General features: G+C 36.7%; 3 protein-coding genes and 2 long non-coding RNA genes across 8 annotated transcripts; 3 read left to right on the top strand and 2 right to left on the bottom strand.

The window, feature by feature from the left end:
* Window positions 1-7,870: 7,870 nt before the first annotated feature.
* On the top strand, window positions 7,871-14,040 carry LOC149691709 (uncharacterized). The gene is made up of 4 exons (XR_016383437.1): window positions 7,871-7,961; window positions 8,045-8,233; window positions 11,429-12,181; window positions 12,247-14,040. It is a non-coding gene; the product is annotated as an uncharacterized LOC149691709 (long non-coding RNA).
* An 8,151-nt stretch (window positions 14,041-22,191) lies between these two features.
* On the top strand, window positions 22,192-24,592 carry RtcB (RtcB RNA ligase). The gene is made up of 5 exons (XM_089869078.1): window positions 22,192-22,416; window positions 22,480-22,626; window positions 22,685-23,258; window positions 23,757-24,121; window positions 24,193-24,592. The coding sequence occupies exons 1-5, from the start codon at window positions 22,324-22,326 to the stop codon at window positions 24,529-24,531; spliced, it is 1,518 nt and encodes a 505-aa protein (XP_089725204.1). The 5' UTR covers window positions 22,192-22,323; the 3' UTR covers window positions 24,532-24,592.
* Window positions 24,593-25,248: 656 nt separating this feature from the next.
* Window positions 25,249-25,520, top strand: LOC149691707 (uncharacterized). The gene is made up of 2 exons (XR_016383436.1): window positions 25,249-25,351; window positions 25,407-25,520. It is a non-coding gene; the product is annotated as an uncharacterized LOC149691707 (long non-coding RNA).
* A 5,100-nt stretch (window positions 25,521-30,620) lies between these two features.
* LOC149691706 (calcium/calmodulin-dependent protein kinase type 1-like) lies at window positions 30,621-36,721 on the bottom strand. Of its 2 annotated transcripts, none has more exons than XM_089869076.1 (9): window positions 36,497-36,721; window positions 34,352-34,486; window positions 34,180-34,257; window positions 33,481-33,619; window positions 33,273-33,396; window positions 32,491-32,566; window positions 32,236-32,427; window positions 32,076-32,163; window positions 30,621-31,547 (listed from the first exon to the last, which is right to left on the bottom strand). In XM_089869076.1, exons 1-9 carry the CDS (start codon window positions 36,589-36,591, stop codon window positions 31,353-31,355), a joined length of 1,122 nt encoding a protein of 373 aa, XP_089725202.1. In that variant the 5' UTR covers window positions 36,592-36,721; the 3' UTR covers window positions 30,621-31,352. The 2 variants fall into 2 exon arrangements, with proteins under 2 accessions (XP_089725202.1, XP_089725203.1); XM_089869077.1 differs by having other exon boundaries at window positions 34,180-34,254.
* Window positions 36,722-37,047: 326 nt separating this feature from the next.
* Window positions 37,048-50,232, bottom strand: LOC149691705 (uncharacterized). Of its 3 annotated transcripts, none has more exons than XM_089869075.1 (16): window positions 49,318-50,232; window positions 48,564-48,631; window positions 47,430-47,598; window positions 43,307-46,825; window positions 42,408-42,951; window positions 42,039-42,347; window positions 41,771-41,968; window positions 41,637-41,708; window positions 41,483-41,551; window positions 40,550-40,713; window positions 40,217-40,466; window positions 39,116-39,215; window positions 38,763-38,992; window positions 38,503-38,685; window positions 38,332-38,429; window positions 37,048-37,825 (listed from the first exon to the last, which is right to left on the bottom strand). In XM_089869075.1, the coding sequence occupies exons 2-16, from the start codon at window positions 48,592-48,594 to the stop codon at window positions 37,786-37,788; spliced, it is 5,976 nt and encodes a 1,991-aa protein (XP_089725201.1). In that variant the 5' UTR covers window positions 48,595-48,631; window positions 49,318-50,232; the 3' UTR covers window positions 37,048-37,785. The 3 variants fall into 3 exon arrangements, with proteins under 3 accessions (XP_089725201.1, XP_089725199.1, XP_089725200.1); XM_089869073.1 differs by having other exon boundaries at window positions 42,408-42,996; window positions 49,318-50,231; XM_089869074.1 differs by having other exon boundaries at window positions 38,763-38,965; window positions 42,408-42,996; window positions 49,318-50,231.
* Between the last annotated feature and the right edge of the window lie 15,579 nt (window positions 50,233-65,811).

Raw genomic sequence — 65,811 nt, 5'->3', positions numbered from 1 at the left:
AACTTACTACATTCTTACGTTGAAAACTCTAACGCAAAGAAAACTAAGAAAGAAGAGAGACTTTGAAGAAGGGGGCGCTAACTCAATCCTCTTGGAATAAGGCTTGACCATTGGTCAAAGAAGCACGGCTATTGGCTTAGCATACTGCTGGGACCATGCAGAAAAAAAGGCCTACGCCAAAAGATAGAGAGCAAAGAAAGCGAAGAGAAGGAGTTGATTCTGATAAACGTTCTTAAACGGAACATCACAGTCAATAACCGAGGGTTCCCTGGGCCTCCAAATGAACAAAGTTACTTTCTCAAGGAGCTATTTTTTCTATATATATATATATAGAGAGAAAGAGACCCCGTTCTTAAGCCTAAAACTGACCGTTCGGTGACCGGATGAAGAGAAATGGTCAGCGCAAGGACCAACGCCACGCCTTTATCGTGTTAGCCCCCCTTTTATAATAAAGGGCGAAGTGCACGAGCCACGAGCGAGCGCGAGGATACGAAAAAAGAATTGGGCTAAAATGAAGTAGCTATACACATTTTGGCGGGAAAATAAAAAGAAACTAAAAAGGCGGGAAAAAGAGAGCTATAGGTATTACTATTTTCGTGAAATATTAACTCCGTATAGCTTTCAACGATAGTTAAATATGTTATTTCAGCTAAAGTGGATTAAGCGTAACTCGTGAATCGATTTCTATATATAAATTTCGGAAGGAAATTCCACTAAAGGCAGGTTTCGTAATTGAAAATTTGGCCAAGAGTCTGCTATATAGGGCACACGGGTCAAGAATGAATTAAGAAAAATAGAATTTATTCATTCATTCCGCTATATTTCATTTCAACTACGCTTCTGTTCCAGGGAGTCCAGTGAATAATTTTAATTCCTCATTGGAATAATACGATATTAATTAATGTTTTATAGGATTTTATAGGACAAAAGAATAGGTTTTGTATTATAATATAGACTTAAATTGAATTAGATTAGCAGAACCCACTAAAACAATGGCGTATGACGCAATAGTCCTCGTTTTTAAGACTAATTAAATGCTAATTATTTAATAATAATAAGAAATCATTTATTTTTTTTAATATTTTTCCTTTTATATTTAGAAAAAGGACCTTACTTTAAGCTATAATTTTTTCCGATCTGAACTTTTCCTTTAAAGGTCACTGTAGACCAAGAATAAAACCAAAAATATAGGATTTTATAGGAATTATAGAACCACTGGACTCCCCAAATAAAATTTTAAAAACGAACACTCTGCTATCATACTATCATTAAAACTCTCCTAATCTCTTTCAAATTAGAAATAGACTAACTAATATTGGAACCCAAACTAATACTAATCTTTCAACTTTCGCGTTACCCAGTTTTTTCTTCTTCTTTCATCAGTGACGTCGAAAAGACGCAATATCGAAACCAATTTGTGGAAAACAAACAGGGTGAAGCCGAACGAGAGTTGGGAGAGAGAGAGTTTAATAAAGAGTACAACGCAGAGTCTGCAGTGTATATTTGCTTGCGCCTTATTGCTCAAAGTTTCCCTCCAATCCTAAGCTTCCAGAACTGACGAAGAGAAACAGCGAATGGTGGGGAAAAAAACTAAAGCCAAGGCTTAGAAGTTATAGTAGACATAAGATAAGGAAAAAACCAGTTCCATCTCATATTTGGTCGCATCATAAGTTCATAAGATATGTTCATCCATAAGTTTGTCATTGGTTACAAACTGGAGCTTGTCATGAAGTGATTGAAGTAGGTCATAGATTCGGGGTAAAGCGACGCCTGGTCAGGGGCTTTCAAAGGCTTAGTACAGACTAAATAGGAAGAAGGAAGTCTTGCAAAACTAACCAACCGAGTGAAGAACTTCAATTCTCGCTTGTCGTTCTGCTGGAACTAGCTCGAGCTGTAAGTCTCTCAGTAGCATTAAGAATTAAGTATAGGTAGTGTCTTACTTATGGTAAGAACATATCTTATAAACTTATGGTCTCACTTAATAAGTGGCGCGAGCGGGAAAAGAAAAAGAAGTTACATGAACACGTGCGGTTCTCCCATATTGAGACCAAATTGCGCCTTTTTATGCTGCACGAGAAAGATGCGACGAACCCAAAAAAATTCAACTTGTGTTAAAAAAAAAATGTATTAAGGTAAAATAGTAACCATGGTAACACTGATTCCGGCTTAATTACTCGCCGTACTCTGTTACTTCCGGTCGTGTGTATCTTGACAAGCGGAAGTAAGAAACCTCCTCGTTTGAGACCAAAAAAAAGAAGACAAAAAATCTCCTAGCGTATAAAATACTCAACTAGTTCTTCACTAAGCCTTGGTTCCCATTCCAAAAAAAAAAAAGATTATTACCGACCTTAGAAAATAAGTGCGCATGACCAAGTAAGGAGTAACATCTCATTTGTTATAAGGTACCCCAGTAACAAAAAAAAAATTAAAGTTCATTCTCTTTCGTTTCTTTTTTTAAAAAGATTACCAATCCAGGCGCTAAAAGGAGAGCTAGATTTTTGTTATGCCTAAGAGTACGTAAATTCTTTTAGCTAAAGAATATAGTTTCGTATTTTTTTCTTTTTCTTTGTATGTTTCTTTTTATTTCTCCCGCCTTTTTTCGGTTGGCAGCATGGTATGGGGGATCAGATTGTTGCTAAGACTAAGTTGGCCGTTTTTTTTGTTGCCCTGAACCAAAGTTTGAAGGGAGTGTGAACACAACATTATACTAAGCCTAAACTACCAAATTGTTGAGACGAAATACGTATTTAAAAAAATTCTATTTAAGACACGAGATATATGGGGTTAAGGGTCATCTGGTGCGTAACTAAGAATGAAGATTAATTGTTATAAAATTTAAACTAACTATAGCGTTCACTTTTCCTTCAGTTAGGAGGTGTTAAAGATTATGGGTTCTCAAAGAAGAACCGGTGAAAGAAGGAGTGTGAGGATTTAAGAACTCCAGAGGAGAAACGCTTTTACTGAAAATCATTAGAGAGAAAGTGGCTGGGAAAAAAATGGGGCTAACTTTTCTTTTAATAGCCTAGAAAAGGACGCCCAAAATTAAGTTTTGCCTGGCATATAAACTAGCAATTAATTTCCGGGTGGATTTTTTAAAAGAATGAAGGCATTAGCATCGTCATTTTCCCCCTAGTCTAGTTTTCCATACATGCCTTTATTTTTCTTAAGCCTTTGTTTCAACTTAGGCCTAACTAACGGCTTTTGTGTTGTGTCACTCGCTAATTTTTCTATTATAATTTATAAATGCAATAAAAATCCTCTATTTAGTATCACTTAAGAAGCTTCAACTAATTGCATTTCGTTTAGTTTTCTTTTTTAAGTAAAAAATGGAATTTTTTTCAATTTGCCCCTGTAAGTTGGTTTTTCCGAGAGCAGTGGTGTGCAGCGGGTAAAACATTTCTACAGGCGCTCGTAAGAAATACATGGGCACGTTTCAGCCTGTAAGATGACTTCCCCTCAAGATTTGTAAAGGAAACTGCGCGGACTTCATTTTGGCGGGAATTGTTTTGGCGGTTTATAATTAGTATTGGCGGGAAATTTTTTAAAAAAGGCGGGAATTGTTTTTGGCGGGACATTTTTTAAAAAAGGCGGGAATTGTTATTGGCGGGAAATAATTATTTTTGGAGGGAAATATTTGGCGGGAAATTTTTAAAAAAACGCGGGAATTGTTATTGGCGGAAAATAATTAGTTTTGAAGGGAATATTTTGCGGAAATAATTGAATATTCTATTGAAATCTTATTATACGCGTAAATAAGGAGTTTGTTCAAGGAAACTGAAGTAAATATATGAAACCATAACACTTATCCCATCATTTAGATGAAGTTTCTCAAGTTGTTTGTTCATCTCCAAGCATTTACGCAAATTGAAGTACAGACCAGTACAGACCAAATCCTAGAATATACAAGAAAATATGTAAATAACAAGTCCAAAACTATGTAAATAACCTTTGATTCGCTAAATACACAAATTTAATCGGAGTGATGGTAACACGAGCACTAAACTTGATCCAAATCCCTTGAGAAGGCAATTTCTATTCAGTTTCTGAGTTTGCCCAAATAAATCAGTAGTACATAAAAGTCGGGTTCACTTTCATGACGTGGAGAAAGACAAAGAATGAATGTAACTCTCTATTATCCTAAACGGGAGGTTTGAGAAAGAGTCCACGGGCTAACTTATAACGTAAGTCCGAAAGACTTATCTCCGGTCCATAGCCGATAACGCGCGCGAGGCATAGATGCTAAATGAGGGCCATTTCTAAGCCTTTTGGGTCATTGACTATACTCCGTTCGGTCCACATAACCTATAAATCACGTTACTAGGCTTTATCCAATCTTTACTGCCCACCAACAGCAATAAAACGCCCAGATGACCCTTAATGTTTGGGCCTTTGCAGAGGGTACCAACCACACGAGCAAACATTGAGACATTGGATGCTGTACTGAACCGTTTGACGCGAGTTATGACGCGTATTTTCAGAAACAAGGCCCCAATAACAAAAGGGATATTGACTAAATAATCTGAATTAGTTGGGGTTATTCATTGCATGCACTAAAATTATTAGGCCTCGGTTACTAAGGCTTAAGAATAATATTACCTTTCCTATCGCATGAACTCGAGACGAGGCTTAACTAGCACTAATTAAAAGTTTACTCAAAGACTTAGCAGAAAATAAAAAATCTAATTTCGTGAAGCGGAAATAATCCCTAAATTTCAACAAAAGATTAATCAATTAGGTTTAGTTCGTTTTTTCCCCTAACATTAACGGTAAATCTTGACTAATGAAGGAACCCTCCTATACTATCACCCTACTAAGGGTGGCAGATTTTCTTCGAAGAAATAATAAATTACAGAAATTAAAATTTTCAAGCTTTAATGATCCCAAACGCCCCCGGGGTCAAATTATAGGGAGCAATACCTTTCTTTTTTCTTTAAATAAACGTAAGTTTGTAATTACTTTTAAATTAAATGAAGTCAATTATTCATTAGAAATATATTTAGAAACATTAGAACGGGGGTCGCCAGTTTGAAATTAAGGCCCCCTCCCCAACTACCCCTGCGATGTACTGGTATAGTGTACAAAAGTTACACACCACATCGAGCTACGAGTTAAGCCTTGCTTTAGATTTAAAATTTTAACCTACACGTTCATTCCATAACTATTATTAAATATTTTTGATAAAACTAATTTAATACGAAATTATTAAAATTAAATTCATAATTACCATTAAAACGATCTCTAATTTCTGCTACAAGAAGGCTTAAACAAGGTCTTCAGTGTTTAATCAATGTGACAGACTAATCCGGCATCGTGACAATAGGCAAATGAGCAAAAAATGCGGGAAATGAATTTTTTACCGGGAAACCAATTTTTGCGGGAAAATTGAGCATATTACGTCACATGACATAGCGGTTAAAAAACAGCTGTTCCGGCTTTCAATACGACATAGCCCACTCCATCTCGCGCAACACGACCCAAGCTGCTTGCGATATAGAAGCCCGTTCAATCTGCCAAAAAGTGTGACTTTTCGATTATCGGCGGGAAGTTCGAAGGTACCCAAAATTAACACTAAGTTCTATGGGAGGAGGTAGGTTTTTTGGCCAGATCCTTTGTCCTAATCATCCAAATGATCTGAAATTTTAATGAGACGTGTGCTTTGACATGTTTTATAATACTATAAAGAATTCAAGCTTCTAAAGTGGATAGTTTTTTTTTTAATAAAATCATTTTCCAAAGTCAAAATGATGACTTCAGTGCTAAGACTGAATATATCTTCGGATCTACTGGTCCAATCCAAATGTCCTGAAATTTTAATGAGAGGTGTGCTACAATATATTCTATTATACTAAAAAGTATTCAAGCTTTTAGAATGAATATTGTTTTTAATAAAAATTAATTTCTAAATGCTAAAATATATTTATAACATTTTCTTGTGTGGAAATTGAAATTTGGGATTTAAATGCTACTTTAACGAAGATATTAGAACTTTAAATCAATCACTTGGTTTAATAAGTTTTTGTTTTATTTACATGGAAAATTAAAACTTAAAACTTGGAAAAGTTTTAGATTTATTAAGTAGCTGAATATAAAAAAACGGGGGAGCTGTATCATGTTTCAAAATAAAAACCAAATTTTCGAAAGAAACTTTTATTACATTAATGCTTATATTTTACAGTTTTTATTCTAAAAAATAGGAAAAACCATCTATGGCCAAGTACCAATATTCGTAGACTAACGTTTTAGGATTCATGCGTAAATCTGTGTAAAATAGGCCTTTTAAATGGTCTATTTCATGCTGTATAATTCGAGCTGGCCAGCCTCTAACTTGCCACGAAATAGGCTTCGCATTTTCATCTACGTAACATTAATAAATAAAAATTACCATGGGTCTAATCTACTCTTGAGGTTTAGTTTTGTACCTATTTAGTTTTACTTCAAGAAACCAAGGAGCGCTTTTGCTGTAACCTTTGAAGCTAGCGCACATCTCGGGAATACTAACCTTAGTATTATCATAAGTTTATAACTTATCTCCGAGATAAGTTATAAACTTATTGACCACTGTTCGCATCTCTCGCGATTGAACCATTTTAGGTGGAATTTCTGATAGCATTTTTGACGTGTATTGCAACCCGATTATTCTTACAGTAAGCCCTCTTTGCAGGGATACTAAACCTATAGCATCTTCTTTCTTCATTACAATTTTTATTTTACTAATTATCTAATTAAAAACAGGAATAATTGGGCCAAAAACAAACAAAGATTTTGGAATATCTTACACTTTTAATTTCAGAAATTTTATTTGATCTAGATCAACTGGAGTTGATTTTCCACGTAAAACTGGGTCCCCTGTAAAATTAATCAAGTTTCATAGGAATTAGTTTAATTATTATGATTTCAAGTTTCAACCTATTAGACAAACGTATTTATATTCTGGTTTTTCCAGCTGTAGGAATCATAAACTCCGGTACCACTGTTTAAAAGTGGAGAAAAGTGTTTTGGGCTGTTTAGAAGACATTATTAAATTATTATTAACTAAATTATTAATTATATTAGAAAATAGGAACAATATCATTGAAACGCACGCTCCCGCTATATTTTAAAGTCTGCTTAAAGGCCCGTTCAGACGACACTCTTTTTCTCGCTACGCTCGCTGTGCTGAGCTCATCAGATTTTCTGGCTTCACCAGCCTCTAGAAAATGCACTGTTCACACGCCCAAATTTTTCTCATTCTTGATCTTGGGAAAGCGAGAATTTTTTTTTTAAAATTCAATCTTTTTTCTCTCTTTGCTCGGCACAGCCAATAGAGTGCTTCCGAAAATGACATCACTCTTTGTTGTGTAGTCTGCTACTCTGTGGAAATGTGTTTTCACTAGTTCGAATCTCTTGAAATTTTAGTGATAAGAATATTGAAGGGTTTTAAAATATCGTGCAAAGTTTTCAAACGATTAGTTGTTTTCCTAAAAATTCATTAAATTTTTTTGCGCACAATCACAACCTATTTACTCATCTAGGAAATTTTTAAGAAAAGAACTATTCGTTTTAAAACTTTTCACGATAATTTAAAACCTTACAATTTACCTCTCACTAAAATTTCAAGAGATTCGAACTAGTGAAAACACATTTCCACAGAGTAGCAGACTACACAACAAAGAGTGATGTCATTTTCGGAAGCACTCAAATTTTTTCAACTTTTTTTCTCGCTTTCCCAAGATCAAGAATGAGAAAAATTTGGGCGTGTGAACAGTGCATTTTCTAGAGGCTGGTGAAGCCAGAAAATCTGATGAGCTCAGCACAGCGAGCGTAGTGAAAAAGAGTGTCGTCTGAACGGGCCTTAACCTTTACTTTTAGCAGCGCCATCTAGCGGTCCATGTTTGCAACCAATAAGGCTAATTTGTGTGGGCTATTTTTGGAGCGTTAGCCGTGGGAACTTGCCGCAGCGTTTTTCTGTGCGATCTTTTCTGGTAAATATTTTGATTTTATTTATATTTTAAGGGTTAATTTGTATTAAATACCAAATTTTTATTGCAACTGATCGGAAATTAAGCGTTGCAAGTGGAAAATTTATAGTTAACCGTGCCAAGTACGTTTGTTAATGACGACCAAGGCTTAGTTGCGGCGTTTGCACGTTGGCACTGGAATCTCTGACGACCAAGGCTTAGTATCCTGTGTATTTGGGTCGTTGGTCGAAAGCTGTTGCCTTTTTCTTCAGTGGTAGCTAAAGAAATCTATCCAGGTAAATATTTTATTTATATATTAAGGCTTAATTTAGATTAAATACCAAAGTTTTATTGCAACCGAATGGAAGATAAGCGTTTGCAAGTGAAAATAAGTGGAAATAAGTACTGGACACTGTCCAATAACATTTTAAAATGTCCCATAATATTTTTAAAAACTAAGGGGGATCACTGCCCAGTTTGACCAATAAATTTTCCCAAAGTTTTGATAGCTTGACCATGAACACGCGAAACTATTTTTGGACACTCAACTGGACAAGGTCCTATAAATTTTCTAGTCAAAGGAGTTAAAGTCGTTTTTGTCCCTTTTTTTGGATTATTGAGTCGTTCGGTGTTATTTATCTTTCGACCACAACGTTTAACGTAGTATATTTGTCTTATGACGGTTTAAACTCAAAAATAGCGAGATTACAGTTGATCAAACCCCAAAATCGTGGAGCTCGGTTAGCTCGCTCAACAAATGTTCAACTTATTATTTATAAATAATCCAATTCAAATGAATGTTTTTGTTTTTGATTTAAAACGACATCAATTACTTTGCATTCTGAGCTGTGCTCCAAAATGGTTTAGTTGAATTTCGCCGAAGACATTTTATGAGGTGACCTTTCCTTTGACTGGAAATACCTAAGGCCATAGATTGGGCTTAATTATGACATCGAACCTTAAAATATCTTTTAAATCGGTCATCTCTTAAAACATTTCCTTTCAAGTGGCCCTTTTTTATAGCTTTATTTGCCCCTTTTTAGTCACTTTTTGCTTACTATTTCTAAATTAATTAGTCACTTGTTCAACTAAAATTGATCGTATGAGTGAGTATCAGCCCTGCGTTCACAAACACACCCCCTCCATAGGAATAGGAATACCCAACTTTGAAGGAACTATCTCAGGTTCTACTAGAGATACTGGGATGTCCTTTGAGTGTGTTATAGTCATATTTGCCCCCCCCCCCCACCCATCGAACCGTACTAAAGACTTGGGTTTAAGACAAACAGGGGTCCAGTAACTAAGCAAAGCGTTCACAAACACACCCCCTCCATAGGAATAGGATTACACCCAACTTTGAGGGAACTATCCCAGGTTCTACTAGAGATACTTGGATGTCCTTTGAGAGTGTTATAGTCCAATTTGCCCCCCCCACCCATCTAACCGTAATAAAGACTTGGGTTTAAGACAAACAGGGGTCCAGTAATTAAGCGAAGCGTTCACAAACACACCCCGTCCATAGGAATAGGATTACACCCAACTTTGAAGGCTCATAAATCTGGATCTACTAGAGATACTGGGATGTCCTTTGAGTGTGTTATAGTCCTATTTGCCCCCCCCCACCCATCGAACCGTACTAAAGACTTGGGTTTAAGACAAACAGGGGTCCAGTAATTAAGCGAAGCGTTCACAAACACACCCCGTCCATAGTAATAGGATTACACCCAACTTTGAAGGAACTATCCTAGGTTCTACTAGAGATACTGGGATGTCCTTTGAGTGTGTTATAGTCCTATTTGCCCCCCCCCCACCCATCAAACCGTACTAAAGCCTTGGGTTTAAGACAAACGGGGGCCCAGTAATTAAGCGAAGCGTTCACAAACACACCCCCTCCATAGGAATAGGATTACACCCAACTTTGAAGGCTCATAAATCTGGATCTACTAGAGATACTTGGATGTCCTTTGAGTGTGTTATAGTCCTATTTGCCCCCCCATCTAACCGTACTAAAGACTTGGGTTTAAGACGAACAGGGGTCCAGTAATTAAGCGAAGCGTTCACAAACACACCCCCTCCATAGGAATAGGATTACACCCAACTTTGAAGGAACTATCTCAGGTTCTACTAGAGATACTGGGATGTCCTTTGAGTGTGTTGTAGTCATATTTGCCCCCCCCCCACCCATCGAACCGTACTAAAGACTTGGGTTTAAGACAAACAGGGGTCCAGTAATTAAGCGAAGCGTTCACAAACACACCCCTTCCATAGGAATAGGATTACACCCAACTTTGAGGGAACTATCCCAGGTTCTACTAGAGATACTTGGATGTCCTTTGAGTGTGTTATAGTCCTATTTGCCCCCCCCCACCCATCGAACCGTACTAAAGACTTGGGTTTAAGGCAAACAGGGGTCCAGTAATTAAGCGAAGCGTTCACAAACACACCCCCTCCATAGGAATAGGATTACACCCAACTTTGAAGGAACTGTCTCAGGTTCTACTAGAGATACTGGGATGTCCTTTGAGTGTGTTATAGTCCATTTTGCCCCCCCCCACCCATCGAACCGTACTAAAGACTTGGGTTTAAGACAAACAGGGGTCCAGTAATTAAGCGAAGCGTTCACAAACACACCCCTTCCATAGGAATAGGATTACACCCAACTTTGAGGGAACTATCCCAGGTTCTACTTGGATGTCCTTTGAGAGTGTTATAGTCCTATTTGCCCCCCCCCCCACCCATCGAACCGTACTAAAGACTTGGGTTTAAGACAAACAGGGGCCCAGTAATTAAGCGAAACGTTCACAAACACACCATCCATAGGAATGCGATTACACCCAACTTTGAAGGCTCGTTACCCTGGTTCTACTAGAGATACGGGCATGTCCTTTTATTATATATTATAGTTCTATTTGCCACCCCCCCCCCAACCAAACATACTAAAGACTTGGGATTAAGACAAACAGGGGCCGAGTAATGAAGCAAAATGTTCACAAACATACCCCCTCTATAGGAATAGGATTACACCTACTTTGGAGGCTCATAACTCTGGTTCTACTAGAGATACGCGGATTTTTGCACACTCTAGCGGACAATGTCCTATAAATTTTCTAGTCAAAGGAGGGGTCACGGGACACATGTCCTATAAGAAATTTAATGGCGCACAGTATTCATGATTCACATTTATGTCACACTTATTCAAAATATTTGAAATAAATCTTATTAAATGTTTCTAATTAATTGCACATTGCATTTATTCCTGGTTTTACTATTCAATCTTTTAGTCGGTTTAAAAGTAATTCAAAGTGATTGTTTAATTGACAAATATTTCAAGACTGACCCTAAACCGTATTAATATTTATCTTTATAGTTATGTTAAATGATTTATTTGAAAGTGGAATTAATGTTATTCAAAATGCTTGTGCCATTTAAGCTGATAATTAATTTTAATTTTGTATTAGATTGTTTGAATTGAACAGATTTTATTTTTTTAGCTATCATCCGTTTCCAAAGGAGCAATTTATCGTTGGATTCTAGGATCAATTACTATTTATTTGGCATATAATGGCAGCGCGATATGAATTCAGGTCTACACTTTGATTTTATGTGTTGAAAGGGAATCTCATTAGGAAAACAATTTAGACAGCGTGTGAAGCGTTTTAGGCACTTAATGCGTAGCAATAATTAAATCTTATTATTATAAATATATTACCCCTATGTAATTATCAGGGTACTTAGTTTATTATTCTATTTATTTTTAGAAGGGAAGGGCTTGCCTGTTATTTTTAGGGATTGTTTTTTGTGCCAGGACATAAATAAATTACTTGATTATGGAATAGGTGAAAACTGGTCCTAGCCCTCCCTTTTAAGAATAATGAACGTAATTAGAATTTTAAGGGTGAGATTCCCTTTGTGGTATTAAGGTATCTAGTTTATGGTTTTAATTATAAAGATTTTTAGAGGAAAAAGCTTTTGGCAACTCGTTGAGGGACTTTTGTAGGAGATAAATAAATTTCTGATTTATGTTTAAGGTAGAAGGTTGCTAATACGCTTTGTCCTTTAAAAGTAATCACGATTTTAAGCGGGTGTAAGGCGAGGCTTGGGTTTTACGGTATTATTTTTCTATTAAGGTATTTAGTTGAATGTTACGCGTCTGCCATTTATGCCCAAATAAAAGTAATTTGTCTTATGCCGGAACATTTTGCGTTACATCATGCGAGAGTACTCGAGTGGATTTTCGTATTAAGGTAATTAATTTCAAGTTATTCGTGTGCCTATTTTACAAATACTAATTCGAATTTTTCTTGCGCAGGAGGAATTGGACGTCTGCGAGTGGACTTTCATTGGAAATCCCATGCTAAGGACGACGTTTCCTGGTTTTGGGGGCTCCACAGCGGGCTTTAGTTTAAATTTAGTAATTCCCGAGTTGAACAGGGACTTGTTAAATTTAAATTGGGCTCGCAAGGCTTACCTTGGGGGTGGTAGCTCAAGTTTAAATCTAAAGTTTCGATATTGGGGAAGGAACAAAAATAGTCGAAAAACACTTAGGGTAGTTTTTTTGACCTTTTTTATGCATTTTTTACTGTTTTTTTAATAATTTTTTTATTTTTTAATAAATTTTTCATAAAAAATTAATTTTTTTTGTAAAAAAATTTTTTTTAACGTGTTTTTTGTTGTATTTTATTAAAAAATAAGCCTAAAAGGGGTCAAAAAACCCCCCCCTAAGTCCAGACATTAAAAAATTGAAGCCAAGTCTAGTATCGTAAAAATTTAAAGAAAAGAAAGAACGAGGTTTAAGGCAAAATTTATTCAATAAGAAACAAAAAAAACCAAGTGTTTACAAAAATTTCGAACAAAAAAAATTATTAAAGAGTTACATAAGTTAAAGTTTGAACGCGAAAAAATAATAAGTAGTTACATATAAAATGGCAAGCAAAAAAACTAAAATAAGTGGTTACATGTAAAATTTTCAAGTAAAGAAGTTGAATTTTGTGTCTTCTAGCTTCGATGATTTTCTCCGTAACTTCGACTCGAATGTTGAGAGAGATTGCCAAATCCGGAAAAAGACATCGTGTAACGGAATCCAACAAAGCTTGTCATCGGGAATGATACATAGCAAGTCCAGAACAGCGGAAGTCATCGTGCAACGCCAATCCAACAAAGGATGTCATCAGGAATGATAAGTCTCGGAATCGCCAGTTATCGGAAAAGATACATCATGTAATGACCAGGGACAGAAAAATCGAAGAATATCAGCTGCATCTATAAATGAAAACATATTAATAACACATCTTAAACCATTGCCTACTTTTGGGCGATCCTTAATTAAAAAACTGGCTACTAAATTTAGAGAGAAAGACCAATTTCCACCCCTAATTAAAGAAAGGTTGACTACCCTGATTCCCATCCTTAAATAAATGCTCTGGCTAACTAATTACTTCCCATAATTGGATAGAAAATAATTTTAGGAAAACTTGCCTTTTAATTTTAAATTAAATAACGTAGTTTAAATAATCTAACACATCCCCTAAATTAATTTTAGGAAAACCTTTCATTTATTTAAATTAAATTGCGTCCCCCTTTTAATAGCTTAATAACTTAAAATATCCCCTAAATTAAATTAAAACTATTGCCAAAGGTAGAACCCATAAATAAAAACTTTAGTCGGAATGGGACAAGGCTTAACTTAGGCTTAGAGCAACTGTCCACGTGTCTTAAAATTATCTCTGCGGAACTTGATTTTAGAAACTGTCGCTTTATCTCTAAATTAATAATAGCCCCTAAACTTGTATTTAGAAAACCCGCTATTTATTTATTTTAAAACTATTCCCACTGACAGACCCCGTAAATAACTAGGTTTTAAATGGGAAAAGGCTTAATTTAGGCTTAGGGCAACTGGCCTCGTGTTCTAAAATTTTCTCGGCGCGATCTGATTTCCGAAAATCTGTTGCCTTATATCTAAATTAATTACGTACCCCGCTTAATAGCTTATAATAATAGGCCCTAAACTAATTATTAAGGGATTCTCTCTTGTCCAGCATCTCGTTGTAAAATTTTATTTGTGGTACTTGATTTTTATAAATAAATAAAATTCACTAACATTTAACACAGCGTAATTAATTTAAAAACTTGAAATAAAATAAATAATTTAAAGGGGGCTAGATGAGTTTGGATTATTATAAAGTTAGGCTTACGGACTGTTAAAGCACCACGAGGCCAAGCAATGGCCACCAAGTACGTTGAAGAGCTTCGAATTCAGCTTGCATCCTCGGGAAGAACGATCAGCGAAATGGCGGAACGATCAAGAATCAACTTCAAAGGCCGGGGTCACGATCAGCTGCGACTTTCCTCGACGGCTCACGGGAACGAATGAACTGGATGACCCGTATCGATCAGCTGAGCGGGAGATGTTTTTCCAAGCGACTTTCCTCGACGGCTTCCAGGCATCAAATGAGCCGGCTGACTCCGAACGGTCAACTAAGTAAATTTCCAACGTTGCGGTGGCGCTAAAAGCTCCTATGCGCGGACTCGGGTGCGCCATATCCCAGGCATGAAATTCAAATAGCTGAACACCGCTAGGCCTACTATATGAATGATCGCTAGGCCTAAATGAATGAAGGCTAGGTAAACTGAATGGACAATCATTACCTATTACCATTAACATCTGTCGTGACGTCACAAGTCAATTACCTCGTTGACGTCATAGCTGACGTCACCGGATATGACGTCATAGGTGACGTCACCGGATATGACGTCATAGGTGACGTCACCGGATATGACGTCATAACACGTCACCGGATATGACGTCATGACACGTCACCGGATATGACGTCATTGATCACGTCATCGGATTTGACGTCATTGGTCACGTCACCGGATATTACGTCGTTGGCCACGTCACCGGATATGACGTCATAGCAAAAATTTACCATGCTTTAGATGTCAGTAAATACGTAACTACGTACACAGCGCCCCTAGCGGCAATTTATGAACTATCTATTGCTTACACGAATGTCTAGCAGAATTTTATCATGTTTTAGATGTCAGTAAATACGTAACTACGTACACAGCGCCCCTAGCGGCAATTGGCCTTATTCCTGATCAACGCCACCGAGGCGTAGCGGTGACTTTTGGAACTATAATAATACGGTAGCCAATTACAGGTGGCGGTGGAGTCGATGGACTCTGATGGAGATCTGTTATTTTCTATGTTTTGATTATTACCGCTTCAACTTCAAAAAAACATGTTTTAACTAACTATTATTAACCTAATAATCTCCAAATAGACCAAAATCGAATGAAAACTTACTCCGAAAGTCTTATTTCATAATATTAGACAGAATAAGAAAGGTGAAATCAACTTTTAATACTTTCGAAACCATATCGCTCGTTAAGCCTTGGCTATTCACATGATTCAGAAAGATCAACAAAACATAGAAAATAACAGATCTCCATCAGAGTCCATCGACTCCACCGCCACTTCTAATTGGCTACCGTATTATTATAGTTCCAAAAGTCGCCGCTACGCCTCGGTGGCGTTGATCAGGAATAAGGCCAATTTATGAACTATCTATTGCTTACACGAATGTCTAGCAGAATTTTATCATGTTTTAGATGTCAGTAAATACGTAACTACGTACACAGCGCCCCTAGCGGCAATTTATGAACTATCTATTGCTTACACGAATGTCTAGCAGAATTTTATCATGTTTTAGATGTCAGTAAATACGTAACTACGTATACAGCGCCCCTAGTGGCAAATGTGTTAATGCTTAATTATCCGTTAATATTAATAATAATAATAACCCATAGCCCCTAAGTAACCCCAAATCCCTATCCCGTTTAAAATCACTAACGAGTTTTTAGTGAGTAGCCCCTCGATAATTACTCGTAATCCAGACGCAACCTTTAATGCGTTCACTACCACACACATAAGCAAACACACAGTTATGTAACCAGCACTAGTTAAAGCATTAGTTTGTTTGTTTTACGTGGCTGCTACGACACGCTTCAGTGCAATGCACTTCAAATAAAATTATTCATTATAACTTTGAAACTGTATTCACAATATTCATACTCGACTGACGGCTCTACTATGTTGGGCAAGCACTTTAATCATACTCTAATTCAGAGGTATGAAGCGAGTTTCTATACCTTAGTCACTAAATATAATTAGTAAGCTTACAAGTAAAAATAAATTTATCAGGCAGACTTATAAATATTAATGCAATATTTTATTTCGAAATATATTCCATCAGATACATTCGGATTTCATATAAATTTGTAATTAAAATACTTTTCAAAAATGTGGTAATCGTTCATTATAACTTTGTTTAAAGTCTTTTATTCTTTTTATTATTCGACGCCATAACTGAAATATATTCCATCAGATACATTCGGATTTAATAAAAATTTGTAATTAAAATACTTTGGTTAAAGTCTTTTATTCTTTTTATTATTTCACACCATAACTATAATTAATAAGCTTACAAATAGAAATACTTTTATCAAATAATATTTTATAAATATTAATGCAAGTTTTTATTTTGAAATATATTTCATTGATACATTAGATTTTATTAAAAAAGATTAATAATGAAAATAATAATAAACGCGTAACTTCCGAGTGTTGAGTCCAGGTACTGAAAATAATAAGAAAATTTCTATTATTAAAAATTTTTAATCGGTATAGAATTTCCACGGTTTCACCACGCTAATATCTTGCTGAGCATTACGGTGGAAAACGAGGTTGTTAGGGTGGAAAACCAGGGTATTTGGGTGACAAAACGCAAAACGTGGCATTATGCTTTTGCGTCCAGATCGGAAGTGCGTAAAGTCACTGAGGCCAGAATGCGCGAGTGTTTAGCCCCTCGGTGACACTATAAACTACTTCAATCTCACTATTAAATTATACATTGTCGATGGGTTCGACATTTACGCGAAATCCCGTACGCTTCTCGCGAAATCTTTCAAGAAAAAATTAATAAATAACAAAATCAAAGAGGAAATTCCGAAATCTTTGGCGAAATCAATGAAGAACTCACAAAATATTTGCGAAATCACGAAATTCCGTACGCTTTTTTTTGGGAATGTCGGACCCCTCGTATATTGTACTTGGTAGGCCTCAAAAAATAAACATTTACAGCTTAGAAAGAAATACCAATATGGCTACAAGGAATGAATTGCCAGGAACGTTTGAAACAACACCGATCATCTGCAATTATAACAAATAAATGAATTAGTTCTTCCATGATAGAACTAAACAGAAATATTCAATTAATTTGCTTGAATCGGCAAATAATTACGCTTCAACAAACAAAAGTTAAACAAGATTAGAGCCCCATCGATTGTAAGGCTCCATCCATCAAGAACATTCTTTGGTATAAGTATTAGTTACCCTTAATCCCCATCCATTTTAAATCACCAATGAATCCCTATCACTTTTAAAAGCATCAATAAAATTCACCAATGAAAGAAAATCCTCATTAGTGAATAACCCCTTGACGCGCTGCTTTTAACAGTGCTAAAAGAATTACCGGGAACCACTAAATAACCCTTATTCCCAATCCTTTTTAAATAGCGAGTAGCCCCTCGATGCGCTACATTCAACGTTTCTAAAATCATTACACGCAACCCTTAAGTAAACCTTACAAAAATAACCTTTTAAAATCACTAACACAATTCCCCAATGAGTGAAAATTACAATTAGTGAGTAGCTCCTCTTACAGTGCTAAGATGATTACCCGTAACCTCTAAGCTCTAAGTATACCTTAATCCCAATTCCGTTAAAAATCGACGAGTTTCAAGTGATTTGCACCTCGACGATTAACCATAATCCAGATTACCCCTAATCCTCATCCATTTTGAATCACCAATGAATCCCTAACCCTTTTAAAAGCATCAATGAAAATCACCAATGAATCCCTAACCCTTTTAAAAGCATCAATGAAAATCGCCAATGAATCCCTATTCCTTTTAAAAGCATCAATGAAAATCACCAATGAATCCCTAACCCTTTTAAAAGCATCAATGAAAATCACCAATGAATCCCTAACCCTTTTAAAAGCATCAATGAAAATCACCAATGAATCCCTAACCCTTTTAAAAGTATCAATTAAAATCACCAATGAATCCCTAACCCTTTTAAAAGCATCAATTAAAATCACCAATGAATCCCTAACCCTTTTAAAAGCATCAATTAAAATCACCAATGAATCCCTAACCCTTTTAAAAGCATCAATTAAAATCACCAATGAATCCCTAACCCTTTTAAAAGCATCAATTAAAATCACCAATGCAGTGGCATCGCTAGGCCTTTTTGGCCCCCCCCCCCCAAATTCCAAACTTAGCCCACCCAAAATAATCCGTAAACCCTACCAAAACATTGCTGTTAGCAACCTAAAATTCTGTAGTAATATATAAAAAATTATAATGATAGATTCGTTAAGTTCCATGCAGAGATGAATTTCAATATCAAACAGTACAATTTTGAAGAAAAGAACAGAGGGAGACCAGTAAAATATTTCGTGTTCTTTCGAAGGGAGTCCCAATAGTGTGGACTAAAAGCTAACCAAAACTAAAAATAAACTTAAGACGAGTGAAAATCCTTCATAATCGGTTCCGTAGTCTTTATCAATAAAAGGTTGTATATCTTTAAAATACGAATAATTTCACGTTGACACAAGGTCTACACAGTTTCCAATGAACCAATTATGCTATTTTTTTATTAAGTTCTTATAATAACTAGTTTGCCCAGATTTAGCCCCCCCCCAAATTTCAAACCCTAGCGACGCTACTGCACCAATGAATCCATAAACCTTCTAAAAGCATCAATTAAAATCACCAATGAATCCCTAACCCTTTTAAAAGCATCATAGAAAATCACCAATAAATTCCTAACCTTTTTCAAAGCATCAATGAAAATCACCAATATATGAAAATTTTCATTAGTGCACAGCCCCTCGACGCCTTTAAAAGTGCTAAAATGATTACCCGTAACATCTAACTTTCCTTTAATAGAGGAACAAAGTTTTCGTGATTATTCCCTCGATGACTTACCTTTAACAGTGTTAAAATTATTACGTACTTAACGCTCAATTAATACACGCACAGAAAGTTTTAGTTCACAACATAGACTTATGCCCACGCATACTTATTGCATCTTATAAATTTTTAACATTGACTTATATTCAGGATCATTTGAAAGAGAAAGAATTCGGTAAAACACCCAGACTACATGAGTTCTTTCTTTGTGTAAATTCCGAAGTTTTGGTTTTATAGAAAGTTGTTCGGTTCTTAGAATATTCAGGGCTTAAAAGGTGAGAAATTTTAAAGAGAGTATGAAGTTTCCCATATGACAAATTTGTGAGTTCATAAAAGACATACAGATATTACTGTTTGTTCATTAATTTTCTCACAGTGCATCCGCATTTTACTGTCATAGATAAATCATAATCCTCTCTCCTTTAAAATCACAATAAATGAAAAATATCACAGTAACTCAATTTATCCCTTTTCACTCTAAGCGTGTTCATTAATATGTGCAGAGTATATAGCACTGTTATAGACAAATCATAATCCTCTCCCTTTGAAAATCACCAATCCCACTTTTCACTCTCCCTTTAAAAAGGTACTTCTTCAGACCAAGTCAAACCATAAGTTTATCATGCCTCTAAGTACACAAATACGGGTTACAACTGGGCATCTTCCGCAGGCTACTGTGACATCAGAACTCGTATAGCGCTAAAGTCCGAAGAGAGAAAATTTTGAAATTTCGGTCGCGGTGCAGCCACCAAGCGGTTGAGACGATTTCTAAATGGGTCACATGATAAAAAATCATCCAATGGAATAAAGGAGATTTTTACGTTTCGTATAGGCAGGCATTGGGGGGGGGGGGAACGAATTTTATTTAAGCAACCCCAAATCCCTCTCTCTCTCTCGTGAGATAGAAGCGGTTTCAGCCCTGAAACATTCTAAAAGGGATAAAAGAAACGCTAGGCTAGGCAGTACAATTTTGTATTGAAGTTGAGGTGATAAATGATACGGAGAGAGTATAGGGTACGTTTCATTAAAGGGAGCCAGACAAACACTTTTGCCATAGGAGTAGCAGCCATTTCTTTACTTAGAGGCATTATAAACTTATGGTCAAACTTATACCCCATCGTTAGATGTACATCAAACGATGTGTCTAAAAATACTTTAGCATACTTTCTCTTACTTGAGATTAACATACTTTCTCTTACTTGAGAAGTATTATTATTATTACTGAAAGCTAATGTAGAGTTAAATCGAGTCTTACCTTTCATGATGGGAGGAGGATGGGGGGGATGAAGAGAAACGTCCAAAACGCGGGTTCCATCTCTTTAGATGGTTACTTAAAAAGTGAAAGAACATGTAAAGGATCAAAATTAAACATGCCCGTCTTTTCACAAACTAAATGAAGAAATACATTTTTTAAATAAATTTTTGGGACCCTTTTACAAACTGAAAGAGCTTACCTTCCTCGATACACAGATATTAATAATCTACACCTAGATTAGACGTGAATACAACTGAACAATAATTTGTAATTAATTGAACTCAAAAATTGACTTTTTATCCTTATCATTTATCTACTCTTCTTTGTTTTTTAAATTAAGTAATATTTTCGATAAATACAGTTTTGAACTAAAATTGCGTTTACATAGTAAAGTTTATTTGGTAGAAACACAAGGGTTCTTCTGAACTTTCCCAAAATAACTGTGTTTTATGCTTTAGAGAATCAGGGATAGATTTAATTTTAGAAGTAGGAATGGAGAACGGTTAGTATTTACTTCAGTCCGACTCATAGCCCGGTATAGAGTCCTTCCCTCCAACACGTAACGAAAGTTCAAATTATCTTATTGGCTTTCTTAAACTACGTTTTGATAACTTTGCTGACGGGAACGGCGAAAAATACTTCAAAGCAGAGGGGGATAATAGAAGAAGTATGACACTGTATCCTCTTAATACTTTAGTTATGTAACGTCATTCTTCCCAGACTCACCCTTTTCATTTGCTCATCTGCTCATCTAACTACAGATGGGCATCGCACCGTAAGGTGACTTCTATATCTGTTTGGTACTAAATTCTCAGCAATAAACAATTTTGACATTAGAAATTAATTTATTCATTCTAAAAGCTTGAATCCTTTTTAGTATAATAGAATGGATTGTAACACACCTCTCATTAAAATTTCAGGACATTTAGACCAGTAGATCCGAAGATATATTCAGTCTTATCACTGAAGCCATCATTTTTACTTTGGAAAATAATTTTTTTAAAAAAACCTATCCACTCTAGAAGCTTGAATTCTTTAAAGTACATTAAAACACGTCAAAACACATGTCTCATTAACATTTCAGGTCATTTGGATGAATAGGACAAAGGATTTGGCCAAAAAACCTACCTCCTCCCGTAGAACTTACTGTTAATTTTGGGTTCCTTTGAATTTTCATCAAAAGTCGGGAAAATGAAATTCTTTGATCGATCTTCTGTAGCGCGAGATCGAGTGGGCTATGAAGAAACGCTATATACCGTTGCCTACGTTAATCAAGGCCTGTGCGCGGCGCCGATTTTAATTTTTATTTTATTTTATTAAGTTGCCAAATTCTCTCACCTGAGGGCCTATTAGCTGGACCTAAATAATTTGAAATGTTTATTTCCTTGCGCTTGCAATTTTAAATACTCATTTTCGCGCTATCAATGAAATCTCGCGGTAAAATAGGGAGAAAATAAGAAGTCTCGTTTCTAAAAAGTCCCCCTTTCGAAACTATCGTGCACAGGCCTTGATTAACGTAGGCAACGCATAGCAGTGTTGCCAATGTGTGGGAAATTTCCCACATCGTGGGAAATTTTGGTAAGGTTTTAGGCTCTGTGGGACAAAGGTAATTTTTTTTCCAAAATCGGTCAAATGTGGGAATTTTCCTGTTTAAGTGTTAATAGTGCAGACTTTGCACTTAAAATTATTGCATTTTCGGTGATTTTAAATTTTTCGCTGGAAAAAAGTAGCAAATTTTGATAATTTTAAAGCTTTATAGCGTTTTGGCACTTTTGTACATATTGTCAAAGCCATGCGCAGTGATATTCCATATTAAACCTAGTAGGAAAAAATAGTACAGATAAATAAGACTGTAACTTTTCTACCATATTTTAGCTGGGGGCGGGGCTAAAAAGGGGGTGTGGGAAATGTGGGAAATTTTTCAAATGGAATTGGGAAAATCCACTTTCAAACATTGGCAACACTGACGCATAGACGTACGTTAAATTAGAATACTATAATATTTGTATGCGAAACGTGTTTGTTGACGCTTCGTTTCATCATATTGCTTACTCTGTAATTAATCAATAATTTATATAAGTAAAAATTAAAATGGTTCGTTCGTATCAAGAAGAGTTAAAGTTCCTAGAGAAAATCAACCCTGTAAAATGGAGAATCAAGAAGGGATTTGTACCAAACATGAATGTAATATAGACAACCATTTCAATTATAAAATTAAGTAGTTAAATCGGCACGCTTTAATATCAGGTTGAGGGTGTATTCTACGTCAACGAAGCTTTAGAGAAACTTATGTTTGAAGAACTACGAAATTCATGTCGTCCTGGTATGGTTGGTGGCTTCTTACCAGGGATGAAACAAATTGGCAACGTTGCGGCTCTACCTGGCATTGTTGGGGTAAGTTTCCTTTATAGTCTAATTAATATAACGCTTGTAACGTATTTTGAAAACGAAGGCATCAATTGGTCTTCCCGATGTTCATTCTGGTTACGGGTTTGCCATTGGAAACATGGCTGCATTTGATATGGACGACCCAAACTCTATTGTTTCCCCTGGTGGAGTAGGTTTTGATATAAACTGCGGTGTCAGACTCTTACGAACGAACCTAATGGAACGAGACGTGTCCCCGATCAAAGAACAACTAGCGCAAAGTCTATTTGATCACATCCCAGTTGGTGTTGGTTCAAAAGGAATTATTCCCATGAATGCTAGAGATCTGGAAGAAGCTTTAGAGATGGGGATGGACTGGTCCTTAAGGGAAGGTTACGCGTGGGCGGAAGATAAAGAACATTGTGAAGAATACGGAAGAATGTTGAACGCTGATCCTTCCAAAGTTTCCATGAAGGCAAAGAAACGGGGGTTACCTCAATTGGGAACATTGGGAGCTGGCAATCATTACGCTGAGATTCAAGTTGTCGAGGAGATTTTTGATAAGAATAACGCTAGTAAAATGGGGATTGAACGTAAGGGACAAGTTTGCGTTATGATTCACAGTGGAAGTCGCGGGTTTGGTCATCAAGTAGCGACTGGTAATTAGTTTTACACCTATAGAGCTATCTCAGAAGCCTTAGTGTGACGTCACCCATGCTATTTGCCCATAGAACCAAAGCGGTACCAAACATGGCCGCCCACTGCCAAAGCTAAGCCCGTGACGTTTTACCTAGCCACTGACGTCACAACTGAGATAGATCTATTGAGCTATCTCAGAAGCCTTAGTGTGACGTCACCCATGCTATTTGCCCATAGAACCAAAGCGGTACCAAACATGGCCGCCCACTGCCAAAGCTAAGCCCGTGACGTTTTACCTAGCCACTGACGTCACAACTGAGATAGATCTATTGAGCTATCTCAGAAGCCTTAGTGTGACGTCACCCATGCCATTTGCCCATAGAACCAAAACGGTACCAAACATGGCCGCCCACAGCCAAAGCTAAGCCCGTGACGTTTTACCTAGGCACTAACGTCACAACTGAGATAGCTCTATACTAATCAACTTTAATTAGTAATTAATTAGGTGTTAATTGCAGACGCTTTAGTTGCCATGGAAAAAGCCATGAAAAGAGACAAAATAGAAGTTAACGATCGACAATTAGCTTGCGCGAGAATTAACTCCGAAGAGGGCCAAAATTACTTAAAGTCCATGTCCGCGGCTGGCAACTTTGCGTGGGTTAATCGCAGTAGTATGACGTTTTTGACGCGTCAAGCATTTGCAAAAGCTTTCAAAATGTCGCCGGATGATTTAGACATGCACGTTATTTATGACGTATCCCATAACATTGCCAAAATGGAGGAACATATTGTTGATGGAAAGATGAAGAGACTTTTAGTTCATCGTAAAGGTTCCACCCGAGCCTTCCCACCTCACCATCCTTTGATTCCTGTTGACTACCAGGTCAATATCAATATCAACAACAAAACGCTGTCAAATTTTTATTTAAACTGACAACCCCCTTTTCCCTTTAGGTTACTGGACAACCAGTTTTAATTGGTGGTACAATGGGTACTTGTAGCTACGTTTTAACCGGTACTGAAAAAGGAATGATTGACACATTTGGAACCACTTGTCACGGTGCCGGTCGAGCTTTATCTCGCGCCAAATCCCGTCGTAATCTCGATTATACCGATGTCCTAGAAAAATTAGCCGAACAAAATATATCAATTAGAGTTGCCTCACCTAAATTAGTTATGGAAGAAGCTCCGGAATCTTACAAAAACGTCACGGATGTTGTTAATACTTGTCACGAAGCTGGCATCAGCAAGAAATGTATTAAATTGAGACCAATCGCAGTTATTAAAGGCTAAAATGTAAAACAATATTAATATGAATAAAATCTGGATTAATATTTAATTTATTATGCATTAATTTGAATATTTTATTTCTTTTTTTTTTTTCTTTTCTTTTGTTTTAAATAACACTAAATTAAATTTGTTTTTGTCGTCTTTTTTTGTTACACTTTGTTTTTTAAAGTTCCCCAAGATAAATTCATCACTCGAGGAAAATAAATTTCATTTCTTTTAAGAATAGGATTACGATATATACATTTTTTTAAATTACTTTCTCGTAAAACACATAGCACACTTTTTCGAGAAATTATGTTTTAGGGTAATTAGGAGCAACGAGGGGAAAGATTTTATAGAGAGAGAGAGAGAGATATATGAAAGACATTTCACACACGCGAAGAAACATTCGTTTTGACTTTAGAGAGAGAGAGAAAACGAAAGGAGGAATTTAAGAGAGAAATTTGTTATTTGATCTTACTACGCTACAAAAAGGTATATTTTTTCTTTTTAGGATTATTTTTTCTTTTTAGGATTATTTTTCTTTTAGGATTAAGGATTAAGGAAGACATCAAATTGGTTTGTTTTTTAGTTAATTAGTTTAAAGTTTTTTTTTTTTTTAAATAAATGGTTTTGTTTTATAATAAAAATAAGAACTTTTTGTTTTAAGTTTAAAAAAATTAATAAAGTTATTAAATTTTATAAAAAAATAAAAGTTTAAAAAGGAACAATTAAGGTTTGATAAGTTTTAAGTATTTCATATTTAAAAGCTGGGCTGTGTATTATTAATTTTTAGGATGTTATAGTGAAAATATCGCTTCAATTCTGATGGAAATCGTTTCAGGCAGATGTTTTTGATAAGAACAAATCAGCTTCAATTCTGATGGAAATCGTTTCAGGCAGATGTTTTTGATAAGAACAAATCAGATCGCTAAACGATTCTTATTGGTTCTATAAACTCTTCTGTCAAGAGTTCGGGCAGATGACTTTTTTGCAAGAACCAATTAGATCGCTTGACGATTCTTATTGGTTCTATAAACTCTTCTGCCAAGAGTTCAGGCAGATGTCTTTTATACAAGAACCAATGAGATCGCTTAATGATTCTTATTGGTTCTTATAAACTCTTCTGCCAAGAGTTCAGGCAGATGTCTTTCTTGCAAGAGCCTATGAGATCGCTTGACGATTCTTATTGGTTCTATAAACTCTTCTGTCAAGAGTTCGGGCAGATGACTTTTTTTGCAAGAACCAATTAGATCGCTAAACGATTCTTATTGGTTCTATAAACTCTTCTGCCAAGAGTTCGAGCAGATGACTTCTTTGCAAGAACCAATGAGATCGCTAAACGATTCTTATTGGTTCTATAAACTCTTCTGCCAAGAGTTCAGGCAGATGTCTTTTTTGCAAGAACCAATTAGATCGCTAAACGATTCTTATTGGTTCTATAAACTCTTCTGCCAAGAGTTCAGGCAGATGTCTTTTTTGCAAGAACCAATTAGATCGCTAAACGATTCTTATTGGTTCTATAAACTCTTCTGCCAAGAGTTCAGGCAGATGTCTTTTTTGCAAGAACCAATGAGATCACTAAACGATTCTTATTGGTTCTACAAACTCTTCTGTCAAGGGTTAAAGCCATATTTGAGGCAGATGGGTTTTTACAAGAACCAATTAGATGTCTAAACGATCTTATTGGTTCTATAAACTCTTCTGCCACCAAGAGTTAAGCCATAAAACGACACAATCAGGATCAAGGCAATATTTTTGTGTGAAATTGGCGGCATTCATTCCAAATATAAATGTAGTTTTTGTGATAAGTCTTTGGGCACATTTTTCTTGGTTAGATTTTAACCTGGCGTGAACGATTAATTTTCTCAAGACAAGTGCGTAACATTTTTTGTCACCATTTGTGTTTGTTATTTTCTTTATAATAATAAATTTTGCGTTTTATCATGTAAACATCAAAACTCTTGAAATAAGAGACATTTAAAAATTGTACACTATATAAAACATTTAGTTGTTTTTTATCAATAGACTATCAATTTTAAACCACTATAAGCGTAAATATATATAATTTGTTTTTTTTTGGGAATGTGGTTATATATAGTTAGTGCTCTAAAATTTGATTTTTTTGTTTACTTGGTTTAAATTCGGAATTAATAATTAACGTTTACAAAGCTCCTCTAAAAATTTTCATATTCTTACTTCAAGAGTTTTTTTTTTCCTTTTAATTGTATTTAAATTTAATTTTTTTTTGCTTTATCACTCCTGCCTTTATGGTATAACCAGCGTAAAAGTTAATTATCTTTTGATATATGGCAACGTATACTTACTTTGTTTAAAATAGACCAGCTCGTTAATAATTTCTCGGTATTAAAATTTTGTATATTATTAAAGTGCCTATTTCTTTCGGTTTTAAATTACTCTGCAAATTAATTAACGATAATTATTTTTCTTTTCTTAATTTCTTATTATATAACGAGACACGAAAATATATTTAAGGATGGCACTTTTCCTCAACAATTTTAATATTCTTTTTTTTTTTATAATACTGTATAGAGCCAATCGGCAACGGCAATTAGATAAAAATGCCGTTAATTACGTTTTAAACTAAAAGTGACACAACTGGGGTGGGGGGGGGGATAATTAAATGCATTTAATGAGGTAATGGTATTCATTCGTAACATAGAAATAAACAATTTTTATAGAGCTATCTCGGAAGCTTTAGTGTGACGTCACCCATGCTATTTGCCCATATAACCATAACCAAAGGGTACCAAACGTGTCCGCCCACTGCCCTTGACGTTTTACCTAGGCACTGACGTCATAACAGAGTAGTGTCGGTATAGAGGGAGTAGACTGTTTATCCCTCCCTCTAGGCGCGCTTTTGTAAGAGGGGATACTGTACGCGCCTGGTAGGGGGTTTGACACTAAGAGATAGAATAATGTCAGTTCTACGTATGCAAACGTCATACCCTTCTATCTCTTAGCTCAGTGTCATCCCCCCTACCAGGCGCTTACAGTATCCCCTCTTACAAAGGCGCGCCTAGAGGGAGGGATACACAGTCTACTCCCCCCTCTACCGACACTACTCTATGGTATGACGTTTTACCTAGGCACTGACGTCACAACTGAGATATATCTATTATACGTGTGTCACTTTAGGTATAAACTTTAAATTCCCTCAAATATTAATAAACCTTCCGCCATAATAAATTTAATTAAAAGGTTTACGTAATTTCTTTAAGTTTTAATATATCCTATTAGGTTTTTGTCTTAATTAGATTAATCAGTTTTAATCTTATATGATTGGGACGAAAAAATCCACCACCACGTTTCAGGAAGGGACGTCCAAATTCTGCTACGTTATTTGCATACTTTTTGTTTCTAAAAACTACAGTTTAAATAGAAATTTTGTGATTTAATGGAAGGGGGAAAAGGGTCATAGAGAGATTATATATAGACGGGAAAGTTATTGCCTCATTGCCAAAGCGACCCAAAAAAACAAAAACGAAAAATATACCACGATTATAATAAATTTCTTAACCTTTTTTTCTTTTTTTCATTATTTACAGATAAAATATCTGATTTTTTTTATATTTATATAATAAATTGGCTCAGGCTAATGTTTTTTCTTTTCTTTTCGGATATCTTAAAAACAGTTACACCTAAAACTATTATAATATTTACAAAGAGAATGTTTATAATTTCTTCATTATAGTACCGCAAATATTTAATCTTTTAAGTTGGCGACGCATTAAGCCCATTTATAACTTTATGCCTGGGCTTTATTTTGTTTTTTTCCCTGTAGCTTGAAAGTACAATTACAATTTTAAACCCCCGAAGCTAAAACTTTACTAATAACCCATTGTTAAGCCTAATTCCGCCCCTAAAATGCCCCGCCATTCATTGTTAAGCTTAATACAGTGAAATAGGCTTAATTTGAAGCCTAATGCAGTGAAACTAGGTTTAATCTGAAGCCAAACGCAGAGAAAATTTTTAGGCCTAATCTTATGCCTAACGCATAGAAACTAGGCTTAATCTAAAGCCCAACGCAGTGAAACTAGGCTTAATCCGAAGCCTGATGCAGTGAAACTAGGCTTAATCTAAAGCCCAACGCAGTGAAAGTGAAACTAGGCTTAATACGAAGCCCAACGCAGTGAAAGTGAAACTAGGCTTAATACGAAGCCTGATGCAGAGCAAATAGGCTTTATCTGAAGCCTAATGCAGTGAAACTAGGTTTAATCTGAAGCCTAACGCAGAGAAAATAGGCCTAATCTAAAGCCCAACGCAGTGAAACTAGGCTTAATCCGAAGCCTGATGCAGAGCAAATAGGCTTTATCTGAAGCCTAATGCAGTGAAACGAGGCTTAATCGGAAGCCAGGTGCAGTGAAACTAGGCTTAATCGGAACACTAATTCAGTGAAACTAGGCTTAATCTGAAGCCTAATTATTTCATATAAAAGGCTAAATTTTAAGCCTAATTCTATGGCTTAAGATATACAGTGATGTTAGAGATTCTATTCCTAACTAAGCTAATCTTTTTAAAACTACGATGATGATGATGAATGGCGGCCATTTTAGGGAATGCCAGATTGACCTAAATATTCAACCGCTAGCTGATATTACGTTCAAAAAACCACGTCTAAAATATGTACAAAAAATAAAAAATACGTGAGAAATTATGTACATAAACATAAAATTCCGATACCCATAATAAAAATTAATTAAAAACCAAATTAGTCCCTAATTATATATCACTTAAGAAAGTTTTTTTTAGGAGAGTATTTTGCGAGGAGATAAGAGTAGAAGAAAACGTTCATAAACACCCGTGAAAGAGAGAGAAAGAATTGGTTTTGTTAAAGAGTATTATTTAGCGATAGAAGACAATTTTTAATGAGGAATGTGAGAAATAAATAGTAAATAATAATTAAATAATAAACCCCCCCCCCCTTTAATTGGAATCATTACCGTTTAAAAACCATTATAATTAACCTAAACACGCGGTGTGGCAAAAAGGTTACTAATCTAAATTTAAATTAAAACCACTATGTACAGCCTAAGCCTTTCTCAGCATTTTAACGAGTGACTACCTAAATCTAAATGATATGTGCACAAAATTAGGGGTTATTAATTAATGATGTTCGGGATTATTTTAATCTAATTTTGATTTATATAGTTAGTATATTAATTAATTAGGAAAACCTCGTTAAGATGAATGTAAGTACTGATAATGGAACCATCCAGATTTATATATAATAGCAAGCGGTTTTTGTCTTCCGTTAAGTTTCTTCAAGCTGAGGTACTTATTTTGTAAGGATTTCTTAATTAGAATGTTTTAATTTTGAAGATATTAAGTTTAAATGGCGGTTATTAATATTAATTTGGTTTTTAAGTAATTGGAAATGAAATGAAATGAAGTAGAATAGAAGAAAAATAATAATTAATGAATGTAATAGATCTATTTTACTTTCTGGCGCATTTGTTAGTTGTCGTCCGTCCTGAAAATACTTTTTTTTTTGACACATTTTACCGACTATCTAAGTCTTTTGTACTTAATTTCAATTAAGCGATTCATTAATTTAAAACCGTCTGAAACATTTTACTATAATTTAAATATTAACCCACCCAATCCCAATCTTTCCCTTTTGGCATTTCTACAAATAATTAATTCAGTTTTTTTTAATGATAAGAAGCAAAAATCTTGAAACTTTCATTCAATTCAACAGAACGTTCCATTTTGAATTGAGTTTTTTTTTTCAATTTTTTGATAATAATTATTTTTGATATATTTTTTGATTAAAGTAAATTTTGATGATTAAAAAGGCTGTATTTAAGTATTTATTTATATTTGCAACAATTTTCCCTTCAAGAATTTTGCAGGATTGACTTAGAAAGAAGATAATCACAGCAAAGTTGAAAATTTCAGCGGAGAACCTTAGTTTTTTTTTGGGGGGGGGGGGTATTTTTTTTGGGGTATTTTTTGGGGGGGGGCAGCAAAGTTGAAAATTTCAGCGGAGAACCTTATTTTTTGGGGGGGGGGGGGTATTTTTTTGGGGGTTTTTTTTTTGGGGGTAGTTTTTTTTTTTTTCAAGGGTATGTGAACTGAATTGCATTGCGTTTAAAATATTGTAACTTTTTTTTTAGTTAGTTAGTCAGTCAGATCTACTAAATAAAATAAATCGAGGGAGGTTAACTTTGAAGTTGGTTAACGAACATTGATCGGTATCTTACTAAAATGTAAGCTCATGGACAGAATTATGACGACGGTAATAAGAAAAAAAAAAAAAAAAAACTCCGGTGAATTTGGCCTCAAGTTGGTGATTTTAAGCGATTTTTTTTATCAAAAACGAAATTATTTTTAGTAAAAAAAAAAAAAAAAAAAAAAAAAAAAAAAAAAAAAAAAAAAACAATAAAATTACCACAATTTAAAATAAAAAAAAATATATTAAAAAAACCCCTGAAAATTATTAAATGGATTAATTAATTAATTAATTTGATTACCGTTAATAATCAAATTTATAAAATAGTGTTTCTGTAACCCCCTTTTTTTTTTCACGTACGAACGAACGGAACGGAACAAGGTTTAGTTAGGCGCGCAGCTGCAGCATATTTAAAAACCTTTTCCTATAGCGCATCAAAATCGAAATCGAGCTCTCTAAAAACTCGGCAGAGTTACTAAATTTTTCTGTTTTTTTTTTTTTTTGAAGTTTTCCGAAGAACTGGGTGTTTGTTTGTTTGTTTTTTAACGCGACTATTTTCGAAATATATCTTCCAGTCGACGGAGATAAATAGCGTTAATATTTACTTTCATTTCTTGAAGAAGAAAGAAGAAAAAAGAAATTATGATGTCTACTGTAAGGCTGCCTTTGTTTTAGCAGTGTTGCTTTTATTAGCCGATTGGTCGCTAGTAGCGTTACTTTGTTGCGACGACGGCTTCTCAGAAGTTGTTTGACCATTCGCCGCGTTATTTGGGGTATTGTTGCTAGAGCTTCCCATGGCTAGTTTACGCATTTGACGGATAACGGCTGTAGCGTTATAAGCTTGCTGAAATAAATATTAGAAAAGAAGAAAAGACTCCACAGATTATCTTAAAATTAATTAATTAATTAAAGGGAGGGTGAAGTAGAAAATCAAGTGATTTTTTTGTATCGATTTTTCTACTAATTACAAGACCAGTCTGCATAGTGAAACATTCAGGAAATACTTCTGAATGATTTTAAAATTAAAATTAGGTTCAGATTTTAAGGATAATTTGAAATAAGCCCCTCCGACCAATCGCGTAACGCCCTGCCTTCCTGTTAACAAAATTCTCGTGGCACGTTCCGTGTCGAATGAAATTTATCACGAGATTTGATAAAATTTGCGGGCGACGTGACAATCATGGCGCGAGACACGGAGCGTGCCATGAGAATTTTGTTAATAAAAAGGCAGGGCGTTACTCGATTGGCCGGAGGTCCTTCTTTAAAATTATCCTTAAAATCTGAACCTAATTTGAATTTTAAAATCATTCGATTTTCTACTTCACCCTCCCTTTAAGACGGTAATGTAGTGTTAAAGGACAAACGAACGTACCCTCCATTTAGTTTTTGCAAAGTTTTTCTTGAGTTGCTCACTAACAGAACCATGGATATTTTTGTCACTGGCTGTGTTACCCGATATCCTTGAAGTAAAGTGCAAGTACATCAATATTTCTGGCGATTCTGGGTGTAAACAACAAGATCTCAATTCTTACCAGGGATGAGCTAAAGCTTGTCGGCAGGAGTATCTCTTCTCCATATCGACGCAGATTAAATGCCTGATAAAGTCTTTGGCCGATTCAGAAATCTCATCCCAATAGGGTGAATCAAATTCAAATTCCCCTTTTAGAATTTGAGCAAAAAGATTGGCATCGCTTTCGTCATAAAAAGGCGGATACCCACATAACCTACAAAGAGTGATCTACTTGATAAATATCACCCTGAACCAATCTACAATAATCTAAGCTTACAAAATATAAGCAATGACTCCTATGGACCATACATCAACAGCTTTTCCATATGGTTTTTGTGCTAAGACTTCGGGAGCTTAAATAATCAACGTTTTTGAGTGAGACTTTTCCTTAAAATTGGTTGGGGAAAATATAACAAGTCCAGGGTTCATACAACTTTTGGAAAACCGATTTCCTTGAGTTTCCCAGGTTTTCTTCCCATATATTTCCAGGTTTTTTCACATACCCCGACTTATCCAGGTTTTTTCCCATATATTTCCCCGACTTTTCCAGGTTTTTCCCATATATTTCCCCGACCTTTCCAGGTTTTTCCCATATATTTCCCCGACTTTTCCAGGTTTTTCCCATATATTTCCCCGACTTTTCCAGGTTTTTCCCATATATTTCCCCGACTTTTCCAGGTTTTTCCCATATATTTCCCCGACTTTTCTAGGTTTTTTCCCATATATTTCCCCGACTTTTCTAGGTTTTTTTCCCATATATTTCCCCGACTTTTCCTGGTTTTTCCCCATATATTTCCCCAAGTTTTCCCATATATTTGCCCGACTTTTCCAGGTTTATTCCCATATATTTCCCCGAGGTTTCCAGGTTTTTTTCCTATATATTTCCCCGAGGTTTCCAGGTTTTTTCCCATATATTTCCCCGAGGTTTCCAGGTTTTTTTCCTATATATTTCCCCGAGGTTTCCAGGTTTTTTCCCCATACATTTCCCCTAGTTTTCCCCCACATATTTCCCCGAATTTTCCAGATTTGTATGAACCCTGAAGTCAGAGAGAAACTGACCAACGTAACCAGGTGTGCCACACGCGGTCGCCATGATGCCTGAGTCTTCCATTTTGGACAAACCGAAGTCACTAATCATGATCTTGGAGTCTTCCTCTGGGCTATAATATAATAGGTTTTCTGGCTGCAAGGGGGAGGGGGGGTGACAATATGTATATGGTTTCAATTCTGATTTCATTTCAATCCCTTATTTAATCCAATTTCTGACCTTAAGATCCCTGTGTACGACTCCTTGAGAATGCATATAATCAACTGCTTCTAAAATTTGTCTAATAAGGTTGCTGGCATCTTTCTCCGTGTAACTCCCCTTTTCAACTATTCTATCAAATAGTTCACCACCCGTTACGCTTTAGATTTCAAAGATTAATTTATTAATCACGGGCCTTTTGTAGCTGCGAATGTTTAAACACCTTATTCCAAATTGAAGCCAAATAAGTGCTTTGATGTCTAATTTAAAGGAAAACTTCAAGTAACATAACATTATACCTTAAAAGAACGATCTTTTTCTAAATATAAAAGGAAAATTAAATGATCTCTCATTACAAAATAATTAGCATTTAATTAGTCTTAAAAAAATCAAGGACTACAGCGACACCGCCATTGCTTTAGTGGCGTCTGCTAACCCGAACCTCTTACCCAAACGGGATTGGTTGAGTGAGAGAAAAGGGGTAAGTGGTTCGGGCTAGTAGTCGCCACTAAACCAATGGCAGATGGCGCAGTAATACCCGTTTTTAAGACTAATTAACTGCTAATTATTTTGAAATAAGAGATAATTTATTCTTTTCTATATTTTTCTTTGAAGGTATAATGTTATGTTACCCAAACTTCTCCTTAAACCCCCAATGGAATATACATTATATAACTAGGAATAAGGTGTCTATATAAAGGGGGTCAAAATGTTACCTACAGCTCCATAACTAGGAATACTTTATTTTTGTCCTCATAGGTCTCTATGAGACGTACAATGTTTGGATGCTTCAATCTACTTATTTAAAAATAGAGCACAACGATAATAATTCAGAAACTTATCTCTCATAAAGTGGATTAGAAACTATATTTAGAAATTTTAAGGGTATAACCTTCTAAGGACTTTGATTTCATTTTCGAGAGAATCCTCTTTGCCTTTTAAAGCTTTTTTATCTATACATTTTATGGCGTAAACTTGACCAGGGTCGTCTCTACTCTCGGCCAAAACAACCTGGGAGAAGGCACCCCTAATTTTCAACAAGAAACAATGTTATCAGGGTTCTGATGAAATTTTCAAATTGAAAATCGCTGACTTTTCCATCAGCTTATCCCTGACCAAAGTTTGAAAATATCCCCGAACAAATTTTGAAAATATCCTCGAACAAAATTTTGAAAATATCCCTGAACAAATTTTGAAAATATCCCTGAACAAATTTTGAAAATATCCCTAAACAAATTTTGAAAATATCCCTGAACAAATTTTGAAAATATCCCTGAACAAATTTTGAAAATATCCCTGAACAAATTTTGAAAATATCCCTAAACAAATTTTGAAAATATCCTTAAACAAATTTTGAAAATATCCCTAAAAAATTTTGAAAATATCCCGAAACAAATTTTGAAAATATCCCTAAACAAATTTTGAAAATATCCCTGAACAAATTTTGAAAATATCCCTGAACAAATTTTGAAAATATCCCTGAACAAATTTTGAAAATATCCCTAAACAAATTTTGAAAATATCCCTAAACAAATTTTGAAAATACCCTTAAACAAATTTTGAAAATCTGCCTAAACAAATTTTGAAAATCTGCCTAAACAAATTTCTAAAATATCCCTGAATAAATTTTGAAAATCTGCCTAAACAAATTTCTAAAATATCCCTGAATAAATTTTGAAAATCTGCCTAAACAAATTTCTAAAATATCCCTGAATAAATTTTGAAAATCTGCCTAAACAAATTTCTAAAATATCCCTGAATAAATTTTGAAAATATCCCGGACCATTTAAAGGTTTTAAGCAGAGTCCACATCACCACATCTGGCCCATATTTAGCATTGCATGAAGCATGTTTTCATATACCAAACGAAATCCCTGACCTATCCCTGACTTTTTAGGAAGAAACTTAAAATCCCTGACTTTACCTGCACTTTAAAAAACCCTGACTTTTCCTGCACTTTAAAAATCCCTGACTAATATCCAGGTTCCTTATGAACCCTGGTTATCCATTTAGGAGGGAAGGAGTGATTATTTAATAATTTGTCACTATTGATAATAACACTCCTACAAAATAAAAGGTTGGGTTCTTAATTTCTTTTAAAATTAAAAATTCCTCCACACAAATCAATAAACCATTAACAAGTCAGAAGACCGCTTAAGGGGACTAAAACTTTGGCCTATATAATGAACCATTCATGGGTTTTAATCTCCTCAAGGCAATTATTAAATATCAAAAAAAAGGGGCAGAAAAATATTTCATTGCTTAATTAGGGAACAGGGGCCAAGAATGGACCTGACTTTTAATAAGCCAGCATATATGATTTAATTAATATATATAATAAAAAAAACCAATAATAAAAAACATAAAATATATTCATGCCCTATATATATATAATCTCACTTTCAAAAAAACAATTTTCCGTGACTAATTCAAAAATTAGAAAAACACATTTAGAATTAATCTACAATATATTAACCCAAATACAAGAATTTGTCCAATACTATAACACAAAAGAATATAATAGGTCAAAGGTTAAGTTATTGATTTCTCGCGGAAAAAAACTCTAAGCTACAAAACTTAATGAGGCAATTCAACTTCAAGAGCCTGTTAAAAATTTATGCTGTGTGAAAATCGCGTTGCCTTGAGCTTGCACGTAAACTAAGACTTAAATAATTTAGTTCATATGGTAATTCAACCCGCGGTATGTCATAAATATATAGATCATGGTTTACCAATATAAAAATTAAAGATTTAAACCATTCAATAAAGCAACCTTAGGAATGAAAACATTCCAGGGGAGCTTGGATCAATTGAAGGGTTTCAAATTTCACTTGAATTTTCAAACCCCAGAATATAGATTACCGGTCGACGTAATCAAGGGCTTCTTTCATTTCAAGTTTTACAACTTTTAAAAAAAATAATTAAATGCCATAAACCGAGGCCCGAGAATGGAAATTTAATCACGTCCCTACTCCATCCATAGCTCCACTTTCCCATTATCCCAAAGTAAAAGATGCCAAGGCTTAAGTTTACTCACGTCCCTAACAGTTCCTTTAGTTCGTATTTATCCTCAACGCTGACGGTTTCCTTGTCTTTTTTCCGTTGGGAATCTTTCTTCCCAAACAACGGCATCTTGCCTTCTAACTAATTTCTACTAAATACCCTTAATTACCATTAAATTAATTATAACTTTTTAACTTGTAACACAGAAAAAGACTACCTTAACTCGTTCGCCATCAAATCGCGACTGGCGCAAAATCGATCAAATCCCTCTAGTGGCGGAAAAAAAAAGATGCGTATATGACGTCACATATCTAATCTAGTTGGCTATGGTTTAACGCGCCCCCTTTTACCTAGGCCTTTACCAAAATGTAATGTTATAAATTTCGCTTTCCCACGCTTTCCGAGACTAATCACCGTATAATTTAATTTCCTTATTAAATTAGCTAAGCCTAATTTTAAAATAAACGGCAAATTACCCACCAATACTACGTCAAAGACCCAACACTCCTTACTAAGTTAGGCTAGGCTTAACACAGTGATTCACCTTTGAACCCCATTGAACAAAGAAAGAAAGAAAGCAAAGGCTTCAAAACAATCATTTCTTTTATTATTAACGATTAATAATTTGTTTATTTTTCTAATCACAATTTGTGAAATTGTGAGAGGATCAATAATTCATGATTTTATTAATTAATCTTGGCTAAACAATGACTCAAATTAATTTCACATGATTTTTCTTCTTTCATAATTATAATTAGTACAATTTGAGTCCGGTGGGGGGAGGGGAAAATAGGAGGGAAAAAAATAAAATAATACAGCGAATTCCTACAAACTATTAAAGTTCTTTTAAATGTTTTAAAACTAATCATAAATAGTTAATTTGGTGAATGTATATAAACATATTCTTGTTATGATAAAATGTTAATTAATATATGACTCATAGATAGTGTTTTAATAGTAAATTTGTTTTTTGGTTAATGTCGGGTTGGTTTTTAATAATATACAAATAAAATTGATTACTAGTTTTACTACTAAACCTAATCTATCTTTTCTTACTCGACAAACAAAGTGCCTATGTTATATTTAAGTACTAAAAATTAAACTAAGTTTATATCTAAATTTGAGCTGAGTTAGATGTGATACCATAATAATTATAATAATAATAATAATAATTAATAATAAAAATTTATTTATTACTACTAAACTGTAAATCAAACTATCAATAATCGGAGAGGACTTAAATTTGAACGACTAGATTTTTTTTTTTTTCATAAACCTCACATAAATCTTGTTTTAAAAAAATTATTGACGGGATTAAAAACATCACTCTAAAATGGTTGCATTCTTCATAGCTTTCACCCATCTATGACGCAAAACAGTGAAAAAATTAGGGTTGTAGGCCATTTTAGGCTTAGCTATGTCTCGGAGGTACCTAGGCCTAAAATGGTCTACTAATTTAGGCTTAGCTATGTCTCAGAGGTACCTAAGCCTAAAATGGTCTACTAATTTAAGCTTAGCTATGTCTCGGAGGTAGCTAAGCCTAAAATGGTCTACTAATTTAGGCTTAGCTATGTCTCGGAGGTAGCTAAGCCTAAAATGGTCTACTAATTTAGGCTTAGCTATGTCTCGGAGGTACCTAAGCCTAAAATGCTCTACTAATTTAGGCTTAGCTATGTCTCGGAGGTACCTAAGCCTAAAATGCTCTACTAATTTAGGCTTAGCTATGTCTCGGAGGTACCTAAGCCTAAAATGGTCTACTAATTTTGGCTTAGCTATGTCTGGAGGTACCTAAGCCTAAAATGGTCTACTAATTTAGGCTTAGCTATGTCTCGGAGGTACCTAAGCCTAAAATGGTCTACTAATTATTACCTTTCAGTTGAACCAACTGATTCAGCGTAAAATACCAAATCAGGGTGACCAGGGTGTGTTAGTTTAAAAACTAAGCTGCCATTTTGACCTTCAAAGGGCTAAAAACAAACAAACATTTAATAATAAGAGTTGTACAACCTAATTAATACAAAGAAATATTTTTAAAAGTACCTCATCAAACACTTCAACAACGAAACCTAACAAAGGTATACTCTTGAGCGCTGCCACATCTTCACTGGCTTTATACGTATATAACACTTTAGACTTCAAGACAAACCAATACCTCTTCCAACTCCTTTTATTGTACTCGTGTAAATATCCACTGATATCGGAACCTTGGTCATTTGCGTGCACCTGAATTAATTGTATTTATTAATTAAACCAACCACCGTCGTTTCTGAAATTAATTTCATTAGTTCAAGGAGTAAAACCTCTTTTAATCTCTCAGGAACGTATCTCGTTCTTCCACCGGGCGCGATTGGCGTTCTATTTGTTCTATTATGATTCCTAGTATCGGAAGAATCTGACTCCGATCTTGCAACGGGTCGGGTTCTTTGAGGGTCCAAAAACGACGAGGTCGGAGTCGAATTTGGCCTGAGATCACCAGTACTACTAGCTAAACTGCTTCCGCTATCTAAAGCCGCTAAATTAGCTTCGTATTCTTTTTTAAAATCAATCCAAAAGGAAAAGGGAAAAAGGGGAAAAAGGGGGGGGGGGAATAAGTCTACTCGAGCTACGTCATAGTAAACTATGGAACTATGGGAAGACCCGTAAGTGCACTTACCTTCTTGTAATTTAGTGTAGCAAGTGTTGCAAACTCTCACGACTCGGTAATTTAAATATTTCAAACTAGTTCTATTGGCTGAACAAGATTTGCAAACGACCTAATTAACCAAATTAATTATCTTATAGATACGTAATGACAATGTTATTATTATTACAAGCAGAAGTGAGATGAGACTAGAAGTAAAGAGCTCTAGCATTGGTAATAGCATAAGGACATCATCTCTCTAAGGGCCCAAGCGCATCTATTAGCAAAAACATCTAGTTCTGCTAGATGTGACGTAGATTTTGTATAGGGGCTCCTTCCGAATTTTTCGTGAAATTCGCGGGAGAGAAAAATAATTTTCAAAATCCGCCACGACCGATATCCTAAGCCGGTCGTGGTCTAGACGCGAGCCCTGAGATAACGCTCCCAAGCGGTTGGGAATCAAACTAAAACACACGGGTAGGCGAGAGAGGAAGGACTGAGGGGAAAAAATAAGTAAGAGAATTTCCAGAGCCCTCCAGCTCTCTCAGACACAAGAGGTAAATTCGCGCTTAGTAAAAATCACGAAGAGCTGTCGTGATAAAACTTTGAAGGAGGGAAAAATGTTTAATGCCGGGTTACTCTGCAGCGAATGCGCTCGGCCTCTGTTTAGGCTATACAATTATTATACCACTTAAGATGAGACGGATGGCTGACCAAATCGGACATACATACACTTCAACCGTAACATAGAATCTTGGGCCCTTAGAGAGATGATGTCCTTATGGTAGTAGATCCTGGCACTAGTGAACAAATTTGAGGATTTTACGCCACTTCAATCGCGCCTACACTAGAGAGAAAAAATTGGTCGAGTTCCAAAAACATTTCCTACCCCCTTCCCCTCAACCTAAAGCCGCGGAACACGGACGCGGGTGCTTGAATCTAGTTCGGCCGTCTACCACCACGAGCGTCTCACGTTTAGGAGGGAAAATTCTGAAACCGCCACCAGAGGGCCAACCGTTGTTGTGTTATCAAGAATATTCACTTTTGTTTTTCCGAGTGAATTAAGAATTTGGTTAGCTCAGTATATACTTCTGGTCTCATCTCACTTCTGTTATTACTGTCCATGTAACTAACCCTTCCACAAGCTCTACAATGATGCCGCCTAAAGGTTATCGTAAACTCCGTGGTACAAAGTTGGCACATGGTTACTCGCGCATCTGGAATCCAAACTGGAGCTTGTTCCCCCAAAGCGATACCTAACTGTTGAGCAATTGGTTCCCCCTTATGGGAACTTTGTACGCTAATGAAAGAACTTCTTTTTTGGGCATTTTCCTCGATAGCTCGATTCAGGGAAGACACCCAATCGTCCCTATCTTTTTGAGACCTTAACAATAACAATTTCGTATTGAAAATTTTGACGAAAATTAATATTAATTAGAATTAGAAGCCTTTAAAGTTTAAACTAACTTTGCAGATAAAGAAAATGATCTGGTGACGCTAATTATACTAAATTCATTCCGATAATCATTCTGTTTTGGTTCCGTCACCCTCATTCCAGTCAAGGGAAGCTCATGGTTAACTTTATACATTCCTTGAGGAGTGGGGGTTAAGTATAACAAACTGTCGTTGAACTGAAAACCCAAAAATTAATACACAATTAAAGCAATTAAATTTGATTTTCGTTAAAGGGAGGGTGAAGTAGAAAATCAAGTGATTTTTTATCGATTCTTCTACTAACTATAAGACCAGTCTGCATAGTGAAACATTCAGGAAATACCAGCTCCGAATGATTTTAAAATTCAAATTAGGTTCAGATTTTAAGGATAATTTTAAATAAGCCCCTCCGACCAATCGCGTAACGTCCTGCCTTTTTATTAACAAAATTCTCGTGGCACGTTCCGTGTCGAATGAAATTTATCACGAAATTTGATAAAATTCGCGCGCGACGTGATAATCGTGGTGCGAGACATGGAACGTGCCACGAGAATTTTGTTAATAGAAAGGCAGGGTGTTACGCGATGGGTCGGAGGTCCTTATTTAAAATTATCCTTAAAATCTGAACCTAATTTGAATTTTAAAATCATTCAGAACTGGTATTTCCTGAATGTTTCACTATGCAGACTGGTCTTAAAATTAGTAGAAGAATCGATAAAAAATCACTTGATTTTCTACTTCACCCTCCCTTTAATTAAACTACCACCATCTTACCTCCCTAACATCCGAGTCAATTTAAATAAACATTAAAAACACTTTAAATTTAAAACCCAACTAGAGTTAAAAGACGCTAACTTGAAGTACGCGAATATTTACTTCAAATTATGGTCTTTCTTTATTATTATTATTATTATTATTATTATTATTATTATTACTTAAATAAACTTTAAATTAACTTTTACTAACCAGAATAAACCAACGTGGTTGAGGAACTCTTCTTGATAATTTCATTAACTCTCCTTCTTTCAAAAATACCTGAAAATAATTAATGCATTGCCATTAATTAATCACAATTAATAAACGTAATCATTAATTAATTAATTAATGGATAATTAATTACCCTTCCCGGTTTAACAATCTCGTGTCTTGTAAGTAGACTATTTTGAATTGAGATTAATTTCGAAGAATTGTCCTAAGAACCAAAGTTATATTATTTTACGTTCACCGTCGATTTTGCTTGAATGAAACACTTACTCCTTGTTTCATGGTGTTATTAGCGTGATCGGCAACTTCACTGACAATCCTCAAAGCTTTAATCGTGTCCTGGTAGTCGGGGGAATCCTCATCCAAGTGATTTAAGTAGTCTTGTAAAAGCATACGATATTGAGGAATTCTTTGAACGGGTTTCAAGAGATAATGTTTCAAAGCCAACTTCTGGCATTGAGGTCCCGCCTGAATTTTTTGAAGAAAGTGATGTGGAATCATGTCTTCAACTCCCTACAACATTTCTACCGGAACTTACTTCAAATTCTTTAACTACTTGCCCGAAAGCTGGATACTTTTTGACACTTTCATCCAGTAACTTTGACATGTAATCGAAATTGCCTATGTAACTGGAGTAAAGTTTCAAAAACGGTCCAATTTCCACGACAATGTCCGATATCTTTTGAACATCGTCCCATTGTTCCAATCTCTCCTTAAATTCGCTTAAAAGTTTCTCATTTAGATGTAAGAGTTGAGGTAAATGTCCAAAGAGCGCCATTAGGATCTCATCAGGAACAATGTTTGACCCTCTTTCTATAGAAGCCCTGCGTACGGCTCCTTGAAAATCCTAAATGGCGTCATCAATTAGAGATAAATGACACACATTTACGCTTAATTTGAGGCTTACAACGCTCAGTAGCCTTAAAACATCAACAAAAGCTTCCTCGGACGTCATAATTTCCCTGGCGATGAAAAAAAGCTTTCGATATTGTTTCTCTTCAGGTGACAGTTTTTGTTGTCCCGCTGAAGAACTGGATGTTTCCTCCTCACTTTCTTCCGAGGAAGCGTGCCAGCTCGCTTCCGAAGACCTCGCGCTCCCAACTGAAAGATTTGACTTCTTGTGGACCAATTTCCTCGCGTACTCGTCATTCTGACTCTCAGTTGCCGATGATAATTCTGATTCTTCATCTTTGTCTCTCAATCCTAACGTTCTGGGATTGACGTTACTCGAGCTTGATCTATTGTTGTTGCCGCGTCTTTGAAGAATGGTATTCAATTCCTTTCTTAGATTATTGGTAATATCCATCAAGTCATCGGTATCTTCGCCAGTTTGCTCAGCTGGACGAAATGTATTTCGATCTAAGTGTACAACAGTTGTTGGATCTCTAAAGGATTGGTTTCTAGAACGACTGGAGGATTCCTGGTTCGAATCTGTTAGCCGTTGTTGAGCGCTACTTGTTTCGTCGGATGGCAAGTCGTAATAAAAAACAGAGTTCCTGAGATTATATCATGAATTATGTTAAAAGATTGGGGAGTTAGTAGTGACAGCAGGGTATCAGTAAAATAAAATTGGATAGGGCATGTTTATTTTTATATGGAATTGAGATATTTCTAAATGTAATTTAACAATTTTTATTATCAGATAAGAGAGATAAACTTCAGATAACGATATGGTCACACGAAGACAAGGTTTCAATTAATAACGTACGCATACTACGCAGGGGAGTAACTTTAAGGTTTATATTTAAAGGGAGGGAATGTACGTCAAGTTTGGTTAAAGTTAATAAGCATTCATATAATTATCACCTATTTTGGTTCCTTCCACTGCTCCGTCCTTCATTTCTCTTCTGCAAATTACTCCAAACTGATGGCGATAGTCCACTGTGTCCCCTTTCAACAGAAGTTTGTCTGGAACTACTAACCGAAGATTCAACATCAGCTCTGTGCCCATCATCATCGGTATCTTTCGTTCGGTGCGACTTTTCGTCAAATCTCATGGGGCTCGGACTGGGTGACATAGAAGAAGGATGATCCTGAACTCCCAAATACGATGTCTCACTGGTTGGCGAATCGGTATAGAATCTGCTGCTAGTTCTACGTTTATTTTTCCGAGATAGTTCTTCAACGGGGCTTTGTACGTCAGATTTGGAACGATACTTAGTTGTCGTAGTAGTTTTTTCCGCAGCCGCGACGTTTCTGGATGGTAAGGAAGAAGAAGAAGAAGGTTGGGAAGCTCTATTTAAACTAGGTAAAGCTTCTCGTATGTTAGCATTTTCGTCTCTGATCTCCCGTTGCGCGGGATGCGACTGTACTTTCGATGGTGTAGCTACCGAAGCAGTGTTTGAGCTAATTTCATTGGTGTTTTCCCGTGACTGATAAGGTTCTGAGAAAAATTCGCTATCTTCCGCCTGACTAGATTGCGCATCGTCGCTAAAACCCGTCGTTCTTCTTAAAGATGACCGCCTAAATGTCCTAGGAGGTGCCGGCGGGGCCGGTAATGGACGGAACTTGAATTTATCATTAGCCGAAGTAAATCTTTCTTTTCCGACATATCCAGGTAGCGAGACGGTTGAAAAAGAATGAGGTGGTAGGTGTTTATTAACTTGGGTGTACAAGGACTTTAGAGTGTCACCTTTATCCATGCCCGCGGATAATGTATTATCAGATTCTCTCTTATCTCTATCCGACATTGATAAGGTCCTGCGTTTATTCGTGTCGGGCAAACTTTGAAGGCTTTGCTTCCATTCTGAAGTTGTCATTTCTACAGTCCTAGATCTTTGTCTTCGTTGTCTCGGAGGTGGGCGCGGAACCGTTGCGAAATGAGATTCGTGTTGGATTCTTGGTTTTGGTTCCGCGTTGCGAGATTCTCTTGTAGTGGCAGGTAAAGTATGACCTTGTACAACCCTTCTTTGCATAAAAGTGGGACCAGTCTCCAACTCAACATCGTGGAACTGACTCATATCATCATTCTGGTAGTTGGGGTCATCGGGAATACTTGGAGATGGCGTAAGTTCCTGATAAACTGGAGGTTGTTCCGGTAGTGTTGATCTGATGTACGGTGAAGATGACCTTTCTTGTTGTGGTAAAAACGTTCTTGACGGCGTCTCTCTACGAGATGGTGGCCTTGCTGGTGGCGAAAGGGGTCTTATTGGGTCCGAAAGTGGCCTGGTGGGTGGTGCGGGTCTCGCTGGCGGTGACAATGGTCTTGATGGTAATGAAGTAGGCCTTGTGGGTGGTGAGGTAGGCCTGGCTGGCTTAGCTGGCGCCATTCTTGATGTTGTCAATGGTGAAGGGTCCCTAAGAGGGACGGTTGACGAGAACCTTGACGGCATAGGTGATGATTCCCTAACTTGTATCACTGGCCTAAAAGGCATTGGTGATGGATCTCTAGTTTGAGTTGCTGGCCTATAAGGCATCGGAGATGGTTCTCTAGCTTGAGGAGTTTGTCTGTAGGGCATTGGAGATGGCTCCCTAGATGGGACAGTTTGTCTATAAGGCATTGGAGAAGGTTCCCTAGCTGGGACAGTTTGTCTGTAAGGCATTGGAGAAGGTTCCCTAGCTGGGACAGTTTGTCTGTAAGGCATTGGAGAAGGTTCTCTGGCTTGACCTGTTGGTCTATAGGGCATTGGAGAAGGTTCTCTGGCTTGACCTGTTGGTCTATAGGGCATTGGAGAAGGTTCTCTGGCTTGACCTGCTGGTCTATAAGGCATTGGTGAAGACTCTCGCCCTTGTGTTGAAGAAAATCTCGAGGTGGGCATTGGGGATCGCTCTCTTGCTTGGATTGTTCCAGTTGGCATAGGTGACCGTTCACGATTTTGCATTGTAGACGACACCCTTGTGGGCATAGGTGAAGCTTCCCTAGCCTGCGCCCCGTAAGATTTATAAGGAACTGGAGATGGTTCTCTAGCTCGCGCCGCTGCATTTGACCTATAAGGCATGGGTGACGCTTCCCGAGCTTGAGTCACGGATATAGAAGGAATAGGAGAATGGTCTCTAGCATGTAAAGACGATCTTGAATTCATCGGGCTAAATTCCCTCGACTGTTTTAGCGAAGACCTCATTGGCATTGGTGAAACGTCCCTATAGGCTGGGGGTGAGACAGTTCTTGGTGGTACTTCAACCTTTGGTTGCATCGATAACTCGGTGGAGGAATAAGAAGGGGGTAAGGGGGCGAATCTAACTGGTTTCTTCGGTGGTGGCGGTCTGGGAGGTTTAATTACTCCTTCATTCATCAATAAATGATCTTCTCTTCGATAAAACGAAGTTTCATCATCGGAAAAGCACACCGTTTTCTGATACGCCCCTCTTTGAGGTGGGGGTGGCCTTTCCGGTGGCATCTTCTTGCCCTTCTTCTTTCTAGCTGCTGGCCAAGTTTTCCTGGTCTCCGGGCGACCGAATGCTAGACTTTCGCTATCAGAAACCGAGTAACCCTCAGTCACGTGACGAATATTAGACTCAGGGAAGTTTTGGAAGCGAGAAGGTGAAGGTCTTTTAACAACTTTCTTTGGTTTCTCTTTCACAATCAAATCGGGGAAAATTTGAAAGTCGAGGGGTGGATATTCTTCGTTCGTTGGATCAAGCATCTCGTCTGAGAACACTTCATCATCTTCGTAGGTGTCCAAGTTAACGTTCGAAGTTGGCGTTGGGACGGGTGAACGCCTCGGACTATGTGGAGGAGACGGTCTAGGAGAAGGTCTAGGAGAAGGTTTAGGAGAAGGTCGAGGGGAAGGTGTAAACCTTCTTATCATCTTCTCAAACTTCGTTTCGTTATTCGGGGGTGGTATTTCAGGAACATCGATGACTGCCACTCTTCCTTTATCGAACAACACATCTCTATAATCCAAGGACGATTCAGTTTCGGTATCATCAGCGTATTTGAATCCATCTTCGCCTCCAACCGCAATATCATCCCCGAAACTTCTATTTCTGGATTTAGCAAGCGCTATAGCTTGGGCGTTCGGTTTAGGAGGTTTAGCGGGCGGGGATTTCCCGCGTTTAGAAGGGGCGTATGGTTGGGAAAATGCTTTAGCTTTCGAACTGATTAGGGAGGTGAAATTTGAGCAACAAATATCCTCTTCGACGGACTCGATACTCTCTTCCCTGGCAATATGATCTAGATTAGGTTGTTGTCGTCGCTGCAACTGAGGCGACCTTCTTAAGCCAGTATCGGAGAAATTAGATTTAACATTGATGCCTTCGGAGAAACTTCCGGAACGAGTCAGTTTAGGTTTAACAACAGCCGCAGATGTGGGGGCGGTACCTCGGGAACCTACTCTACTAGCACTACCATTGGCCATTAAGGGTGTTGACTCATCTGTCACGTTCCTTTTGGTGCGGGGAAAAAAAATAAAACCTCACTTATAGGTTTTCCGAAGAATATCTCGCTTTTAATTATTAACACAACGTGGTATGGTAAGGTTGGTAGTATTATTATCACATCGGATCAGTTATTGATGTTAGATGGTTTTCACCGGTGGCACATCAGTATAATGGTAACACAGGGATGTTTTTAGTTGAAGGGTATAAAAAAACTACAGACATGACTAAAGTTTAAAACCTAATGAGTATTCTTTTCTGTGGTCTTGCCAAATTTTCATGGCCCTCTACGCAGCAGCACAACGAACGAACGAACGAACGTAGGTACAAGACTTAGGCTTTAGGGTAAGGGAAAAAACGAGGAAGATACAAGGACGCACGCACACACGCACATCGCAAACACATTTTGAATTGCTCATTTCCTCTTCACGGGGAAGCTCCCCCTTTTTTTTATTTTAGAGGAGACCGTGTAAAATTAACTTTGCTAAGCTTTACAAATTACTATACCCTGCCTTAAACACACACACAATGTCATTTCAACACAAATACGATAAATATCATAAATGACGCGACATAAACTGATCGCAAACCAAACAGAAAAAAAATTGCTAACCTGTCTTGTGGTTGTTTCGCATTTGCGGATGTTAAGGGAGTAGTTTCCGTCTCCACTTTAGACATTTCAGCAGTTTCGTCAACTCCTCTTTCAGCTGCAGAGCTCGATTGTCCATCTTGCTTCTTGAAATTTGGTTTGGGTGGGATAGGAGGTTTGGGTTTCTTTCGTTCTGCAATGAAATACGAAATTATGAAAAGACCGTTTTTGGTTTTTGCGATCGAAGGCCCGTTCTCAAACTACGCTAGATCTAAGCTATCATCTGTTGTACACGATTTAACTACCATTACCTGCAACCCATCGGCGTGAAAAAGCAGCCACCCATATACAAATAGCATAAATGCATTTGACAACGAGCTGTATGGCAGCTATGATGGCTATGCAAACTAAGAGGAAGGTCAGCATGTAGCCATTCCCGAGTTCAGCCCATTCTGACTGTCCTTCATCTACCGATACCTCATCTTTCGAGTAACGGGCCGTTTCCTCCCACGATATTTTCTTCCGCCAATCCCAGTCTCGAAAGACGGGACGCGGAAACTAATAATACGAGTCCTAACTAAGACTTCGAACAATTCCGAAACGTTCGGGAGAAAAGAAGAATCGCAGCCGGGGGAAAGATGATTTTTAGAGGGTAGCCAGCTGCTGGCGCGAACTACAGGCGAAAGAAATTTTTTCCGCCTTGATGGGTAAGGTAGTTTTTTCTTCGCTCATCCCCTAAATCTAATAGCGCTTTCCCTTCTCGTTCTCTAGTTTAAAACTATATTTAGGTGATGTTAAGCTATTTCAGACAAAGATCTCACTCTTCTGGTGCAGTTGGATATTAGCCAATTAAAAGCACCACACTAGGAAGCCAACTATATCAACATTTCGAACTACTGTATTCTTAATTTAAGTATCGCGTCTTTCACTTAGGGGCCAACTGAAGATTGGCCATAATATGTATCGGTATATTGTTGACGCAACTAAGGCAAAATTTCCCTCCAATAAATTAGGGGTAAAAATTGACAGATTTAGGTTTAACCATTTTTGATTTCTAGCCAAAATTAACTCTTTCATAACACTACTAACATACTTAAACGCTACAATTTTGGCAAATAGCACGCGATAGTTTAAACAACGGTAAAGCACGGTACTTACTTGCTTCAATGGATTCCTGCTCTGCCCTCATGATTACTCATAGCATTTAAATGAACTAGACCTAGTACCTGTAAATTGAAAGTTGGGTTGTGCGAAAACATCTGTTAACACCGAACACACATTTCATACTTCCATTTCCCCAATAACATATTTCCAAAAATATTTGTAGTGGTAATGAAACACTTTCAAGTTTCAACAGTATGTAAAGATCAAAAATATAAAATCAGGGGTTGTAAATATTATGTAAAATAATAATTTAAACCGTGTTTACGCGTTTGAAGTTTCATATCAACCATAAATTTAAAAATGCATTTAATAATTACGAAATATCAATAATCTTACACGGTTGTCATTTAAGATTTAAAGTACAATGTTGCAAATTTATTAGTTTCACTTCGCGTTTAGTTTTATGACGTTCAAATTTCGATATTCAAAAACGAACAATAACATTAAATTCGACACAAAATTTCAAAAACGTTCATTTTTAATATCGGTAATCTACAATTATTTGTCGACGATTAACTTTAAATAAATTAGTTACTCGTTATTCGTTAAAAAATACGAGGAAACAAATCCCTTTAAAAATGGCTTATCGAAGTTACAGTTTTTCTTAGGCCTTGGCTCAAAAGTGAAGTAAATAACGGATAAGAACGCTTTAAATCACGAAAATTTTGTAGATACACGTTTATGATTAATACCACGTAATCCGCTTTTAATGAAAATAACCTAAATAATTAAGAGAATATTTACTTACCCATTCCAAGTAGCACTAGGAAACGGCTAAAAATCCGACCGTACCGATCGCGAACGTTATGGGGAAAAATAAAAATATTTACACAGTTGGGATTTTTCGTAACACTAGACGTCGCTAGGTGCGGCACCGAGAGAGAAAGGGGAAACAAGTCGGGAAAAAAGGCGCGCAAACTTTTAAAACCATTAATAAACTTTTGAAACTGTCCGTAAATTAAAGGAGAGTTTAGAAGAAATAGATTATTTCTAAGAGGGTGAAAAAGTCTGTCACCGGATCTACAAATCTAACGAAACATGACGCTAATTAGCAAAAGAGCTAGTCTTCTTTCTTTTCTATCTTCTTGGTCTGTTGCGGAAGGTAAAGAAACGACAGTCAAAACCTTGTCGAGTACACGTTAGGCTTAGCTGTTAGGCCTAACTATAGGTGGGGGGGGGGAAAATAGTACATCCGACGGAGGAGTGTCTGTCGCGCAAAAGTTTACCTAATTGGTACGCGGGGGTTTTAATGAAAGTTCCGCCGCGATTAGGCACGCGTGATCGTTTTCCTCATCATTCTACGAACCTTCAGGGGACAAGGGGGTAACAGAAGGGGATCTGCTAATTGACCCGTGAGGGGCTTATATTTCTTTATCGGAGGAGTTGTTCTACCATGGTTCTGCAGTCAGTCAAACCTCGGGGCGAGTTACCTAAGCCGAAAAAGTACCTACAAGTTTGTTACCGGAGAACGATCACAATTTTACGGAGAATAGTAATTAAAAACCCTATTTGCCGAACTAAGGCTTAGCACGCGAGAATATATAGTTGAGTTGGTTGACCTTTTCGGCGAAGAGAGTTTGGATTAACGTGGCTTTAACTGAACTGAACCGAATTAAAACACACACACAAGTCCTGTTCCTGGTCGGAGCCCGTCTCCTTGGATGAACTGAATTCATATGGTGCTAGAATAACTAGTCGCATCTAAGCACCACGTGAACCCAGTGACCCAAGGACAAAAACCGTCGAATCATTCAAATTTCTCCAAAGATGGTCGAAAGACGTCATTCGTTATTAAAAAATAGGCCTAATTGATGTCCTTGTGTCGATGTAACGCCCTTCAGAAGCGCTGATTTCAAATGGTGCTAGAGATATTCATAAAATACACATCTATCCACCACCTGAGACCAGGTTCCGGAAGGTTCCCAGAAACGTACTTTCTGGAAAAAAAGATAATTTCCACGAAATAACAAAGGCCTAACAGAAACCTTTGATTTCAAGATTCGCGTTACAAGATAGTAATAGTTTCCCCGCCAAAATGACGGCGTCAATAAAGGTTAGGCGTACCAGTTGGTGAAAGGACAACGGAAAATGCTTTAAAATTTAATTACCGCGTTTCACCAGATTGTTAATTAGTCTGTATTCTAGTTTAAAACCCTTTCTCCAACATAGTAATAAAAGGTTACAAGAATCGGGACACAATCTCCTAGATAACTTGATGATCCCAGTTGCTCGTACATTCCTAGGCCAACTTAAAACGCGCGGCGGAATTTAGGCGGGAAAAGGAAGAGGCGCGAGGAAAAGAGAATTCGTTACGTACAACAATCAACAGCGCGGGAATAGAGAAATCTCTCGTATTCCTTCCTATATTAGTCTTTCATTTGGGGAAACTCCTTTTCATCTAAGGTCTCCTATCTCGTGCACCCGATAAACTTAGAGGAAAGAGAATACTCCGAGAATAAAGAGGGCGGGAAATCAAAAATAGAAACTCATTTGCATGAAATGAGTCTTCTTCCCTTCTCCAACAGTCCAAGCCCTCGCGCGAGTTTCCGCTATTTCCCCCCACCCCCCCCCTTCACTTTCTCTCCATTCCAAAATCTCGCGCAAGATACATGAAATCGCGCGGGAAACTTCATGCGGGGGGAAAATAGCGGGAGATATTTAAATCTTGGGTAGTAAAAGTCCGCGAGCGAAAGTAAAAATTCCCGCCAAAAAATGTCAAGGTATAAAAAAGGCTTAGCTACACGACATGGATAGACCCCTATATACTATACGACGCGTCAAATTATGACGATCTCTTCCTGGATTTTATACGCTTTCCGGGGAAGATCTGAAGCAGCAAAGATGAGGGGGGGGGGGGTGAAAGATGAAGGATTGGGAGAAGCTGAAAGAGAAAATTGGAGCTCGCGGGCCAGAGTAGAAATGGGTGATGGAGCTTTTATAGTGGAGACACGTTTGCAATTCGAACCTGAAGAGCTTGATAAATAAAAGGAGACCTAGGGGAATAGATATAAAATCTATGGAAGCAACTCCAGGCTTAGAACTTCAACCTCGTCTCTCTAGGCTAAGCCTACTACCTCGCAAATCGAAAAAGATGACCAACTTTTTTAAATTCACAAAAATTATGATTGGATATTAGTCTAAAATCAAATTGGGAGCAAAACTTTATTTTCATTTGATGATTTCTTTTTTGAAGTAAAATGAATTAATATTTGTCATTGCGTAACAAATTACTAGGCATTGAAGTAACGTTTTTCCTATAAAGAAAAAAAAAGCGGGAAGAGGGAAAAGATAATTTAACCACGCCCCATCGCAGCTGCCACTATACTAAACACGTGTAATTATGGTCGTAATACGTCAAAAAAGGTCGACCTCCGATTGACAAGGGCGACACGCGCCTTTAACATTTATTCCCTTACTTCCAACACCTGCACCGTATCCTACGCTGCTGTGGAGAAAAACGCGCGAAAAATTCTTTCCCGCGCTTGCTGCCGGGCCGGAGAGAAGCCAGCCATAAGCATTAGCACCACCACCACCACGCCATCATACACCGTCATTGGAAGAGGATAGAAGAAAAAAATATTTTTCGGACTAGGCAAAGTCCAATCAATAAAAAGCTAGAAAAGAGGAATTTCGGGATTGATATGAAAAGGGATGAAATAAGAGAAAAAAAGGGCGGGAGAAAAATGGCGGGAAGAGAGTGAGAGATATGCAATGTAAAGAGCGCGCGAGTGTAAATACAGAAATTCATTAACTAATGTCAGATTATTTAATTTAATGTAATAAATAAAATTTCGTACGATTCTTATTCAGTTCCCAATAACTGAAATAATCAAAATTAAACTGAACAGATATTGACAACTCTTTAAATTTAATCATAAGTTTATATATTCCATAAGTATGACACTACCTATACTTCGTAATGCTAGAGACTTACATCTCGAGCTAGTTCTAGCAGAAGGACAAGTGAGAATTGAAGTACTACACTCGGTTAGTTTTGCAGGACTCCCATCTTCCTATTTAGCCTGCATTACTAAGCCTTTGACAGGGCCAAAACCAGGCGTCGCTTTACCTCGAATCTATGACCTACCTCCCTCACTTCATGACAAGCTCCAGTTTGTAACCAGTGACAAACTTATGGAACATATCTTATGAATTTATGGTTTAATAGGGAAATCTCTGCGCAAAAATCTATATTACTTCCAAAAAATGGACTTCAAAGAAAATGAAATGTGTATATATTGGAATGTAGCGCGGGAAAGACAGTATGATCACGCGCTCGGGACCAACCAAATAAGACTTTAAAACTATGAAAACCCTGGCCTTTTCATATACCTTTGCTAAGCCTAATACACCATAGAGAGGAGAAAATGGCGCGAAAATATCACCCGAAACTCCCTCCGTTTCTCTTTAGGCGGGAAAATACTTCCGCATCGGCGATTTTTCGAAGGTGTTTCTCCTTCATCGAGAGTTATTCCAAGTTTGCTTAGCCCACACACGTCCGAGGCGACGCGTACTTGTTTTTCCGTTAACCCGAAGGACATTTTTCACACGCCAAAAACTGTCAAACGTCCGTTCCCTCGTCACACGCTCCTTATATGGTTGGACAAATTGATCAGGGATGAAGGGTCACGTGTCATGTTTTACCTGACTGCAAAGGCAAAGGCTTATAGAAGGATCGTTGACGAATCATTCAGATATCACATATAGTTATAGCAAAAGTTCATAGATTAAACAAAAAGTATACTCTGTTCATAGTTCTCAGAATAAGGCTGTAGAAGCCTTGTAAAATGAGAAGCAAATGAGCCCCTCTCAACCTCTACAAGAACTAACCAACCAATCAGATTAGAGGTATTTACGGGTCAAAAGTTTATAGAAAATAGTACTCTACAGTTATGATAAGTTGATACTTTAGGAACCTATTAACGTGTGTTCCCTGTGCTACGGTCTTGAACATAATCATACGCAGAGGGGGGGGGTCGACACTCTTCTGAGATGTAAAGGCTTTTTTTCGTATTACATGGAGCGAGCAAGCTTCGACGAAGTACACTTTTTGTTTTTATCCATGTACTTTTGGTTATGGCTTAATAGTATAGCTTGTATACTATGGGGAATCGATGAAGAGCATGCACGGATGATTGTCACTATACGTGGACTATCTCGCCTGCAGGCTGAGTTCTCAGGTACGGAGACTTGCTACGCTGATGGAATGCAAGTTTTTGCATTGCGGAAAAATGATTGAAAGTTGAAAATGGTTCTATTTGAAACACTGGAAAACCCACAAGGAGGGAGAGAGAGAAAGAGTGAGTGAGAGAGGACGGAAAAATATATAGTTTATTTTTTCTCAAAAGGTTAGTTTGTTTTTTAAATGAGAGACTGGGAAAAACGGTGGGACTAGAAAAGAAACGTGGTTTTTCAAGTGAGAGATGGACAGAAGGGGGAAAGGTCTGTTTTTCAAATGTTAGAGAGGGACAAAGTTGGTATTTTGAAACTAAAGAGGGACAGAGAGACAAGGAGACGGACTAAAAGAGGGACAGAGAGACAAGGAGACGGACTAAAAGAGGGACAGAGAGACAAGGAGACGGACTAAAAGAGGGACAGAGAGACAAGGAGACGGACTAAAAGAGGGACAGAGAGACAAGGAGACGGACTAAAAGAGGGACAGAGAGACAAGGAGACGGACTAAAAGAGGGACAGAGAGACAAAGAGACGGACTAAAAGAGGGACAGAGAGACAAAGAGACGGACTAAAAGAGGGACAGAGAGACAAAGAGACGGACTAAAAGAGGGACAGAGAGACAAAGAGACGGACTAAAAGAGGGACAGAGAGACAAAGAGACGGACTAAAAGAGGGACAGAGAGACAAAGAGACGGACTAAAAGAGGGACAGAGAGACAAAGAGACGGACTAAAAGAGGGACAGAGAGACAAAGAGACGGACTAAAAGAGGGACAGAGAGGCAAAGAGACGGACTAAAAGAGGGACAGAGAGACAAAGAGACGGACTAAAAGAGGGACAGAGATACAAGGAGACGGACTAAAAGAGGGACAGAGAGACAAAGAGATGGATTAGAAGAGGGACAGAGAGACAAAGAGATGGACTAGAAGAGGGACAGAGAGACAAAGAGATGGACAAGAAGAGGGACAGAGAGACAAGGAGAGGGACGGAAAGAGGACAGTATAAGAGATGGACCTTTTTTCAAGAAAGAAAGAAATAGGGAATGGGACAAAAAGAGGACCGAGTTTGTTTTTTCAAATGAAAGGAAGTGAGAAATAGAGAAAAGGGACAAAAAATTTTGTTTCTCATAAGGCTTATAAAGAGGGTATTCTTCAAATGAGAAAAAGTGGAGAGAGAGAAACAATGAAGAGAAAAAGACAAACAGAAACATAAAAAGAACAAGGAAACAGTCGCACATTTGGATTATAGCTAACTTTACCAGCACACAAGCACACTTCTATACCCATTTCTGCAATAGATAAAGGTTCAATAACATTCTTAGATGTACATTAATGACTATTTCCTACATTTTAGGGGGCCAATCAATGGTTTGGGAGCCCATATGTCCATCCATAACTAAATCTGGTGGCACTGTCCACTCAGTTTGACACAAAGAACAAACAACACCCCTTAATTTATAACAGACCTATCAGAAACACCCTGTATTTAAAAATAAATAAATAAATACAAATATTTAAAAATTAATTCATACAATTTAATTCCACGATTTTAGTCGAAGCATATATATATATATATGGAAACGTTTTAATTTTAGAAAAGGCGGGAATAGAAACGGTAAGAGATACACTGTATAATCAGTATAATGAAACTATATAAAAGATGAGACACAGAGAGACATTGTATTATCCATACAACATCCAGGAGCGAGCGGCGCTAGCAAGTTGCTGAACACACTCTGTATTCGCGAAAACGAAATCCCAGATTAAATTTCGAGGCGCGTAAACGTTAACATCCTCAATTTCGGGGATTGCTTTTGGCCCGCGCTTTTATACAAATAGAAAAGCCTTATACGGCAAAGGAAACATTCATTCAGAGGGGTTGGTAACTTACTATAAGCCTGAATCTATATTCTGGAGTTTCTTTTTTTAATTTATTCAATATAGGCCTACATAGTTTTCAGACTTGGAGGATTGATACCATTTACACTTGGAGGCCAGGGTACTCAGCAGTATCATGTAACCTGGGCTCCTGCAGTGTAAATGGTATCAACTCTCCTAGGAGGAAAACTATGCATTCATTCATTTAATACGTGATTTTAATAATACGAGTAGTGTCCAGTCTCTCGCGTTTTCAGAAAGAGAGAGAGAGGGAGAGATGAAGAGATCGGGATGTTGCATATGAACGAAAAGATTTTTATAAAAGACTCAAAAATTTTATGTTTTTATTTTATTTTTACTAAATATTTATAACCGGAATTTTCCGCCTTTTTGAATGACTATTATACATTGGCTAATATGTTTCTATTTTTGTGTGGACGGTACGTTTATTTATTTATCTTAAAAATAATAATGAATTTTTAAAATCCAATCATTAAATGTTTCTATTTATTCAAATTTAGCCTATTTTCTAAGGCAATACGTTGAATATTAGGCCTACTCTCTAAGGCAAGACGTTGAATATTTTGTCTATTTTCTAAGCCAAGACGTTGAATATTTGGCCTATTTTATAAGGTTAATTATTGATATACAGTTTTGGCCTATTTCGGGTTATTTTTTGGGGAAATTAGAAAAAAAAAATCGGATTTTTTTTTATATTATTACTGAATGATGAAATGAAAATTTCTCAACCATTCAATCCGGTGATGGTTAAGCATTTTTCCCCCTTAGCACTGCATTTTTAACAAACTCAATAGTAGTTAAGACTCGATCCTATAGAGTAATGGCAGTACCCTACCTTTGACTGTATTGGGTTCTATGGGCGAAATAACACGGGCTGCCATTTGTCTATATAAAGAGGTTCGTAAAGCATTTTATCATCCGCGATTTTTAATAAAGACCCGTTCTAAAATTTTTTGTGTTCTCGAGTCAATTTAACTTGGAAGTATTATGGAAAGCTTTACCCCACTTTAACCCTTACTACCAACTTAACCTGTCATCCGGTGACAGACATATTACGTTTCAACGTACCCCTATAATAAGAAAATAGGCCAAAGGAGGCATCCCCTCCTTTAACTAAACTACAAAGTTAAACTGACCTAAAAAGAATTCCTGAAACTACTATAGGTATATATATATATATATATGGCTTCCCCATTTTTAGCCCAAGGGCCAATGTCTATAAAAAATGGCAGCGCGGCTAGAAAACACACCTGGTTTCGTTTCCTATAAGGGGAAATTCGTAATGGCCCAGCCAATCTCAATTGACAGCGATATCAAGGTGTAAGGGAATCAGGTAATAAGCCTAATTTCATGGACAGGTGAAAATGACAATGAAGAGAATTTATTTTTAAGAGGTCAACCCCTATTGGTCTTGATAATAATGGGTGGAGTGGGGGTCAATTTAGAAAAGGGAGGAGGAGGGTGGCACGAAAAAATGAGAGAATCTATTCGATATTAACAGAGAGAGAGAGAGACAAGACCGGAAGTTGGAATTTGGATATTACCTTGAATATCTTTTTAATTCAACCTCGGGATTGAAAATTTACTTTAAAATAGATGACTTTATTATATAGCAAGCGAATAAAGCTTCAAAAGTAGACGAAAAAGTCTAAATAGACAATACAATTGCCTTCAATCATAGCAGACGCCTACAAATATTCGTTAAGCCTAATTTGAAACTTTCGCGCCTTTTCTTTGAAAAGTTGCAATATCACGTGCTCCTTCGTCAATTCGTTACTATTCGACGTTAAGCCTTTGCTTTTCAATTTTACAATTCTCACTGTTCTCGCGCGCTTTAAGAATTGATAGAGTAATACCACGTGACTAATAGACTAACCAATAAAATCGGTTGTAGATAGGAAGGAAATCTAAACCGCTAAGCCTAGTAACTAAACCTAATATTCGAAAGTCAATAGAGGTATCTCAGTAGCCTTAGTGTGACGTCACCAATGTTATTTGCCCATAGAACCAAAGTGGTACCAAACATGGCCGCCCACTGCCAAAGCTAAGCCCGTGACGTTTTACTTAGGCACTGACGTCACAACTGAGATAGCTCTATTAATAGTTAGTTATTCGACGTACCTTTAACATAATAAAGACTAAATAGAGAAAGGGTCGAAATCCCCAAAACAAATTTAGGAGTTCATGAAAGACTCGATTAGCTTTGACGTACCAACCAAAACCCTGCGAAAGACTGAACTACCAAGGGGAGAAGGACTTGGTAAGTCTAAATCACTTGAAAGATAAATGAACGAGAAACAGTTAGAGAGGAAATTATTATACCCCTCGGTAAACCTTTTGAAAATGGCACAGCTGATATTATTAACTCTCCTACGCTAATAGGCATTTTACCTCCTACATAGGGAGCGACTAATGTCGCGGCTTTTAGAAACTACTCTCTCTCTCTCTCTCTCTCTTTCTCTCTGTCTCCCTCTCTCCGTTGACTCCCAAGGGATGCGGCTATAGAGTAAATCCAGCGGTGTAGCTAGCTAGCTCGGACACTATAACAGTCCATCACCTCTCCTCTCCTCTCTCGAAATTTGATTTTGATTTATTTTAAAATCTCTCAGAGATAAAATTACTCTTCCATTTCGTAACTCTTTTCCAAAATGAACTTAATCGTAGTTAATTAATTAATTTACTTAATAATAATAATTGTATTTAAAATTAAAAGGGGTTAAATGATTTATACGTAGGAAATGTTTATTTTTCGTTCCTTCAAAAGGATTATTTACCAGTAAACATTTGCCACCAAATTCCAAGACGTATTAAATTAAAATTCGAATTAATTCTAATATATTTTAATTCAATTATGGACCTAATGTAAATATGAATATATAATAAAAGGTTTCATTTTAATATAATAATTTTCTAAGCCTTGGTTGTTATAATAAAAAAATTACATTTAAGCATAAAATAATTCTTTAACTCACCCATAATTCTGTAGAGTTTTCTTCAATTAAAAGCGGCAATTAAAATATCCAAAATATTAAATCCAATGATTTCAAAACATCCAAAGAACACAGCGAATTAATATAAAAAATAATAAAAATTATAATCATCGTAAAAACCACAAACACAATATTAATTTTCACCACCAAAAAAAAATCATCCGGATAGAGAGAGCATTTCCAAGTCACGTGACCTCATTAAACCGCGGCGGGAAACTAAACCTAATTAAAAACCGCGTAAACATCCTAATAAAAGTAACTAAATATTACAAAGTTATAATAAAAGTAGCGAGCGGGAACGCGCGCGCTGGCCTTTGAATCATCGCGCGAGGTTTTTCCCGGTCTTTTTCTCGCGCGAAAAATATTTTCCCGCCGTTTTGTACTACGATCGGCTCGTAGTGGTTACAAAACCCAACTGGAACCTGGAAGACATCCCGCCGGAGAGAGAGGAGAGAGAGAGCTTTCAACAACAGCTGCTTCCAGCTCTAGCAGACGAAATGGGGACCCTGACTCGGGCCCTGGCTGGATCTTAGAGGAGAGAGATAAGATGGAGTCGCAATCTCCATACCTATAACGGAGAGTATGCACCCCCATCTAGGGAACGGCACCGAAATCCTCCCAGCATCCTCGGTTAGGCGTTTTGGTAGGGTCGTACCTAGTACGAAATCGTATAAAATGCCCCCTGTGTCTTAAAAATAGAAGATAATTCATGAGAACTAGGTTCTGTTTTCAATTCAGGTAGGGGCGTGCGCGAGGTACTCTGGGAGACGTTCATTGCAGGACATGGCCCACGAACATACTACTCCATCTCACCTCGGTTCTCCCAGGCTGAATGGTCGCTTCCGCGCATGGAATAGCCAGTCCGCAAAAACCCCTCTCACCACCGGCAGATGGGAAAATTTGCAAAATAAAAAAGCACCTAGGTTACCTTTAGCTACCTCCGGACATGACATATCCCAGCATCCCTTTGGGAGGGAAACCAAATATGAAGGGGGAGGGAGGTCTTTCGAAAAACCAGATCTCCACGAGAAAAAAAAGCAATACTGTTAAACGAGGGGTTATTTTTTATGCTAAATTAGCCCCACCAACGTTAGGTATGGTTTGGTTTGGTTTATCATAAACCAACCATAGACTTCTTCCCCTGCTATGAAGTACCTTTTGAACTATTAGGATGTTTTTTTAAGCGGTATTAATCCGCCATACCTTTCTTAATATTGCAAACTTGGAAAGGGAGATTAAATGTTCGTGACATAAGCAGCGTTACGATTCAGTTGTTTATAGTGTTGTTGAAAGCTGGTAGTTAGTTTTGAGCTCATTTTTGCATATTAATAAGAAGGTTTTAATAGTCATTAGGGCCCCTTTCATTGATAATTTTCACACCCAGCGACTAGACAATAAAACAATGCTCTGTAGAGTTGTTACAGCGACGTATAGTCCGAAAAAAGGGGGTCATCGTGTGCTTGATACGGGGTCAAGATAAAACAGTACATTGATGGGTATTCCGATACAAAGACGTTTGATAGATAGGGATTCAAGTAACCAAGTCCCGCACCTTTTGTATTGGTTTGAAGCCATGTCTATAGAAACGCCTTGCACTTTCTCAGGTATTCAATAGGTTCTTGAATATACAGGGTGTTTCTGATAAGTCTGGCATAAATTAAGGAGATGATGTTCTTTGGGAAATCAATTTTGGAGTCGAAAATGTAACTTCTATCTCCATTTTACTACAAGGAACACTGTTTTTGAGTTATGATTTGATGGGTGTTTTAGGGATGACCCCTTAATTAAATTATAAATTATTGCTTTTCGCTTTTTTTAATTAAATTTAAGGGGTCATTAGTAAAATACACCATCTAATCTTAACTCGAAAACAGTGGGCCTTGTGGCAAAATGGAGATAGGAGTGACATTTTAAATTCAAAATCGATTTCCCAAAGAATATCCCCTTAATTTCTAATTAACCTTTCAAAAACACCCTGTATCTAGACTATTTTGTTCCTAAAGACAGTGCGCCGGCAAGTGAGTGTTGCCAGTCATTTGTAACTCGTGCATTTCAAAATTCTATCTAAAACAACAGACTGAAAAGCTTGTAGAATTCTGCGTTCAGTTCAGTAATTAATTACTGAACTGAACGCAGAATGATATCATTTAGTTCCAAACCTGAATGATGCGGGAGATGCTCTAATAACAAATTACTGGCAACACTGGCCTGAAGCGCATGCGCAGTTAAAGTTAAGTAACGGTGGAGGAAGTTTTCTAGCCCCTTTAGCGCAAACTATCTATATAATATTACATAATTTGTATATAAAGGCAAGTTTAAGCGTTTGAATTTCAAAAACTTGACTTTTTTGACAGTTTGAGTAGGGGCATTAGCGTTAAAATTTTCTTATTTTATTTTTTCTTTTTCTCTCTCTCAAGTTTGCGATGGAAGACATGCCATTTTAGTCTCCTTTATTTTTTTTTCAAAAAATCTTTATCCAATACAGAATTTTTCCATCTTAATAGCACCCTTGGCCATTTTCCTAGTCCAGTTTATACCAAGAAGCGATATCTAGTTTACTAGGGAGAAGGTATAAATTCGCCCCATTTCAAGATTTATCTCCAGTCCAAACGTATAATAGGTCCGGAGTTAATCCCCGCCGCCTCTAAATTACAACCAGCATCTCATTGGTTCTTGAAAATTCACATCAGCACGTATTTTCCGACTGAGGAGAGGCGAAATAGCCCGGCCTCCTTTTACGTCCCCCCTTGTACTTTGAAAGGGGCACTGGGACTATGGCGCGCGAATACTTAGGCAACTTATACCTTCTCCCTAGTAAACTAGATATCGCTTCTAGTATCGAGAAATGGCCCAGTTTTGTCTTTATCATCCCCTGGGTTTACAAGATCGACGATAAAAGAGAATATTTTAAACTTTATTTTTAAGTAATTCACCTTCCCTTGAAGAGTAACAAGGAACATAAGTTTATAAGATATGTTCCTACCATAAGTATGACACTACCTATATCTCTTAATGCTTCTGAGAGACTTACAGCTCGAGCTAGAATAACAAGCGAGGATTGAAGTACTACACTCGGTGGTTAATTTTGCAGGACTTCCATCTAGGTCCTATTTAGTCTGCATTACTAACCCTTTGACAGCGCCAAAACCAGGCCTCCCTTGTTTTACAACAAGAATCTATGACCTACTTCAATCACTTCATGACAAGCTCCAGTTTGTAACCATTGACAAACTTATGAAGGAACATATCTTATAAACTTATGAAAGAAAGATGAGTTACAATGTTTCCATACGGGGCAGGCAGTCAGTCTTTTGGTACTTGTTTTCCCTACAGTGCTTTTTTTCTACTCTTTATTATTATATAGTATGATGTAGAGATGTTTTAGAGAAGAACATATCGGAAGGTGAAAAAAATATATATAAAATAATTTTTACGATCTAACGGTTCAAAGGGGAAACTTCAAATGAATAAATAACTTGAATATGAATCATAGGTTCAGTCAGTAGTGCAAAGTGAGATTGGATTACGTATAGGCAGGTTAAGCGTATTAAACAATCCCAAAAAAATTAGATAAATAAATAATAAAAACTACCATATAAGTCAACTGGCATAATAAAATTCCTCAAACTTTGGAATGGCATAACTCTGGTTCTATATGAGATACAGGGAAGAACTTTAGGTATGTTATAGCCCTATTTCTCCTCTTTCCAATGATACTCAATACTTAGGGGTTACAACAGTCAGGGCCCGAGTAATTAAGCAAAACGTTCATAAGCTTCCTCTCCATAGGATTAACATGGACCTTTTTACACGACACCTTTTAACTCTGCTTCTATAGGAGATACGAGAATGTCCTTAGAGTATGTTATAGCCCTATTTCTCACCTTTTCAATGATACTAAACACTTGGGGGTTCCAACAACCAGTACTCGAGAAATAATCAAATTACTAAATTACGCAAAAACATATCGTTACTTTTCCTTGCATTCCATCTCTAAACAAAGCTTAAACTCTCTATTTAAGTTCACCCTTAATATACAACACGATAACCCTTTGAAAATACGTAAAAATCACCTTAATTCCTTGGCAAACTGAGCTTGACACAGGCAAAAATGAATGATGGAAGAAAAAGAATAAGGAAACCATTTTTATCGGTAGCCGGTTTTTGGGTTCTAGGGAGTTCCGGAAAGAAATTTCACGCCAAGACATTCTTGGTGGGGAGGGGGGGGGGTAGAAGAAAGAATAAGCCAATGATCTGAGCTTCTAGAAAGGCTTTGGGTGCGCATCTTTTCAAGGAAGACCCATAAGCTACACCCTATACACATATTCAATATCACCTGTCCAAGTATAACGTAAGAAATAACCCATATCTTAAGCCTTGGCTTACACTTACTTCAAATGGCGGGAAGAAAAAAAAACCGCGCGCCATAGAAGCAATGCAACCCCTTGATATTGAAAAGGAAGTAAAGCATAGAGTCCCCTCCCTTTTGTGCAATGTATATATGTATATATATATATATATATATATATATATATATATATATATATATTTTTTTTATACGTATCTTGGGTCCGCTAGACTCCCAAGATGAAGAAAGTTCTAGGCCTACCTAGTACCAGGTAAGTTCGGTTAGATTCAGAAATCTTATGGACGACCAGGTGTTGGTTGCTTTGGAAAGGTATTGGACATACTTTATTAAAAGGAAAGTTGGTTGGCAAAGGCCCGATCGAAAATCCCGACCTGTGCTGTGCTGCTATAGTATAAAAACTATATATATATATATATATATAAGGGAATACTTTTTGAGAATGCAACAGATAAGTGGAAAAAAGAGACCTTGGCTGTACATTGCTTTACGAGTTATTTATAATTAAAATCCTCCATATAGAGAGTGGTCCTGTATTTATACTTAACATTATAATTAATCAAAGATTTATAATTTCACGACGTTTATGAGGTTTTTATAATTTCACGACGTTTAATGAGGTTTTTATAATTCCCTAACGATAAATGACATTTTTTTAAAATTCCCAGACGTTTTATGTCATTTTTCAAAATACCCAGACGTTTAATGGCAAATTTTTTAAAATTCCCAGACGTTTAATGGCAAATTTTTCAAAATTCCCAGACGTTTAATGGCAAATTTTTCAAAATTCCCAGACGTTTAATTTCAATTTTTTAAAATTCCCAGACGTTTAATTTCAATTTTTCAAAATTCCCAGACGTTTAATGGCAAATTTTTCAAAATTCCCAGACGTTTAATGGCAAATTTTTCAAAATTCCCAGACGTTTAATTTAAATTTTTCAAAATTCCCAGACGTTTAATTTCAATTTTTCAAAATTCCTTGACGTGTCCCTGACTTTAAATGAAAATTTTTAAAATTCCCAGACGTTTCACGCCTATTTTAAAATTCCCAGACGTTTCACGCCTATTTTAAAATTCCCTGAGATTTTACGCATATTTTAAAATTCCCTGACGTTTCACGCCTATTTTAAAATTCCTTTGCACTTCCAGATAGTCCAGTTCTACCCTGTTTTTCAAAGTAAAAAAAGAACTGAATTTTAGAATTACGGCGAAAACCCCTGGATCCACATATATTATTTTATATATCTCTCATAATAAAATCGAAACGATTCCTTGCAGAAAGCAATATGGATCCCTTCATAAGCCTATATAATCCTCCAGTTAGATATAATACGAGTGAGCGAGAGAGAGAGTATATTATGGAATATGATAGAAAGATATGAGAGGGCAAAAAAAGGGGTCAAGACCCTATCCCTCTCTATTTTTTCCCGCTGAGGCTGCAATGGCATCTCAGCCCTATAAAGAGTTGAGGAAACTACCAATCAGCATTTCCTATTCCTCCCGCCGCCCTTGAACAGAGCTGCTATAGCTAAGCTACTCTCTCTAAGCCTAACTTTAGCCAAGGCTTAACGGGGAAAAAGAATTCAAGCGGACAACGTAACAACACTCATTATTAAAGGAACCAACAGTAAAGAGATGTATTCGTTATACGATTCGGTATCACTCGCCTATTGTCGCGTGGTATTCGTTATAGCAGAAGTAGGATGAGACTAGAAGTACTGAGCTAACCAAATTCTTCACTTGGCGAAAGTGAATATTCTTGATAACACACCAACTGTTGGCCCTCTGGTAGCGGTTTCTGAATTTCCCCTCCAAAACGTGAGACGCTCGCGGTGGTAGACGGCCGAACTAGATTCAAGCACCCGCGTCCGTGTTCCGCGGCTTTAGGTTGAGGGGAAGGGGGGATGAAATGTTTATGGAACTCGAGCAATTTTTTTCTCTCTAGTGTAAGCGCGATGGAAGCGGCATAAAATCCTCAAGTTTGTTCACTCGTGCCAGGATCTACTACCAATGCTAGAGCTCTTTACTTCTAGTCTCATCTTATTTCTGGTTAAAGTATTCGCCAAATTACGAGCAGAATAATTGCTCGCGATTCCCGAATAAGTTATTAAAATATCCTGAGGCGATAAACTGATTTAAAACTTAGATTAATAGTTGTTTATTAAATGGCATTTAAAATGTTTAAATAAATTTAAAAAAAATACAGGGTGTTTCAGAAAGGTCTGTTAAAAATTAAGGGTGATTATGTTCTTTGGGAAATCGATTTAAAGTCTAAAATGTTGTAACTCCTATCGCCATTTTGACACAAGGGACACTGTTTTCAAGTTAAGATTGGATGGAGTATTTTACGGTTGACCCCTTAAATTTAATTAATTAAGGAACTAATTGAGACAATGATTAATTAATAATTTAATTAAGGGGTCATCCCTAAAACACTTTAATCAAATCATAAATTGAAAACGGTGTCCCTTGTGGCAAAATCAAAATCATAGAAGTTACATTTTCGACTCAAAATCGATTTTCCAAAGAACATGATCTCCCTTCATTTCTGACATACCTAAATTCAGAAACACCCTGTATAATAATTTATTAATAAGGCGACTTTACCATCATTATATAATAGACCAAAAAATAGGCCAAATGAATAAAAAAAATTCCGTTGAGAGTCGAGGTTTATCGTCCTATTAATGAAATATAAAAAAATCGGCTATTCTGAATCTTGGGGAAGCTGAACTGAGGTTGTATAAATAACGATCTAACCCTACAAGAAATAAATAAATAATAATAATAAATAAAAGTTCCACCGAGGACGTTG

The sequence above is a fragment of the Phalangium opilio genome, unplaced genomic scaffold (genome assembly GCF_054372755.1).
Source record: "Phalangium opilio isolate 3A_F unplaced genomic scaffold, DU_Popi_V2 ptg000025l_1, whole genome shotgun sequence".
NCBI classification, from domain to species: Eukaryota; Metazoa; Arthropoda; class Arachnida; order Opiliones; family Phalangiidae; genus Phalangium; species Phalangium opilio.
Note: the sequence above shows the minus strand (reverse complement) of the source record. Positions and strands in the feature narration are given on the sequence as shown.

Excerpts from the sequence above, each read along its gene's own strand:
- LOC149691705 (XM_089869073.1), bottom strand. The coding sequence starts at position 48,594 with ATGAGGGCAGAGCAGGAATCCATTGAAGCAA. Across the intron at positions 46,826-47,429 it reads GCGAAACAACCACAAGACAG|GAACGTGACAGATGAGTCAA; the intron begins GTTAGCAATTTT and ends CCGCACCAAAAG. Across the intron at positions 38,993-39,115 it reads CTACACTAAATTACAAGAAG|AATACGAAGCTAATTTAGCG; the intron begins GTAAGTGCACTT and ends ATTTTAAAAAAG.
- RtcB (XM_089869078.1), top strand. The coding sequence starts at position 22,324 with ATGGTTCGTTCGTATCAAGAAGAGTTAAAGTTCCTAGAGAAAATCAAC. Across the intron at positions 22,627-22,684 it reads CTCTACCTGGCATTGTTGGG|GCATCAATTGGTCTTCCCGA; the intron begins GTAAGTTTCCTT and ends TTGAAAACGAAG. Across the intron at positions 24,122-24,192 it reads TGATTCCTGTTGACTACCAG|GTTACTGGACAACCAGTTTT; the intron begins GTCAATATCAAT and ends TTTTCCCTTTAG.
- LOC149691706 (XM_089869076.1), bottom strand. The coding sequence starts at position 36,591 with ATGCCGTTGTTTGGGAAGAAAGATTCCCAACGGAAAAAAGACAAGGAA. Across the intron at positions 34,487-36,496 it reads CTAAAGGAACTGTTAGGGAC|GGGTGCCTTCTCCCAGGTTG; the intron begins GTGAGTAAACTT and ends GTTGAAAATTAG. Across the intron at positions 32,164-32,235 it reads CAAGCTTTAGCTCATCCCTG|GATATCGGGTAACACAGCCA; the intron begins GTAAGAATTGAG and ends CTTTACTTCAAG.